Source organism: Rosa rugosa, chromosome 2 (genome assembly GCF_958449725.1).
Source record: "Rosa rugosa chromosome 2, drRosRugo1.1, whole genome shotgun sequence".
In the NCBI taxonomy this organism is placed as follows: domain Eukaryota; kingdom Viridiplantae; phylum Streptophyta; class Magnoliopsida; order Rosales; family Rosaceae; genus Rosa; species Rosa rugosa.
The window spans coordinates 8077983-8149100 of NC_084821.1; the positions used below are offsets into that span (position 1 = coordinate 8077983).

General features: G+C 38.5%; 6 protein-coding genes, 2 long non-coding RNA genes and 1 pseudogene across 13 annotated transcripts; 6 read left to right on the forward strand and 3 right to left on the reverse strand.

Moving 5' to 3' along the window:
- Nucleotides 1-7654: 7654 nt before the first annotated feature.
- Nucleotides 7655-9044, reverse strand: LOC133730269 (anthocyanidin 3-O-glucosyltransferase 5-like; annotated as a pseudogene).
- A 3163-nt stretch (nucleotides 9045-12207) lies between these two features.
- LOC133731373 (uncharacterized) lies at nucleotides 12208-13953 on the forward strand. The gene is made up of 5 exons (XR_009856683.1): nucleotides 12208-12316; nucleotides 12658-12736; nucleotides 12870-12986; nucleotides 13300-13384; nucleotides 13735-13953. It is a non-coding gene; the product is annotated as an uncharacterized LOC133731373 (long non-coding RNA).
- A 17831-nt stretch (nucleotides 13954-31784) lies between these two features.
- LOC133731707 (root phototropism protein 2) lies at nucleotides 31785-34539 on the forward strand. 4 transcript variants are annotated; one of them, XM_062159109.1, is made up of 5 exons: nucleotides 31785-31956; nucleotides 32059-32128; nucleotides 32241-32618; nucleotides 32701-33426; nucleotides 33820-34539. In XM_062159109.1, the coding sequence occupies exons 1-5, from the start codon at nucleotides 31895-31897 to the stop codon at nucleotides 34321-34323; spliced, it is 1740 nt and encodes a 579-aa protein (XP_062015093.1). In that variant the 5' UTR covers nucleotides 31785-31894; the 3' UTR covers nucleotides 34324-34539. The 4 variants fall into 4 exon arrangements, with proteins under 4 accessions (XP_062015093.1, XP_062015095.1, XP_062015092.1 ...); XM_062159111.1 differs by having other exon boundaries at nucleotides 31814-31956; nucleotides 32251-32618; XM_062159108.1 differs by lacking the exon at nucleotides 31785-31956 and having other exon boundaries at nucleotides 31970-32128.
- Nucleotides 34540-34846: 307 nt separating this feature from the next.
- LOC133734062 (uncharacterized) lies at nucleotides 34847-35715 on the forward strand. Its single transcript, XM_062161716.1, has 2 exons — nucleotides 34847-35308; nucleotides 35439-35715. Exons 1-2 carry the CDS (start codon nucleotides 35103-35105, stop codon nucleotides 35623-35625), a joined length of 393 nt encoding a protein of 130 aa, XP_062017700.1. The 5' UTR covers nucleotides 34847-35102; the 3' UTR covers nucleotides 35626-35715.
- A 3900-nt stretch (nucleotides 35716-39615) lies between these two features.
- On the reverse strand, nucleotides 39616-43443 carry LOC133728509 (uncharacterized). 3 transcript variants are annotated; one of them, XR_009855875.1, is made up of 5 exons: nucleotides 42742-43443; nucleotides 41884-41920; nucleotides 41224-41314; nucleotides 40722-40787; nucleotides 39616-40095 (listed from the first exon to the last, which is right to left on the reverse strand). It is a non-coding gene; the product is annotated as an uncharacterized LOC133728509 (long non-coding RNA). The 3 variants fall into 3 exon arrangements; XR_009855874.1 differs by having other exon boundaries at nucleotides 42707-43443; XR_009855873.1 differs by having other exon boundaries at nucleotides 39618-40095; nucleotides 43090-43443.
- Nucleotides 43444-47755: 4312 nt separating this feature from the next.
- Nucleotides 47756-51147, forward strand: LOC133732472 (26S proteasome regulatory subunit 6B homolog). Its single transcript, XM_062160030.1, has 6 exons — nucleotides 47756-48357; nucleotides 49330-49560; nucleotides 49713-49871; nucleotides 50062-50214; nucleotides 50332-50415; nucleotides 50673-51147. Exons 1-6 carry the CDS (start codon nucleotides 47866-47868, stop codon nucleotides 50805-50807), a joined length of 1254 nt encoding a protein of 417 aa, XP_062016014.1. The 5' UTR covers nucleotides 47756-47865; the 3' UTR covers nucleotides 50808-51147.
- An 11910-nt stretch (nucleotides 51148-63057) lies between these two features.
- On the forward strand, nucleotides 63058-67259 carry LOC133731735 (probable inactive receptor kinase At5g58300). The gene is made up of 3 exons (XM_062159143.1): nucleotides 63058-63512; nucleotides 64191-65524; nucleotides 66369-67259. The coding sequence occupies exons 2-3, from the start codon at nucleotides 64261-64263 to the stop codon at nucleotides 66989-66991; spliced, it is 1887 nt and encodes a 628-aa protein (XP_062015127.1). The 5' UTR covers nucleotides 63058-63512; nucleotides 64191-64260; the 3' UTR covers nucleotides 66992-67259.
- Nucleotides 67260-67381: 122 nt separating this feature from the next.
- On the forward strand, nucleotides 67382-68676 carry LOC133731736 (uncharacterized). Its single transcript, XM_062159144.1, has 2 exons — nucleotides 67382-67497; nucleotides 67652-68676. The coding sequence occupies exon 2, from the start codon at nucleotides 67702-67704 to the stop codon at nucleotides 68461-68463; it is 762 nt and encodes a 253-aa protein (XP_062015128.1). The 5' UTR covers nucleotides 67382-67497; nucleotides 67652-67701; the 3' UTR covers nucleotides 68464-68676.
- Nucleotides 68677-69884: 1208 nt separating this feature from the next.
- LOC133730270 (uncharacterized) lies at nucleotides 69885-70379 on the reverse strand. Its single transcript, XM_062157896.1, has one exon. The coding sequence runs from the start codon at nucleotides 70377-70379 to the stop codon at nucleotides 69885-69887; it is 495 nt and encodes a 164-aa protein (XP_062013880.1).
- Between the last annotated feature and the right edge of the window lie 739 nt (nucleotides 70380-71118).

The window sequence follows — 71118 nt, forward strand, 5'->3', positions numbered from 1 at the left end:
GAAAGAGAGATAGGTGCGAAGAAAGTTATTTTGAATGAGAATCTCTTGACAACTTAAATAACTTTTAGAGATTGTTAGAAACATAAATATTTACAATGGTATTTGTTAAAATTCAGTCGAAATGAAACGGTTTTAGGTATAGAAAATAAATAACTAGATTGAAAACGTACATGCATGTGCTAAAAATGTGTACATCATTTTTTTCAATTAATTAATAGAGAAAACAAAAAAGGTTAAAAATTAAATATGACCTGGCCCATTTTTGAATTAATGCTAAAATAGTACAATTCTTCTTAAAATGATCAAATGTTTTGAATACTCATGGACATGATATATTGTATAAGAATTTGCTTCCCTATTAGTTTGCTCTTCACCTAGATGAGTTGCATAAAGTTATATGGTGTCACACTATCCCTTTAAAAAATTGGGCACTAATATTATGTTCTTGTTCAAGTAAACCCTAATTTGTGTTTGGCCCAAACTCTAGGTTACTTGACCTAGAGGTAATAGGGTTAAATTAGAATGATCTAGATTCCTATTCAATGTACGATTACTTTCCTTGTATGATTGAGATTCTATGCATTGTAATCCTCTATATAAAGAGGCCCCTATTATCAATGAGAAGACACAGCGAATTTCTCTCAATTTCTGATTCCCTACAACACGTTATCAGCACGAAGCCCTAACCCTGAAACAAATAGCCAAACCCTGACTCAAGAAGCTAAAAACCTTGAATCCGAATACAAAACCTTGAAGCGTTTTCTGCAAATAAGCAAAATAAGGTGTATAAACAGAACCTCACACATTGAAGAACTTGATCCCAGGAGTCCAGAACCGGCCGGAAACCCACCGAACCGGCCACTAGAAGCTCCAAACAACCCGCATCAAATATTTCACCGGTTCACCACCTTCCAGACTTCCGATTGCTACCAAATTTTTCCATCAGTATAACCTCTGACCTAGAAATCCAGAACCGGAAGAAATTTCATGAAAACCGGCCTAAAACTTGTTGAACCGGCCGACTGAAAGTCCGGCAGAAAAACCGGCAGAAGAAAAGAAAAGAAAAAAAAAAAAAGGAAGAGGCAGCCCAAGCCCAGCCCAGAGAGATCAAGCCTCGGCCCAATAGCAGGAAGAAGCCCAGAAGCAGAAGAGGTCCAACCCGATCGCCACGTCAGCATCCACGCAAGCACACAGTCAACGTCCAGTCAGCCTGCCACGCCAGCACCAGTGCGCCACGTCAGCATCCGGCCGCCACGTCAGCACCTCCCGTCAACGACCGGTCAACCTTTTTCCGGCCACTTTTCCTGCAGTTTTCCGGCGACTTTTCCTGCCACTTTCCGGCGACATTTTTCCTGCCAACTTTTCGGATTAAGATTTCCGGCAATTTTTCAAGGTAAACTTTTCTAAAAGTTCCCGTTTTTGAAGTTTTTATTACTTTTCTCTTCTTTTTCTCGGGGACTTCCAACATCCCTTCTTCTACCCCCCTTTCTTTATCATAGGGGAGACCAAATTAAGCCGAACTGTGGGGGTTCGTGCTCACTCCAAGCTTGGAGCTTGTAGAGTCCTCCAAACTTAGAGTTTGTCGAGATAAAACGATCGACTGTAAACATCATTGTTTCAATCTAATCCAACCCCTCTTTGAATTAAATTTCTTGGAAGCGACTACGTTCGGAAATTCCTAATTTCTTGGAAGCAACTACGCTCGGAAATTCCTAATTTCTTGGAAGCGACTACGCTCAGAAATTTTATATGTTTTCGTGGTAGCCTTTTACGCTCCGAAACTAACCCTAATTTCTTGTACTTTTTCAGGATGAGTAACCTGAACAAATTGGACTTTGCTCCATTGGCTCTGAATATCATAGGTGGGTTCGTGATGTCCGCCAGCATCTCAAGGCCGATGGAATCCTGGATACGATTCTCAAGCCTAACCAAGACATGCTAATTGTTGAGCAAGCTCAAGCTTTGGAAGCAAATAGAGCAACCTTAGAGGCAAATAAGGCGAAAGCCATCATCCTAATGACTCGTCATATGGATGATTCGCTCCAGTACGAGTGTATGAATGAAGAAGACCCCAGAAGGCTGTGGGTCTCACTCGAAGACAGATTTGGCAACGTCTGTGACTCCCTGCTTCCTGACCTATAAGTGAGATGGCATAGCCTCCGCTTCTGTGATTTCAAGTCAGTTCTTGACTACAACTCGGAAACACTTCGCATTAAATCCTTAATGGAATTCTGTGGTAAAGAAATCACAAATGCGATGTTGATTGAGAAGACTCTCTTTACCGTCCCCGTCTCTGCATTGATGGTTGCTAAGAACTATCGAATCGATGTTACTGCAGGACGAATCACAAGGTTTCATGAGCTCATTGGAGCTATGAATGTCGCTGAAAAGCATGACAACATCCTTGTGAAGAACTATAATTCGAGATCCGTGGAAATAGAGCATATTCCGGAATCCAATTATAGTTGCGCCCTAAGAGAAGGCGCCAAGAGCGAAACCCTAACCTTAGGGATACCTCAGGACGTTCTGGTCCATATAATCGCTCTACTTGAGAAGGTAATCGCCAAAATAGGCGAACACGGAACCGAAGAGGTTAACGTGGAAAGAGAGAGGGAGGCAACGCCTCTGGCCATGTTGGTGGCGCCACCAACACTAAGAGCCATCTAAATGACGCTTTCAAAGCGCCTCAATCAATGGAGTTTGAGCAAAGAGATGTATGTTCTCGATGTGGAGTGTCTGATCATTGGGCACACATTTGTAGAGCTCGTGAAGAACTTGTCACCGCCTACAAAGCATATTGTGAAGCAAGAGAAGCTCACTATGTGGAACAAGAAGATCAAGAAGATGAGCTAGAGTGAAGGGTTGAAGACTACAAATCTGGTTGTGATCAATAGATCGCCAATTATGTTTAAGTCTTTATTTTTCCAAGAGATGTAATAGGCAATTGCCATATATTTTTGTAGTAAATGCCAATGGTTTGGTCTTTCTTCAAAGTAGGCTCACCCAAAGTAAGTGTGATGTCTAGGAAGGTTTTGAGATAAGTGGTACTTAAGCGAGCTTTGCTCCACCGACATCTCTCTACTCACCTGGTCATATTTATTTGGAGTTACCGAAAGAAGTCAAACGACTAACTTTGTTTTGCATTCGCTAGCATTTGGGTTAGATTCTCCTAATGGTTAAGAGACAATGATGTACTCCGTTGGCTTATGAATAAAATTTCGAGTTCTTTTCATTATGACTCAATTTTGATTCTAAGCATATTACTTTGTGACTACGATGGCTGGGCCATCAGTATTAATTCAAGGACATGGAATAGCTCAAGTTCCCCTTGCCAAAAGTCACCTTGATTACTGTCGCAAAAAACTCTCTACGCTCTTAGGGCAAATCACACCTATGAATAGCCAACGGATTCCATGCGAAAACGCATGTATAGAACGGAAATTAGTTCCTTTGCAATACCTCTAATGATTGCGAACAAATGCACATCTTAGAGAAGTTTATGTGTCTCTCTAGTGGACTCTATGTCACTATTCGAGCTATTAAATCCAATAAAGTTATGAGAGAAGATCTCTTAGATTTAGACACATATTGGCTTTGTCACGACACGATAGGTCATCCTGGTCATGAAATGATGATCCGTCTACTAAAGACTTCACATGGACATCTTTTCTCTCGAGCGAAATGAAGCATGAATCAAAAGTTGATTCCTGGACTAAGTGTGACCGACGCTGCTGCCTAGGGCACCGCCTCCGTCCACCACCAGCCTAGGGCTGGCGTAGTCCTTATCCATGACGCCATGGATGGCATCCATTATGGTGATGGCGCCCTAGGTGATGCTACAATCACCAACTTGCTTCAAATAGTGTTTCAGACGCTCAGGCCTAACCAAAATTCTCATTGGTTGCTTCTAAAGCCTCTCGCTCGTTTTACAAAGCCCGTTCCTTAGGGAAACTAGGACTGAGACCGTCCTATGCAAAAGATATGAAAATACTCATTATGTTCTTACATAGAATCCGTAGGGATTCTCTGGACTGATTCAACCAACTTGCAGACGTTTAAATATCTCATGATGTTGGTTGACATGCAAACACGCTGATCACGTGTTGTGCCATTGTCCACTTGTAATGCTGCTCATGACACACTCCTAGCACACATCATATGACAATGGGCTCACTCCCCGAATCATCCTATTCAGTCAATTGGATTTGACTATGCTAGTGAGTTTACATCGAAGACTTTAGATGGTTATTGCATTTGGGACTGATGTTGGACATCATATTCCCATGAGCACACCCAAATGGTCTCGCGGAAACGACTACTATGGTAGTCCGGACATTGGTAATGCGCACCAATCTCCTTATATCCGTTTTGGGTGATGCAATATCGCATGCAGCTATGCTAATTCGTCTACGACCCATCGCCATGCACTCAATGAACCTCTGCGTTACAACTAGTGACTGAGTACAAGTCTTGTACTTAATTAAGAATATTTGAGTGTGCCATTTATGTGCCAATTGCACCGCCACAGCGCTCTATGATGGGTCCTTACAGACGAATGGGCAACTACGTTGGATTTGAGATTCCAACAATCATCTGCCACTTAAATGCCCTTGCTAGGCGATCTCCTTACCGCTAGATTTGTGGATGTCACTTTGATGAGACAGTCTTCCCGTCGTTAGGGGGAGATAAGAACACGAATGTTCAACAGGAACGATAGGAATTGTCGTAGTCTGTCCCCACTATGTCTCATCTTGATCCCTGTTAAAGTGACGAGATCACACAAATATGCTGCAAACATGCCTGCAAGGATGGACGTCCCTACGAGAGGACGTAGCGCCACCCTACACAGAGGTAGGCATGGAGCCAACGCCATAGAGAGTGACACTTTGGTGTTACAGGCCATGGCCCCAGCTAGGATGCGTGGGAGGCCCGTGCGTTTGAAGGATACTTTGGCACATTCCAATCCTTTGATCATCAAGACTCAAAATCCTTCTCATGAGAATCTTCCGGATTATGGTTATCGTTGGGGGACGCCTCAATGTCAGAACCTATTCCTGAGAATATAGAGCTCTATGAAACTTACACTAGTGTACATGAGACGTGGGATAGAAACTCCATCATAATTGATGATGTAGTTGCGCATTTCGTTGCGCATGAGTTTGTTGAGTCAGATGATATCGAACCACACTTCGTTGATGAATGAATGCCAATGTAGAGAGATTTGGCCTAAATGGAAAGATGCGATCCAGGTTAAGTTGGATTCTCTAACGAAGAGGAAGGTTTTTGAGCCAATGATGCCAACACCTCCTAACATAAAACCTATTGACTAATGGGTATTCGTTAGAAAGCGTGATGAGAAAAAGAGATGGCAATCTCGCCTTATGGCGCAAGGCTTCTCACAAAAACGCCCTGGAATCGACTACGATGAGACATACTCTCTCGTAATGGATGTCACTACACTCCACTGCCTTGTCAGTTTGGTAGTTTCCAAATAACTAATCATGCAGCTTACAAATGTGGTCACTACGTATCTCTATGGGGATCTAGGTACGAAATACATGAAGGTTCATGGTGAACTTCATTTACCCAAGTCAAGTGGCTCTAGACCACGGAGCGCGTTTGCAATAAGGTTGAAACGCTCACTAAAGTGACTACTTGATTGGGAAGGGATATGCCCACACGTTTCCATAACAAGTTTTGAAATTCTATCGTGGTTCATGTTGGACATGATCTTCATTAGAAGCCCTTAAAGAGTTAAGGGAAACCGCTGAACACTTGAAATTCGAGTTTGAGATGAAGGATTTTGGGAGAACACAATTATGACTCGGTTTTGAACTTGAGCATCGTGTCGATAGATGCTTAGGCATTTTGACAAGGTCAAGCCTTCAAGCAGCCCTACGATCGTCCGTAGTCTTGATCCTGAAAAGGATCCTCTTCGTTCGAAGGATGATGACAAAGAGGAGCTAGGGCAGAAATGCCCTAGTTAAGTACAATAGGCGCATTATTGTACTTAGCTCAATGCACAAGACCGGACATCTCATTTGCAATGAACTTGTTAGCTAAGGTATAGCTCTACGCCAACGCGACGCCATTGGATTTGTGTAAAAATATATCTTTCAGTACTTGAGATGTACGATTGATATGGGCATGTTTTATCCCTACAGAGAGATGATGGATTCGGACCCATCACACACCAGGAACGCCGCCAACACTGGCTTGCGTCCACTATCCCCATCCCAAAATGACATGTGTTTTGGAAGTTTTTGCTGATATTGGGTATCTCTCTGACCCATACAAATGTCATTCCCAAACTGGTTAATTGTTCACCATGGGTAAAGACTGCGATATCTTGGAGGTCTACAGAATAGACCCTAGTCGCTATATCTTCGGACCATGCAGAGACTATTGCTCTTCACGAACAGATTCGTGAATGTATATGGATTGGATCCATAATTACGCATGTTCGAATAATTGTGGTGTGAAGTCTACCATAGAAGACCTACGAGCATTTAGGATAATGCAGCTTGTTTTGAACAAATGAAGCAAGGCTACATCAAAGCGACAACACCAAGCTTAATCAGCAACAACAGACTCTCCTCAAGATCAAAATGAACTAGGTTTGATCTGAGGACAGTGTGGCAGACTTGCTCACTAAGTCATTGCCTAAATTCCACTTTCGAGAAACATGTTGGTAGCATCGTTTGCGGAAGTTATCCGAACTCCCATGACCGTAGTCATCAGGGGGAGATGCAGACATGTATGGTCTCGAAACGTGAAGGGTGTGTTATGCTCTTTTTCCCCTTCGACCGAGGTTATTTTTGTCCCACTGGGTTTTTGTTACTCGGCAAGGTTTTTAACGAGGCAACGAGAGAAGCACCGCGTTTGGGCAACACAAGGGGGAGTGTTCAAGTAAACCCTAATTTGTGTTTGGCCCAAACTCTAGGTTACTTGACCTAGTGGTAATAGAGTTAAATTAGAAGGATCTAGATTCCTATTCAATGTACGATTACTTTCCTTGTATGATTGAGATTCTATGCATTGTAATCCTCTATATAAAGAGGCCCCTATTATCAATGAGAAGACACAGCGAATTTCTCTCAATTTCTGATTCCCTACAACAGTTCTCAGAATACCTTAAAATTGGAACTTATTACATGATGCTTCATTTTTGTTAAACTATAGTTTTACGGGGCCACACATCATTCCTGCCATTAAGCTAGTTTTATGATCGCAATGTGGGGTATTTGTATTAATTTGTTCCATATGATTGTTTTTAGTAAAGCAACAAATTAAGATTAGGAACTTCATATTACTATGGATGGTCTGCAGATAAATTATGACAATCCCATGTGGTACTTTTATTAGTTATATTCATAAACCCTAAACCTAAGCTATCCATCAAATAGAATTACTAAATTAATGTTATTTGTGTGTGCATGTCCATGTTCACATATATCGATCTACAAAGACACAACTAGCAATTTATGTTATTAATATCCACTAAATTAAGTTGAAAAATCTTCAATGAGATATAATACTATCAAGCAATAGATAAACAAGCACAACAAACATCAAATGAAACATGCATTACGTACAGGGCATATGCTGTTCATGAATCACAAAGCTACAGTTGTAGACGGAATCCCACATTCCATCAACTTGTACTTCCATCCCTCCACTCCTTCCCCAAGCGACTTAGACACCCACTAGACGACCCACCACCACCCAAAGCCTCCGCTGCACTCCGCTGCATCTCCCTCACACTCCTCCTCATCTCCTTCCCTTCTTCGCCTTCCACCACCATCCTCACCACCCTCTCCACCTCACCCCTGCCCACAACTCCATCCCCTCCCGCCTCCGGCCTCACCGCCACTCCCATCTCTACCAATGCCTCGCATTCATCTTCTGCTCTGCATAAAGCGGCCAAGCCACCATCACCACCCCGTACACCACGCTCTCCATCACCGAGTTCCACCCGCAGTGCGTCACAAACCCACACACCGAGGGGTGGCTCAACACCGCCACTTGCGGGGCCGTCACCAGCCCTGCCCCTCGTGTCCTCTCCGAAAACCCATCCGGCAGATACGACGCCGTAAGGGGACCATCAACACCAGCTTCGAAGAAGCTTCCCGAAGCATCATCGGCTCTGGGAGGTCTTGCCACCCAGAGGAATCGTTTTCCACTCAGCTCCAACCCATGAGCCAACTCAGTCATCTGCTCCGCCGACAGCGTCCCTCCGCTGCCGAATGACACGTAAACAACCGAGTCACACGGCTGCTTGTCCAGCCACTTGAGCAGCTCCGATTCTACGTCAGCGTCTTTGTCTTTGGTTAGGGGTCCGATGGGATGAATTGTCGGCGTCGGCAGATTGACAAAGAAAGGTTTCTAAATGCGCTCAGCGTTACCGGCTCGATTTCTTCCCATGTGTTTACGAAAATGCCCTTGACCAGTGGGATCCGGTTGCATAGAGGCAAGACTTCTGGTACCAGAACATCAGGGAGAAGATCGTCAACCCACAAGTGCATGCAACCTGGAAGAAAAACACTCTCTTTGATTTTACCATAGTCTCCCTTGACATCTGCATGAAGCGTAGGGAAGTAGATGGTCAACGCCAGAAATGAAGCGGAGGCGGTCAAGAAAAGATACGTTGGGATAGAGTGGTCGGCGGCGGTTTCGAGGGCTTGGATGCAAAACGGATCGACGATCAGAGCTGTTAGCGGCGGTTTATGAGAGTGTAAGTTGGTTAGCACCGAGGGCAGTGAACGAAGGCTCTCTCGGACAATTTGAATGATCTGAATTGCTATGACGTCGTTGCTTGACACATTAACATGAGGGAGGTGGATGACGTGGAGATCGGAAGGGAGGGTGGGGTTGTTGTTGAGCAGCTGAAGCTGCGCGGGTGGTGCATCGGTGGTGATTGCAAGGAAGCTGAGGTCGACGACCAGCCGTTTGGCTAGCTCGAGGAGAGGGGTCACGTGACCCACTCCGGGACTTGATAGCATCGCTACGTGCGGCTTCTGGGTGTGTTCTTCATCCACCGCCATCACCATGTTGATTATAGAAGACAATGCCTAGGAATACCAGAAGGTGCAAAACTGGGTTTATGAAGGATGGATCAGTTAAATCATTAACCAGAAAGTCAACAATTAATACTAAACTAAAAGTCTTCAAAAATAAATGAAAAAATGAAGAATATTGTGAAAGGCGTATTCGAGGAAATTTGAATTGTAAGAGCAACTCCAACAGCTTCCCCATATTTTAGTTTTTCTCTATTTTAGGGAAAAATGAGTATCTTTTGCTCCAACAGATTCCCTATAACTTTCTCCATTTTAGGGAAAGTGAGGAGAGAGAAAACAAAATTCCCTAAATTTACAGCAATCTCTAAAATTTTAAGGAAGAATTTAGAGATTTTAGAGATTGCTGTAAACTAGAGAATCTGTTGGAGTTGAAGAAGAAAAATTGCTTAAAGCTTTGACTTTTGCTTCCCTATAATACAAAAATTATAGAGAAGCTGTTGGAGTTGCTCTAATTCATAAAATATCCCAACATGTTCTTCACGGGAACCTACGTCTAAGTCTACTCTTACTCTCTCAGGACCCCACTGTTTATGTATTCTTCAAACTTGAAAGTATGCAATAATTATGGTCTAGAGGAGCGGTGGTATTTGGAGAAATCATTAGATTGTTCATATTCTTTATTTCATCAGAACGATACGAGTTAAAGTATTGTCACCTAACAACCATCTTATATGAATGTAATTTGAGAAATAATTAAATTATAAATATTAGCTTTAATTTTAAATGATATCTAAGAGCATCTCCAATGGAGTAGTTAAAATGCTTGTGTCAAATTCAAATTTAAAGGTTGATGTGGCAGTGTTATTTTTGCTACACTCCTTCTCCAATGGATTGGTCAAATAATAAGAGTATTTTATTGTTTTAATTACTTGTTAAAAAAAATAAAAATAATTTGTATTATTTACAAACACATAACATGCTTTCTCTCTCCTCAACTTCTCCTTCTTCTCGACTTCTCTTCTGATTTTTTTTTTCTTTTTGTCTTTTCTACAAGAACAACAACAGATGCCCATAATCAATAGATTCCAAGATTCAAAACCCATGAAAACTAAAACACAGCAAGAGCAGATCCAAGCAACATCGCTGATCAAGCTTTCTGTTTCAATCTCTCTTTCCAAAACAAGCTTCGCAGCAGATCTCGACCATCATCTCAATTTTTTCTCTCTATCTCTATCTTCCTCTCTGTTTGGACTGTTTCTCTCCATGTTCTTCACTTCTTCTTTTTTCAATTACTAATCAATCATCCTAGCGACCTAGTTCTCTTTTCAGAGACCATTTTATACCCAGCGATTTCCGGATTCACTGCACTTTCCAGAAACCCAAATCCCATTATCAAAAACAAACATCTATCTTCTCATCATTTTGTTTCCATCTTCTTTCATTAGAAACAAGGCAAAGGCTTAGAAGCCCAGAATTATAGAAAGGAAATAAGATTTGAACTGGAAACAGATCTTAAGATCTGATCTCTGGTTTCATGCATAGTTGGGTAAATAGAGTGAGAGAGAGATAGAGAGAGAGAGATGAGAACGCAGAAAGGAAGAGAGTGAGGCGAGAAGAAAGAAATAATAAAAAAATAAAAGACAGAGGGAGCTGCGTCTGTCAAATTTGACAGTGGAGGACTCTATGTCAAATCCACGTGTGTATGACATATGGGTTGGAGGATTGTTTCATCAATCAATTATTACCGTTGGGCACGCCACGTGGATTTGACATCTCCGTTGAAAATGGTCTAATAAAAAGGTAGTTTGCCTAATTATAACTATACTAAAACCCAACTCGCTAGAAGACAAACAAAATGAACAGTTACGTGACTATTCTACCCCTCTCTTGCCTGATGTTTTACGAAACTGTCCTTCCAGCTGTTCAATTTTTGTGGAACCGATTGGTTTCGGCCTGGTAGTCTGACACTGTGTCTTTGCTCCACAGACGTGTGTGACAGAGAGAGTGAGGGGCTACTTCTTTCATGCAGAAAGAGAGTGAGAGACACATAGCCAAGGGAGTAGAGGAAAAAGTTTCAATTTTCTTTCATATTGCAAGAACAACAACTTCCAATATGAAATTTTCCGTTCGATATCTCTGGTAATTCCCTTTGTGCTCGGTTCGATTATTCGCCTGAGTTCTGTTCTTGGTCCTCAACTTTTATTTTATTAGTTCTGATATTCACGATGTATCTCAATCTATTGGTTTCTGCAGTGGGAAAGGGTGAGTTTTTATTGGGATTTTCGATCAGCAAAGCATATGTTTCTCTCTGAATTTTGGTTTTTCAGTTTCTTTTTCCATCATTTTTTTTTTCTGGGTTTTGAAATTTGATGCTTGGTTGATTTGTGTAGTGGGAAAGATTGGGCTTTTATTGAAATTTTCATCAACAAGGAGTCTGCTATGTATTGTTGAAATTGAATAGGTCCTATGTATTTGTCTTTGCAACATTGTTTCAAGAACTACGTAAGTGGTGGAAGTGGAAATTGTTTGGTTTTTATTAATTACTATTCCTTATAAACTGATTAATATTAGGGTTTTAAAAATCTGATCTCAGGGTTTTAGGGTGTGCAAAATACATTTGTTTTTGATTCTTTGATTTTGTATAATCTCTAGGATGTCTTGGATGTTTGATATTACTTTTGGTTGTGTTTCAGTCAAAACTATGAATTCCAAGAAGTATTGTGTCGTCCGAACACGGGAGTTGTCTTGCCACTATTCACATGTAATGTTATAGGTGAATAGTAATCATTTTATGTATGGTATATGTGGATTGTGTTTTTGTGAGTGACATAGATTAATGTTATTTAATTGTTTGTTGTTATTTAGTTACAATGCAGGCGCAGAAAGAGGCTCCTCAGACATGCAATGCATGGACACTTAGTTTCTCCTTCAGAGTGTAAAAACCAATGATAGTGCAACTCCAAAGGATATTACTCCAGAAGTGGTAGTTACATTACACAATATTGTGAATAATGATGTGTGTGGGTTCTTTATGTCAAATGCTATTCATTTGTGTTATTGGGGTTGTGTGGTGTTTGATAAAGAGGCAGGACATTTGGTTAAATACTTACAAATCTATAGATACTTCAGTTTTAATCAACAAAGAGTCAAGTTTTAATCTTTCCCTAAGACAGTTACCTCTTTTGTTTTTCAAGTGTTTGAAATTGTATTTGATAGTTTTGTTTGGATATAATCTGTTTTTCAGGAAGAACGTGAGTTCCTTATTCCGTCAACTATGGTATGATGGCATGAACCATCATGTAAGTTTCATATCGTTAGGTTTCATAATGTGAGTGTCTACATGCTTGCTTAAACATTAGAGTTTGTCGTTGTATATGCGTTGCTTTGTTTTTCTCTTCTTAGGCTTATTCATTTGACTTCCTCTGTCGAATACAAATAAGTTTGATAATGAATTAACCTCTTTCTATGTTGTTGAATGAAATGTTCAGATTCTGGGTTACCTCTGCACATACATTTCACAAGCATGTTACCAAAGCTCTATAAGGATGTTATAAATATAAGAACAGAAGTGTTTTTGCACTGACATTATCTGATATAACCAAGGGAAATTGTTTTGATTATGATCTTGATGGTAAACCAGGTTTTTACAATTGGAACGTGTGAAGATTCGATATTGTGATGGAGCTTCACCTGCTGGAGATGCAGTATATAAGAATTGCGTACTAATTTGCTCTTCAACCAATGTTTCCTTTATCTTTTACTGCATTCTTAATTTTCAATGTTTTATAGCAATGTTGCCCCAAAATGACAATGGATAGATCTTGAAATAACAGATCATTTCTTTGTATGTAGGTGTGAATGCGCGTGTGAAATGAATGACAGACATCGTTGCTCTATTTCAGAGGGTAAAAGCTTTGGGAAGCCATCATTCTTGATCTTCTACCCAAAGGTTTAGGAAAGGCGCATAAGGTAAAGCGATCTCTAATTTTGCTACGTATATATTGATCCTACATGCTACTATTCAGATGCTTATTATTCCATCTCTTTTCCAGGCTTAGTTATCAGGTTGCTCTGAACATGATGATTTATTTAAGTATGCAAATCAATTTAGTTAGACTGCAGGCTGACTTTCTTAACATATCAAGTGTTCCTACATATTAAGATTCTATGGACTATTATATTTTCCTTTTTGGAATCTGTAATGTCATCTCAGACACCGGTTGACAAATTTTAAGCTTTCTTAATCACTATACCTTATACAGTATTTGTATTGTCGACCCAGAAAGGTTTAGGTGTGCAAGGGATACATCATTCGGAAGAGAAGGCATTTGAACTTCTGGAGCCAGTCACCAGTTTTCCTTTGGATTGTACGTACCAAACTACTTCTAAATTGCAATTTTACAAAGAATTAACTCAGTATTGCATGGAGTGTATAAGAGTTAGAGAAAGAGAGAGAGAGAAGAGAGAATCATGTTGTAGATGTTCAGTCCAGATTATTAAAAAAAAAAAAAAACACCTCATGTCCTTTTGATGTAGTCATCAGTTTTGAAGCATTCTTCAGTTTTGTTTTGGTGTTGTTTATTACTCGCATTTGTATTTTTTTTTTCAGTTGTAACTGCATATACATTATAATTAAGTTTTGTTTTGTCAATTTTATTTTTCTATTTTGAATTTTTGTTATGGTTTACTAATATTATCTTTAATTGTGTTTGGATAGGTGGGACAGTTTTGTTGAAGTTGATGAACTGTTGAAGTTTCCGTAAAATCTTTATGAATGTTTATTTTAACAACTGTTGTTAACGAGTTGTGAATTGGATTTTTATACTAAATTTGTTTGGCATCATAAAAACTACTACAGTTTTCCTATTATGTAAAGCTGTTGTAATTTCTTTTCTATACTCTTTACTGATCAAGAGTTGTTAATATTGAAAGCAACTATATAATATTTCAAAGCTTGATATTACTTGACCATTAGATAATATTCATATACAATGGATATGGGTCACAATTGTGAAAGATAGCAACTTTATTTTGCACGACTTGATTACCTTTATCCCGCAGCGACGCGCGGGTTTGTTTACTAGTCTATACTATATTTAACAAAAATCATTTTGTCAGCCAAAGAAAATGTAAAAAATACCTAAAATTCCTTAAACTATATATTAACTTGTGAGTCATTTATTTGCAGATTACTATCCACCATCCGTAAATGATTTTCCATCTTTTCTTTTTTTAAATACGCATGTGCTTTTATTCTCAAAAAAAAAAAAAAAAATACGCATTTGCATGAGTACAATTACAAAGAGGCATACAGAGTTGAATGTAACAATCACAGTAGCTAAAGAAGGAATTAAGATTAATATCTGGTACTCAATTTCTCACCTCGTCTTTTGACTCTTATGCAAATATGCAGTCAGCCAATGATCGATCGCAATTTTTGTTACTTTTGTAGTTGGGTAAATTCAAACTCGACGTCTTTCATATAATTATTATTTAGTAGAAGACAAGCCCCCACTCAAGAGTCAAAATTGATCAGAGGAATATTGTCCGTTGTAAAAGAAATCCGACAAAAAGCTTTGCGAGTTTTAGGCTCGGTTTATAGTGTGCGACTTTCGTTTCGTGTCCATCTCATTCCCATGAGGTTTTTTGAGTAAATCACATTATTTTACGCAAATTATATGTAAATATAATAAAAAATTGTCTATTGTATAGCAAATTACTATTACCTACACTTTTAGCCCATAAATTACCATCAGCAAGCCTGTTTTTTTAAATTCTCATGAGCTAGTGTGCAAGGCCCATGCGCAAGGTATTATACCTTGCGGTCAGATTCTCTTTAAATTATTTCTATTGGCAAGTAAATTACAAATCTGTCCTTATGAGTTTGATAATGTGAATTAACACTGCTGAATGTCAGTAGCATTATGAAAAAAATATTATTTCTATATTCCGTCTTTGTTTTTCTTAGAAAAGCACATTTATTTAATAATTCCAAAAACTATTTATACATATTACAATATGAAACTTGAACACTATATCATTTATCTCTGGCTTTGCTGCTTTCACATACAAGTTGCTTTAAATTTCACCTCTTCTCATGGTGAAGAAGTTTCTCCAGCAGGATTTGTAGTCTTTATTCTAAATTATCCTTATACATATGCATACATAGAAACACATTATACCATACGTTTTGATTAACCAAATAGCATACTAACCTTGTCCGGATGCCATTTGATGTCGGCGTAGAATACAAGATCTTCTAGTCTCTCCAGTCTCCTTATGCTATATCTTAATGGGGCAGAATGTTTAGCGTATTGACTGTGAGCCTAGGGACCCTGTATTTATATGGTCATATGTCTTAAAGTCCTAACCCATCGAGGATACAATAAGACACAACTTTACGACCAAGTAACATTAATAGCATATCTTTAGGATTACATAAATCCTTTATTTGTTAAGTCTCCAACCAATATATTATATCACATAAACAATATATCGTAACCGGATAATCATTATTATATTCTCAACTATTTAATCATTGACTAATTGGTTTCCTTAGTATCGTCACAATACATGATATGTCCAATAAAGATATCTTACAGACAAGCCCACTCAAGAGTCAAAATTGATCAGAGGAATATTGTCCGTTGTAAAAGAAATCCGACAAAAAGCTTTGCGAGTTTTAGGCTCGGTTTATAGTGTGCGACTTTCGTTTCGTGTCCATCTCATTCCCATGAGGTTTCTTGAGTAAATCACATTATTTTACGCAAATTATATGTAAATATAATAAAAAAAATTGTCGATTGTATAGAAAATTACCATTACCTACACTTTTAGCCCATAAATTACCATCAGCAGACCTGTTTTTTTAAATTCCCATGAGCTAGTGTGCAAGGCCCATGCGCAAGGTATTATACCTTGCGGTCAGATTCTCTTTGAATTATTTCTATTGGCAAGTAAATTACAAATCTGCCCTTGTGGGTTTGATAATGTAAATTAACACTGCTGAATGTCAGTAGCATTATGAAAAAAATAATATTTCTATATTCCGTCTTTGTTTTTCTTAGAAACAGCACATTTATTTAATAATTCCAAAAACTATTTATACATATTACAATATGAAACTTGAACACTATATCATTTATCTCTGGCTTTGCTGCTTTCACATACAAGTTGCTTTAAATTTCACCTCTTCTCATGGTGAAGAAGTTTCTCCAGCAGGATTTCTTGGAGTACTGACCCTCAGTAGTATACTGACCCCCAGTAGTATACTAGCCTGGCCTTCTTGCATTTGCTCACTTCAACATTGCTTTCATTAGCTCCATCCTGTAAGTCAACTGACAACACAGAGCATAAGGGATAACAAAGTGTGCCCAAAATTGCTCTGGCAATTACAACTCTAATCCTTTCTCTTCAAATATGTTGAAACAACTCTAATCCTTTCTCTTAAAAAATCATAGCATTCAAACACATAAGAACTGTCACTAAACTTGGAGCCTAATCTCTAATAATCTCTATAGTTTCTTCCATTTCTTTCTGAGATAAAAATTGGAAAAGAAAAAACAAAAGGAAGTAGAAGATACAAGCAGCAAATTTTGCAACTAATCCATGAACTTGGAAGAACACATAACCACAAAAAGCAACAAATTTGTTGTCAAACTAACATAAACACAAAACTAAGGCATTACACAACACCACCAATCCCATAAGAAACTAACATAAACACAAAACTAAAGCTACTGACCCGCAATATAAAACTGATAATCAGACTATGGGTAAAGCTATGGTATGTTAACATTTCTCATACATCAACTATTTTTACCACTTTAAGGACTCATGTTACCACTTTGAGGACTAATATTACTATTTTGAGGACTCATATGGTAAACTAAGAAAATTTACCACTTTAAGGACTCATGTTACCACTTTGAGGACTAATATTACTATTTTGAGGACTCTTGTGGTAACTAAGAAAATTTACCACTTTAAGGACTCATGTTACAACTTTGAGGACTAATATTACTATTTTGAGGACTCAAATTACCACTTTTAAGGCAATTGTATGCATGTCATACGTTAACATTTTGTAGAATTTTCCTCAGACTATAGCTACTGACCTAAAAACAAAATGTTGCTGAGTCCTGCAGAAATAACAAACAAATTAAGATCAATATATATAGCTCCACCAAATTGCGAAACAAATAAACAACACATGGTCATTATAGCTTACCCATGCCAAAACCTGTGACAACATGAGGCTAAAGGTACTGACCCTCAGAATTTCTCAGCTAAAGCTACTAAGCATGATCAAATTTCGACAGTATTGAATGCATAATTAGACTATAGCTACTGACCTTCAGAAACTACAAATTTCTCTACTGACCTTCAAGCCCTAGCATAGCAGAAGCCTCGCCTCCGGGGTTGCGCCCTCGCTTCGCCTTCTTTGCAGCCTCGTTTCGCCAGCTTCGCAGCCTCCCTTCGCCGGCTTTGCAGCCTCGCTTAGTCGGCTTCGCAGCCTCCCTTCGCCGATTCCTTCGCCGCCTCGCTCCGCCAGCTGCTTCGTCCCCTACCTTCGTCGGAGCCCTAGATCGATTTAGGGAGGATTTAGATTTTGGGATGGTTTCGATTTTGGAACCGTTCTGATTTTGGGAGAAATGGGTTATGTTAGTCTCAGTGGCATGTTTCATAATTTTCTTAATATTTGAGTGTTTTTTCTATAAAATGGGCTGACAGCCTGTTTCAATTGTTGGCCGCATGGGCTATTGGTTTTGGAGTCTGCTATTGGTAAATAGTAGTGTCATTTTGTAGTTGTTGGTAAAAAGCTCTTGAATTTATTCATGATTGAAAATGTTTATAGGATATGACTGTGGATACTTGAGAGTTTTATGTGATGAACATAACACGTGTTATATTAGATATATCAATAATTTACAATTTTAAAAAATAAATTTTTAATGTAAAAGATTAGGATTAGTGGGTTGACAATACCACTTAGGACCAGAGACAATTTTCTAAAAAAAAAAAACAGTGATAAAAATATATCATGCAATGGCTGGACTAGGGGTCATCATTTGACCCTTAAGCCCTAAGCCCGCCGGGTCTGGCCCTTGCATTAGGACGAGCCGGCCTCACTCTTTCTCGAATAGGCTAGGGAGGAATGTAGGATTATGGGCCATGCAGATGAAGCTCGGCCCTTTAAATCCGCCTAATTCAGTCCTAATAGTTTTTTTAAAAAAATATATATTTTTTTCTATAATATACAACTTATCTCTTTCTTTGTAATTGATTTCATAGGCTTTATTTTTTGGGTCTTTCTAAATATACCCAGCAAATATCGAAGTACACCCAGCAAAGTTTTTACACCCAACAAAATTATAAAATTTCTAATTACACCCAGTAATTCTTCCAATTATACCCTTTTCTTAATTAAATACAGCAAAACCCAAACACCCGTCAAAAACTCCTTTATTCCTAGCAACAAAGCTTGAAAGCTTCAGAGTCGAGGATTTCAATGGTGCCCAGCAACAAAGAGAAGAAGCCCATAAAGCCTCTTTCTTTCCAGTCGAAGATGAAAACAAACCTGTGTGTCAAGACCAAACTTTGAGGTCAAACCCGATTGAGACAGAGGAAGCTGTGTTGAGACTGCCTCCATTTTTCCTATTCCCAGATCATGAAGAAAGGAAGAAGGATCGAAAAAAAAAAAAACACTACCTCATACTCAACAATCGTGTTGCCTCTCTCTCTCTCTCTCTCAAGCGGAAGAAGAGTCAAAATTGGTTAACGTACTCTATGAAACTAGACTATCAATCATATATATGATTAATGATGAACAAATCTCATTAATAACAACTCTTTTTTTTTTCTTTTTTGAGGAGAATTAAAAACAAATCTTTGAACAACCCTATTAGAATTGCTTCTGATAGTGATCTACTCTCTCTCTCTCTCTCTCCCTCCCTCCCTCCCTCCCCAAGTGAAGGTAGAGATTGACAAAAATGTTTGATAATTGTTTCCAGTTATCAATCTACAGTTTATACCACAATTAAAAGCAAGCTTAAGTAGTTAATTTTTGGGATCTATACTCTCTCTCTTTTATCTCACGTTTAAGGTAGAGAAACAAGTTTTTTGGAGAACGGAGAACTTAATTTGCACAACCGCCAGCAGCACCATCGAGCGATTTGCTGGGTGCAATTTTGTTTTTTCTTAAGGGTTAAGTTGGAAAACCAAATAATATATTTTAGAGCTTGGTACACTAAGAAATTTGCTGGGTGTTTTAGAGAAACGGGAATTGAGAGAAAATCGATGTGTGTTCTCATTGATAATAGAGGCCTCTTTATATAGAGGATTACAATGCATAGAATCTGAATCATACAAGGAAAGGTAATCATACATTGAAGATGAATCTATATATTCTTCTAATTAAACCCTATTACCACTAGGTTAAGTAACCTAGAGTTTGGGCCAGACACATATTCTGGATTTACTTGAACACTCCCCATTGTGTCGCCCAAACGTGGTGCTCCTCTCGTTGCCTCATTAAAAACCTTGCTGAGTAACAAAAACCCTGTGGGACAAAAATAACCTCGGTCGAAGGGGAAAAAGAGCACAACACACCCTTCACGTTTCGAGATCATACATGTCTGCATCTCCCCCTGATGACTACGGTCATGGGAGTTCGGATAACTTCCGCAAACGATGCTACCAACATGTTTCTCGAAAGTGGAATTTAGGCAATGACTTAGTGAGCAAGCCTGCCGCATTGTCCTCAAATAGAACCTAGTTCACTTTAATCTTGAGGAAAGTCTGTTGTTGCTGATTATACTTAGTGTGGTCGCTTTTGATGTAGCCTTGCTTCAAAACAAGCAGAATTATCCTATATGCTCGTAGGCTCATCTGTGGTAGACTTCAAACCACAATTGTTCGAACATGCGGAACTATGGATCCAATCCATATACATTCACGAACCACTTTGTGAAGAGCAATAATCTCTGCATTGTTCGAAGATATAGCGACTAGGGTCTGTTCTGTAGACCTCCAAGATATCATGGTTTTTACCCATGGTGAACACTTAACTAGTTTGGGAATGACCTTTGTGTGGGTCAGAGAGATACCCAACATCATCAAAACCTTCCAAAACGCTTATCATTTTGGGATGGGGATAGTGGTCGCAGGCCAGTGTTGGTGGCGTTCGCGGTTTGTGAAGGATCCGAATCCATCGTCTCTCTGTAGGGATAGAACAAGCCCATATCGATCATACATCTCAAGTACCGAAAGATATCTTTTACACCAATCCAATGGTGTCGCGTTGGCGCACAGCTATACCTAGCTAACAAGTTCACAACATATGAGATGTCCGGTCTTGTGCATTGGGGTAAGTACAACAATGTGCCTATTGCACTTAACTAAGGCACTTCTGCCTCTAGCACATCTTCGTCATCATCCTTTGAATGAAGAAGATCATTTTCAAGATCAAGACTACGGATGATCATGGGGGTGCTTGAAGGCTTGACCTTGTCATCTATCAACACGATGCTCAAGTTCCAAACTGAGACATAATCGTGCGCTCCCAAAATCGTTCATCTCAAAATCAGATTTCAAGTGTTCAGCGGTTTCCCTTAACTCTTTAAGGGCTTCCAATGAAGATCATGTCCAACATGAACCGCGATAGAATCCGAAACTTGTTATGGAAACACCCGGGCATATCCCTTCCCAATCAAGTAGTCACTTTAGTGAGCGTTTCAACCTTATTCTAAACTCGCTCCGTGGTCTAAAGCCACTTGACTTGGGTAAATGAAGTTCACCATGAACCTTCATGTACATTCCGTATCTAGATCCCCATAGAGATACGTAGTGACCACATTTGTAAGCTGCATGATCAGTTATTCAGAAACTACCAAACTGACATGGTAGTGGAGTGTAGTGACTTCCATTACGAGAGAATATGTCTCGTCATAGTCGATTCCAGGGTGTTTTGTGAGAAGCCTTGCTCCATAAGGCGACATTACCATCTCTTTTGTTTACCACGCTTTCTAACGAAGACCCATTAGTAAATAGGTTTTATGTTAGGAGGTGTTGGCATCATTTGCTAAAAAAACCTTCCTCTTCGTTAGAGAATCCATCTTAACCTGGATCGCATCTTCCCATTTAGGCCAAATTTCTCTACGTTGGCATTCATTCATCAACGGAGCGTGGTTTGATATCATCGAACTCAACAAACTCATGCGCAACGAAATGCGCGACTACATCATCAATTATGATAGAGTTTCTATCCCACGTCTCGTGTACACTAGTGTAAGTTTCATAGAGCTTTATATTCTCAGGAATAGGTTCTGACGTTGAGGCGTCCCCCAACGATAACCATAATCCGGAAGATACTCATGAGAAGGATTTTGAGTGTCGATGATCCAAGTATTGGGTTGTGCCAAAGTATCCTTTGAACCCACGGGCCTCCCATGCATCGTAGCTGGGGCCATGGCCTGTAACACCAGAGTGGCACTTTCTTTGGCGTTGGCGCCATGCCTACCTCCGTGTAAGGTGGTGCTACGTCATCTCGTAAGGAGGTCCATCCTTGTAGGCATGTTTGCAGCAGATATGTGTGATCTCGTCACTTTAGTAGGGATTGAGATGAGACATAGTGGGGACAAACCACGACAATTCATGTCGTTCCTGCTAAACATTCGTGTTCTTATCTCCTCCTAACGATGGGAAGACTGTCTCATCAAAGTAACAACCCGCAAATCTAGCGGTAATGAGATCGCCTTGTAGGGGCATTAAGTGGTGGACGATTGTCGGAGTCTCAAATCCAACGTAGTTGCCCATTCATCTGTACGGACCTGTCATAATGCGTTGTGGCGGCGCAATTGGCACATAAATGGCTCACTCAAATGTGCGTAAGTACGAAATACTTGTACCCAGTCACTAGCTGTAACGCAGAGATACATTGAGTGGCGATAGGTCGTAGACGAATTAGCATAGCTGCATGCAATATTGCATCACCGCAATCGGATATAAGGAGAGTGGTGCACATTACCAATGTCCTGACTACCATCGTAGTCGTTTCCGCTAGACCATTTGGGTGTGTTCATGAGAATATGATGTCCAACATCAGTCCCATTGCAATATCCAACGAAAATCTTCAATGTAAACTCTCTAACATAGTCAAATCCAATTGACTGAATAGGATGATTCGGGGAGTGAGCCCGATGTCATATGATATGTGCTAGGAGTGTACCATAAGCAGCATTTACAGGTGGACAATGGCACAACACGTGACCAGCGTGTTTGCGTGTCAACCAACATCATGTGATATTTAAACGTCCGCAGGTTGGTTGAACTAGTCCACAGAATCCTCACGAACTCTATGTAGGAACAGAATGAGTATTTTCATATCCTTTGCATAGGACGGTCTCAGTCCTAATTTCCCTAAGGAACAGGCTTTGTAAAACGAGCGAGAGGCTTTAGAAGACCAATAAGGATTTTGGTTGGGTCTGAGCGTCTGGAACGCTATTTGAAGCAAAATTGGTGATTGCAACATCACTTAGGGCGCCATCACCATGATGGACGCCATCCATGGTGTCATCGATAGGGACTGTTCTAGCCCTAGGTTGGTGGTCGACGGCGGCGGTGGCGGTCACACTTAGTCCAGAAATCAACTTTTGATTCGTGCTTCATTTCGCTCGAGAAAATTTATGTCTGTGTGAAGTCTTTAGTAGACGGACCATCATATCATGACTAGGATGACCTATCCTATTGTGACAAAGCCAATATGTGTCTAAATCCAAGGGATGATCTTCACATAAACTTTATTGTCTAAATCCAATATGTGACAAAGCCAATATGTGTCTAACTTTATTGGATTTAATAGCTCGAATAGTGACATAGAGTCCACTAGAGAGACACATAAACTTCTCTAAGATGTGTATTTGTTCGCAATTATTAGAGGTATTGCAAAGGAACTCATTTCCGTTCTCTTTTGCGTTTTCGCATGGAATCCGTTGGCTGTTCATAGGTGCGATTTGCCCTAGGAGCGTAGAGAGTTTCTGTGACAATAATCAAGGTGCTATTTGGCAAGGGGAACTTGGGCTATTCCAGGTCCTTGAATTAATACTAATGGCCTAGTCATCGTAGTCACAAAGTAATATGCTGCAGAGACGGGGAAGGTAGAGAGAGTCTTCTCAATCAACATCGCATTTGTGATCTCTTTACCACAAAATTCCATTAAGGATTTAATGCGAAGTGTTTCCGAGTTGTAGTCAAGAACTGACTTGAAATCACAGAAGCGGAGGCTATGCCATCTCACTTCTAGGTCAGGAAGCAGGGAGTCACGGACGTTGCCAAATCTTTCTTCGAGTGAGACCCACAGCCTTCTGGGGTCTTCTTCATTCATACACTCTAACTAGAGCGAATCATTCATACGACAAGTCATTATGATGATGGCTTTCGCCTTATTTGCCTCTAAGGCTGCTCTATTTGCTTCCAAAGCTTGAGCTTGCTCAACAGTTAGCACGTCCTGGCTAGGCTGAAGAATCGTACCCAAGATTCCATCGGCCTTGAGATGTTGGCGGACATCACGAACCCACCTGTGATATCCAGAGCCAGTTGTTCCCAATGGAGCAAAGTCCAATTTGTTCAGGTTACTCATCCTGAAAGAGAACAAGAAAAATGGTTAGTTTCGGAGCAGAAAAAGCTACCACGAAAACATATAAAATTTCTGAGCGTAGTTGCTTCCAAGAAATTAAGGATTTCTGAGCGTAGTCGTTTCTAAGAAAATCCGATTCCAAGAGGGGTTTTGGATTAGATCGAAACAACGATCTATGTGGTCGATCGTTTTCTTCTCAACAAACTCTAAGTTTGGAGGACTCTACAAGCTCCAAGCTTGGAGTGAGCACGAACCCCCACAGTTCAGCTTTTGGTCTCCCCTATGAAGAGGAAAGGGGGGTAGAAGAAGGGAGGTTGCAAGTCCCTGAGAAAAAGAAGAAAAACTCAAAAACGGGAACTTGTCACCCTTTCATTTCGGTCAGCTTTTGGTCTACAATCCTATAACAAGGATCGAGAACCACACTGCAATCCTACAAGTCTGTTCGCCTAGGACTAAAGCTCATCTGCAATCCTACAACAAGGATCGAATACGCTCTGCAATCCTAAGAGGTAAACATACCTCTTAGGATTGCAGAGCGTATTCGATCCTTGTTGTAGGATTGCAGATGAGCTTTAGTCCTAGGCGAACAGACTTGTAGGATTGCAGTGTGGTTCTCGATCCTTGTTATAGGATTGTAGACTGCTATCAATCCTAGTTGTTGAAACTGGCAGATGAGAGGCGCGTGGGGTTGCTGTTGGCAGGCTGCTCGTTGGGCAGGCGCTGTGGGTGTACGTGGCAGGTGCGGCGTATGCTGCGCGCTGGCTTACGACGTTGGGTTGCAGAGATATGCTATCGATCCTAAGCTAGGATTGCAACAGGTTTGCAATCCTGGTCTGGGCAGATGATGAAGTAGGTGCTCGGTGGATGCGGTGCTTCAAGGGCAAGCGACTGAACTTATGCGTAGGCTAGTAGCAGCAGAGGCTTGCAGCAGGAATAAGCGCACGGGCGCGCAGGAGAGGTGCACGGCGAATGGCAGCGAACTGGAAAAAGGATTTTTGGATTTTTGGCTTCTTGAAACTAGGGTTAGGGCTTGTGCTGATAACGTGTTTAAGGAAAACTGAATTGAGAAAAAATCGATGTGTGTTCTCATTGATAATAGGGGCATCTTTATATAGAGGATTACAATGCATAGAATCCGAATCATACAAGGAAATGTAATCATACATTGATTAGGAATCTCTAGATTCTTGTAATTAAACTCTATTACCACTAGGTTAAGTAACCTAGAGTTTGGGCCAGACACATATTCTGGATTTACTTGAACACTAGGTATATTTAGTAAGACCCTATTTTTTTAATTTGTATTTTCTTTGTAAAACAACAATTAATTTTGAAAAATTTGAAGAGATAGTTAATAGAATATAACCACCTTAATTAATATTTATATATGTTATTAAGTTAATTTCACTTATTAGTACCATTTGATTTAGTGACATAAATCTCTTTTTTATACATAGGTGTTCATACTATATGCATATTAGGCACAAACACCGGAATCACACGACCAAATGGCCATCGGAAGAGGCTTGAGTCCTAGCTCTACAAGACGGGCCCAAATCCTAATGTATACGTAAGCCTCACATTCTCAACTTTAATAGGCCACACTTAGGCCCACATAGGAAATGAAAGGGTGACAAGCTCAAACCTACACTATATATACATACATCTCCTCTCATTCAAGGTAAGCATCCATTCTTCACTTACTCCTACCTTATCTACATTCTTACATGTATCTGACTTAGGCATTGAAGAGTCGAAGGCCGGCAACCCCGGTCTTCCCTCTTACCTCTATTCATAGTTGACAGGCATGGGACTCGAAGATGGTTTCTCTCACGGTGATTCTTGGTTTCCCTCGGAACTACGCATAAACATTAGCACTAGAAGGAGGCCCCCTCAATGGTAAACACCCTCACAGCTCGCTGGAAAATTTTCTGAGCTCACGGCCAACTTCATATCTCTGCTACGACAACTTTCATTCATCACACTAAGATTCATCATCTCTCCCACATCTCCCTCAACCCAACATCAGAGTCAGGCAATTTTTGTTTTTGGGTCTTTCGTTCATAGAGAGTTTTAAGGAAATAGAAACTAGATATGGGTTTCTCTATCTCCTCTTCCACCATTGGGGTCTACAACACCTTTGTGCCTCACCTCCACCACCATTGGATTTATCAGCCTCTTGCAAGTCCGGTCCGACGTTGATGTCCTCTGACGATGCCGGAAAGTAGGTCACTCACCGCCGCAGTAAGCACCCGAAAATTTTCTCTAGGCATCCACGACCCTTGCTTCCTTCCCTGGTCGTCACTACAATATAAGCAGCATCCTTTGATCCACGATGGAATCGATTCGTACAACTCCCAAATCTTCTCTCTACACCCAGATTAGTCACATGCAGTTCTGCTCTTCTCCAGTGAACCATGATTACAAATCTCGCAATTCTAGTTTTATCACTAAGAGTGAGATGGAAGAGAGAGAACCTATCTCAGATTTTCTCTCTCTCCTTGGCTGACGACTTCTAATCACCTCCCTCACTGAGACATTTGTGACTGGGCTTAATCAGCCGGAAACCAAGTTGCTTCGGCGCATTCCCAACAACTTACTCACCAGAACCATCATCTTGCTCTTACATAGCACCGGAGTACAAAGCCGTCCACATTCCCAGTCTCAAGAATGGAAGAGATCAACTTCTCGGCCTTGACCCAACGACCCAAGTTCCCAACATCGACACATCTTGAGTCCAATTGCTTCTAACTTTCCCAGGTTGAGTCCGAGTGATCATCGATCTTCAGGACCTAAGACCGGAGTTTCAAGAAAACGAGCAAGACCTCTGCTCACAAAAGTTAGGCCCACATAGAAAATGAAAGGGTGAAAAGTCCAAACCTACACTATATATACATACATCTCCTCTCATTCAAGGTAAGCATCAATTCTTCACTTAGTCCTACCTGATCTACATTCTTACATGTATCTGACTTAGGCATTGAAGAGTCGAAGGCCGGCAACCCCGGTCTTCCCTCTAACCTCTGTTCATGGTTGATAGGTATGAGACTCGAAGATGGTTGCTCTCATGGTGATTCTCAGTTTCCCTCGGAACTACGCAAAAACAATAAGAGGTCGTGAATTCGACTCACAAAAGACTGATATTGTAATTATTAATTATTAATTATTGATGTTTTAAAAACATAAAATAAAACAACAATTGGGATATAGGAATTTGAAGAAAAAGATTGTGGTTACAGGACGTCCAAGCCATCCAAGACATTCTCCAAAATAAAATCTCACGGTACAGCTGAATTTCAATGCTATTACAAACCTTCCTAACATGCTTCTGCCGTTCCCTTTGAAAACATATCTCATCTGAAATCTATTCCCTTCACTTTGGTGTTTATGGTCTGATAAAAAACTTTCTTCTCTGGGATGAAAATAACAATTTTTTTTAATGAAATAACATGTTATAGCTTTAAACATATCACATTTAAGGGTTTAGGGTGTTAGAGGGAGGATGCAAAAGGGGCCAACATTAAAAGATAAACACAAGGAAATAAGAAAATAATATATTATTTCTACTACGCTGTGTTCACATTTAGATATTTATCTTCATTCCCTCGATGAGTCGATGCTTTTAAGAGTTAGAGCACAAACGCATTAAGCCGCTATGTAGATTTGGGCAAGTGCATTTAAAGTGATGAGTAGTGAGCAACATGTACTGGATGCCTTGGACTTACATGAAATTTTGTTGACTTTGACTAGGCTTGGCTCGGCCCGACCTGATCTTAAGCCCTTAAACCCAGCTCATGATAATCCCTAGGCCGGACCTAGGCCTCATGGGCCTCTCCACTCCTCTCCATTAAAACTGTCAAACGGGCCCTAAATAGATACAGCGAACATCAACAAACATGCTGGAACAGTGAACTGTGGTGGAGTTGGGTAGCCAATTGGTACTTAAAGTCTAGTGTCAATGATGACCTACCTTCCTGAATAATGGACGTGTAGACGTCGACATTTTGTTTTTCTGAAAAGAAAAGCAAGCTATATGATCCTGTCCACAATTTGGTTTCAGCAACCAGACGAGAAGGGACCAAACACTCTTTCTTTGCACCACAACTTGCACCTTACAAATTCCCACAATTATAGACTCTGTCCGCTCCCACATGCATTGCCGAGACCGTCGTCTTCAGCGTCACTTCCAACTTTGGTCACCGATCTAATCCATATGATCTTAATTTAAACTCGATCATCATCATCGTCATGCATGCCCAATCAAACTGGCTCGAATTGTCCTCCATTTCTACGGTTTCTGAGGATTTTGTCTCCTCGAAAGTGTATCTTGGTAAGATAATTGTATTTGATACTTTGATTCATAATTGTGTATGTGTGAGATCATTTCATGATCAAGTTGTGTATATAAAATAAATAAAAAACACATTTTAAGATATAAATATGTACTAAAATTCTAATTTATACTCGCTCAAAAATTTTCTTCATACAAAAAGCATTTAGATGAGATTGTCAAACTACATTTGCATACTGATTTGTATGTCTACAATGCTAAAAATTGAGATTTTGGTATTTTTGGTACAACTTTTATTAATACTAATGTCTATAAACTTATATGTTTATATCTAAAATTGTGTTATTTTTTACATGTAACGCATGTTCGTTAAATATTAAATTTTAAAACAATTAACCCTTAAATTGAATCGATTAAAGAAATCAATTTGAATATAAACATAACATAAACTCAAAATAACAACCTTAGATGAAATAATCTATCATCAATGAAGGATGTCAAAATTTATGAAGAATTAGATCCACTATATAAGCATGGTTCGTTATTTGTGACACATACAAAGTGTGCTATAATTAGTTTGATTGCCATGCATATCTATCAACTAAAAAAGTGCCTTCTTAATTGATTAATCCCTTCGACCAAAAAAAAAAAAAAAAAGGTGCGCTAATATGAGACTGTCAAACCGGGCGTGAAAAGCAAATGCCAGTTGTCAGCCCAACATTGGGTGGATTTGGAACAGATTAAAATCCTGTGGGACCTAGTTATCCTGCCTGTCCTCTTCACGGCCAACATGTCATCTGTCTTTTACAAACGGGGCCAATCGAGGAGTACGGAGTTCGACTACGTGATGACGTGGCAGAAAGCAGTCCAGTGCTTTTTGAGGAGTCGTTAGCTACTTAGCTGGGCAAAGTCCTGGCCACTTGTTACTCGAGTGGCGGAGATTTGCCCTAGAAGACCACCAATAACGACCCAATGTATATCCCAATCAAAAGCCTTGCTAATAATGAAAAAAAAGAAGATCAAAACTATCTAATCTTTTTGATAAAAAAAAAAAATTAAAAAAAAAAAAAACCATCTAGTCTTCATGATGTTCCGGAAAAAAAAAACGATATTATTGGATGTTAAGTTTGTTATGTGATTTTCTCGATCCCTCAAGACGTTTCCGATAGGTCAACATCAAATCAGATTTTGCGTTTATAAAATAAAGAAATCATATTAAGCATGAGAGATTGGATAGCTTGACATTATAAATTAGAAAATTTACTATAAATAGAAACATTTAAAATTAATTTAAAAAAATTGGAAAGATTGTACAATGTATTGAAGTTTTGACAACTTTTCACATGAAAAGGAATAGCTTGACATGTACAACTCGAGGAAGAATTAAACTCTATTTAGGATCCAACAATACCTTTTTCAACTTTTCGATCACCAAGAGCAATTATGTTGGAAGAAAAAGGAGAGTAAGATAATCTTCACGAAAGTCTTAGATTCATTGAACTTAGTTAATAGTTTAATGAACATTTTTGAATATGACCGTTAAAATTAATTATTCTCGTGAATTTATTTCGGTTAGCTTGTATGGATGAACGTTATTAGTCAATACTAATTGTTTTCTTGTTGTATTCTAGTCATTTCTATGATTTTAGTAAAAAGAGAGATGTAATAAGTGAAAAAACTTTATCGATACAACTATAGTAGAAAAGAATACTTTGATTTAGGGTTTTCAATAATAATTATATTCATCCCACAAAGGGGTATATATACAAGGACAAGAGGAGTAGTTTAACCCTAATAGGAAACAATCATTCCTATAATTACATGATAACCTAAATAAATAAGAATCATAATTACATAAAATTTACAGCTATTCTACACTCCCCCTCAAGTTGGTGCATAGATATCTATCATGCCCAACTTGTCAACTGAGCTGTCGAATATCTTCCTGGACACTCCTTTAGTAAGAACATCAGCTAACTGCTCTTCTGAGTTTACAAATGGAAAACGAATAACCTTTCTGTCAAGATTTTCTTTAATAAAATGACGGTCAACCTCCACATGCTTTGTCCTATCATGCTGAACTGGATTATGTGCAATCTCAATTGCAGCTTTATTATCACAATGCAAATCCATAGGTTGTTTAAGCTTGTAACCTAGATCTTTCAGGACATTATGAATCCATAACATTTCACAGACTCCATGTGCCATACCTCGAAATTCAGCTTCTGCACTTGATCTAGCCACAACTTTCTGTTTCTTGCTACGCCAAGTGACAAGGTTCCCTCCTACAACAGTGAAGTACCCAGATGTAGAACGCCTGTCAGTTTTATCACCAGCCCAATCTGCATCGGTGTATCCCACAACTTCCAATTCATCCTTTTTCTCAAACAGTAATCCTTTACCTGGCGCCATCTTCAAATACCTCAAAATCCGAAAAACTGCATCCATATGTTCTTCACTAGGACAATGCATAAACTGACTGACAACACTCACAGCATAAGCAATATCAGGTCTAGTATGTGAAAGATAAATCAACCTTCCTACAAGACGTTGATACCTTCCTTTATCAGTTGGAACTTGATCAGGATAATTGGCAAGTCTGTGATTCATCTCAATGTGTGTCTCAATTGGACTGCAGTCCAGCATCCCCGTTTCAGCAAGTAAGTCAAGAACATACTTCCTCTGTGACAGTGAAATTCCCTTCTTAGACCTCGCAACTTCAATACCCAGAAAATACTTCAGTTTCCCCAGATCCTTCATTTCAAACTCCTTTGACAGATACTTTTGCAACTCATTCATCTCTTTTGGATCATCCCTTGTAACAATCATGTCATCAACATACACAATAAGAGCTGTAATCTTACCATTCTTGCGCTTGATAAACAAAGTATGGTCAGAATTGCTCTGTTTGTATCCAAAGGCTCTCATGGACTTTGAAAATCTCCCAAACCAGGCTCTTGGAGATTGCTTCAGGCCATACAACGATTTCCTCAACTTACACACCTTGCCAACTTCACTTGGGTAATTCTTAACACCAGGAGGCACATCCATGTACACTTCTTCCTCTAAATTCCCATTAAGAAACGCATTCTTCACATCAAACTGGTGTAAGGGCCAATCTTTGTTTGCTGCAAGTGAGATTAGAATCCGAACAGTATTAATCTTTGCCACAGGTGCAAAAGTCTCCTCATAATCAATCCCATAACGTTGTGTGTATCCCTTGGCAACCAACCTAGCTTTGTATCTATCAATAGTCCCATCAGCATTAATCTTCACAGTAAACACCCAACGACATCCTACAGTCTTCTTTCCAACTGGCATAGGTACTAACTCCCATGTTGCATTCTTCTGAAGAGCCTCCAATTCTTCATTGTAGTAGGTCGGAATGGGCCTTCCATTTTGCTTTGCTTCAAAACACTTTTTGTTCAACTCAAAGATTCGGGTTTCATCAGAATCATCTTAAAAGGTTTTCTCTACAGCTTCCCAAATATCTTTCGCAGTAGGAAGACGAATATACCGGTTCATGAGAGAGGATTCCATGGAGTCAATTAGCCAACTTTTCACCTTTTCATTGTCCGTGGCCCAAGCTTCATACTCTGCAGAATTCAAAGATTTAATCTCTCCCTGTTGTGTTATGGCTTGGTCATTTATCCTTATTAGCCTCTGAGTTTCTGATCTTTTGATCAAACATCAGGTTTTGTTTTGTAAGATAGTGCAAATTATTAGGATGGAATAGTGACAATGTTCCATGAAAATACAAATGAAAGTACAGTATAAAACTATCTTAAAAAAAGGAAAAAGGTCAAGCTAGTCGTTATACAGGAGAGATAAGATCCAATTATCTTATCTCGAACATTATGGTTAGGGTAAATAAAACTCTTTATGTAACACAAATCTGACCCCCTATTCTTCGCACACCACACCTTCCCCTCTACTCAACCAAACTCTCCCATGGCTTCCCTTGCCCAAAACAACAGCAGGCTTTCCATAGCCATGGAGCGAACTGGCCAATGGTATATAACAAAGCAACACTCTACATGAATGTTTCACCGTGCCTATATAGTTAAGAAATTCAATTCTTATGATGATGATCTTGCATGTGCTTTATTTTACAGGATTTTCTCTCAAGATATCCCTGCAGATGTAGTAGTCGAAGTTGGCGAAGCCAATTTCTCCTTACACAAGGTACTACAATCGAGTCCACACTCAGATCATTTCAATTCTGTGTTGATAATGTGCTTATGTTCGAGTTTATGTCCATGTTAAGTTCGATGAAAAACTCACTTCTATGTAATAGTTCATGCTAGTGGCCAAGAGCAACCGGATTAGGCAACTGATATTGGAATCGGCCGAACCAGACCTGACCCGAATCGACCTCTCCAACATTCCTGGAGGACCGGAGACGTTCGAGAAGGCAGCCAAGTTCTGCTACGGCGTCAACTTCGAAATCACAGTCCACAACGTAGCGGCTCTCCGATGCGCCGCCGAGTACCTCCAAATGACCGATAAGTACTGCGATAACAACCTTACCGGCCGTACGGAAGATTTCCTCACTCAGGTGGCCTTATCCAGCCTCTCCGGCGCCATTGTCGTTCTCAAATCATGCGAAGACCTCACTCCCATCGCTGAAGAACTCAAAATCGTTCAGAGATGTGTGGAAGTAGTCACTTCCAAGGTACAAATTTTACGAGCTAAGTTAGCTATTAACACGAATAAATTAATTCATCATCATATAAATAATACATGGTTGTTTATAGGTTACAATCGAGGCAAACTTTCCGAGCCGGTCTCCGACGAACTGGTGGACGGAGGAGCTATCAATTTTGGACATTGATTTCTTTGGGAGAGTAATAACATCCATGAAACAACGTGCTTCGAAAACTCTGACCGTATCGAGTGCGATCGTTACATACGCCGAGAGATGGCTCCGGGATCTGATCCGGGACCACTCCGGCGCCGGCACCAAGTCCTTGGAGTCCGACGACTCCGACATCAGAATCCGGCAGCGGGAGCTTATACAATCCATAGTGCCTCTCCTTCCTTCCGAGAAGGCCGCTCTGCCGATCAACTTCATCTGCTGCCTTCTCAGATCAGCGACGTTCGTCAAGGCCTCGACGGCGACCAAGAACGAGCTAGAGAAGCGGATCTCGGCGATCTTGGAGCACGTAACCGTCGACGACCTGCTGGTCCTGTCGTTTTCTTACGACGGCGAGAGGCTGTTCGATCTGGAGAGCGTGAGGAGGATTATCTCGGGATTCGCGGAGAGGGAGAAGAGCGTGGCGGTTTTTAACGCCGGTGACTTCAGGGAGGTGTGCTCCGCTGCAATGCTCAGAGTTGCTAAGATTGTGGATGCGTATCTCGGCGAGATAGCCACTTGTACTGAGCTTAGCATATCCAAGTTTAATGGCATCGCCGTCCTCATCCCCAAAGGCGCGCGTAAAGTCGACGACGACCTCTATCGTGCCGTTGATATTTACTTGAAGGTAATAATTAGTCCATAATTTTCAACCTTATTTCCATGTGTTTGAGACTCACTAATTATCCAGCTTAATCCTTATACTTAAAGAGTAAGAGTCTAAGATCATTATAGTAGTCTTTGAACTTTACTTTGAGGAGTAAATTAAAAATTTTGAAATTTAAAAGGCAAAAGTATCACAATAGATAGTGGCCTGTCAGGAGTCGGAGAATCTGTGGATCCATTTCTTATTTTCAGAAGCTAGCTTCTTCTGCCTTTTATTTTGATAAATTCTGCTCTGGTTTTGTAAAGGATTTTGTGTTGTACTTTTCTTTTCTTTTAGCAAAAAAAGAAAAGAAAAGGCTAGTGGCTGGTTTGAGCTTTGATTAGCTAAACTAATTGGTTAATTAATGATGTGCAGTCTCATCCGAACCTTGATGAGATAGAGAGGGAGAAAGTGTGCAGTGTAATGGATGCATTGAAGTTGTCATACGAAGCGAGATTGCATGCTTCGCAAAATAAGCGTTTGCCTGTACAGATTGTGCTGCATGCGCTCTATTTCGACCAGCTCAAGCTGAGGAGCGGTGAAGACGAGGACGACATGCAAATGGATGCTGTATCGACCAGAAATCAGGTACAGGCCGACGTGTCGTTGGCTAAGGAGAATGAGGCACTGCGAACAGAGCTGTTGAAGATGAAGATGTACATTTCGGACATAAAAAAGACTGGAAGTGGTGTAGGTGCAAGTGCAGCAACGACGTCGTCTGGGAAAGGCGGTGGGCCTAGAAAGCCGACGTTTTTCTCGTCGGTGTCGAAGAAACTGGGAAAGTTGAATCCGTTCAAAAATGGGTCTAAGGACACCTTGAACATTGATGATTGTGTGGACGTTACCAAGCCTAGAAGAAGAAGGTTTTCCATCTCTTAATCAAAGTCTTTTTAAGCATTAGATCGAGTTGCTTCTGCGTACTCCACTAGTACATGTACATGTTTGCACTTTGTGGACGGATTTGTGGTGGTGATGTTTTTTCTTATTCTTTTTTGTTCTGTCTCTGTTTTTTATTGAGATTTGTTATCTTAATTTTGGAGCACCCTTGCTCAATTTGTGTAGTGACAAATATATATAAATTACAAATTTCTCAAATATGGATGAATTATTGGGATGAGTATTTATGTTAAGACCACCAAGTGCGTGTTGGCATGTGGAACTTGGAGGCTAAATTAGAGACTTAAATCCCTTCTACTTGGGTGTTGTTGGAATTCTTCTTGAGCAGAAAGAGAGAATTAGAATTCTCCATAAATCAAGTCAAAACATGATCACAGTTTCTAGGTTAGGATTTGCAGGGTGAACTAGGTACTAAGCTTGAGAATCATTTAAGAGCGCCATTAACTCTTTCCCTGAACAAACATGCACGGTGTACCATTAGCAAAGAACTTGCTCATAAATCTTAAATTTCGAAGGCATTAATAGAGAATTATGGTGTACGTACGTATTACTGATTCTTGTAGTACATGAACCCAAAAGTAGTAATCCTTAGACGTATGTAATGAAAGAGATAAGAATTAATAATAGTTTTTTTAGTCAAGAAAATTAGCCACAATCTAAATTAGAGATAAGAATTAATAATAGTTTCCGGCGACAAAATGACGGTGGACCACCGGCGTCTGGTTCCTTTTCTCGTCAGGGTCACTGTGAACTAGGTGGAAATGAACTCAGCCGACTCGCCGGACTGCAATCCGATCCGCAGCCACAAGAAGAAGACCCCCTCCTCAAATTCATCGATTACTCCAGATCCGCTCTCTCGCCTGAAACCGACGAAGATTCGTCGGATCCGAACAAAAATGGGGCGGAGACCTGCAGTGCCTACTCCAGCGGCGTTACGGCGGCGATTTTGCTCTCCGATCTCTCACAGGTATGGGTTTTTAGCCGAATTAGGTTATGGCTTTCGGTTTGTGTTTGGTTGCTGATGAAATGTTTGGGATTAGATATGATTGGAATTTGTGTTGATTTGATTACGTATGGCATGAGAAAAATACGGACAGGCTTGTGAAGAAAATGCTAGAATGCGTGAAGCAATTGCAAAAGAAGAATAAGCTAAGGAAGCATTCGAACACTGTGACCATTGATTCCATTTACAAGAAGAATTTCTTGTCCTTGAATAGTGTGTTGGAAGCAGTGATTGTCGACATTTTTGTTCTCCCTGGTAATCTGGTGACTGAGGAACTGTAGAATTAAAGGAAAGATGGCTTCTTTTGGTTGAAATGTCGTTTGTTTATCTGTGTAGCTTTGGTGATTTCGATTGGATGATGCTTTGGTGAAGATAGTTGCAGTTATATGATTATGGCTATGATAAAATGACCAATTTTGTATCAAATAATAAGGCTGCAGCATGGTTTCATGTTACTGTGCATTTGTAAAAATCAATTATCATTAGTTTTGCTCTAAAGTACCATTTGTTGGCTTAAGTATGTACAAGATAAAGTTCTCAAATATCAAATCATCCCGTTAGGCATGCACCTTTTACTTGTTGTAATGTTGGACTGTTGCATGAAGTGTTTGATTACTAGAAGGACCATTGATTGTTTGGTAGAGCAATAATATTAGAAGAAGAGGCTCATGTAAATTTGAGAAAGATAGCATTTGGGTAAGGAGGGTGGGCCTAGAGTGCTGCATGACAGCATAAAGATTATGTAAATTAGTATTTCACCTCAACATATAAATATGCTAAGCAAGCCTAGAGTGCTCAAATTCACCAAGAACCAGCAACCTCTATATTGCAATATATTTCACCTCAACATATAAATGTGCTAAGCAAGCCTAGAGTGTATTTCTTAAAATTGTTTTAATATGCACATTGTAGATGTAAGACAAAACACGAGTACGAGTTCAGTAGCAGAACACGAGTACGAGGGCAGTAGCAGAATTGGATGAGCATGACTACAGCGAGTGCAGTAACAAGATTGGACAAGCAGTAGCAGGATTAGACGATGACGAGTGCAGTAGCAGAACACGAGTACAAGTGCAGTAGCAGAACTGGACGAGTATGAGTGCAGGGAGTGTAGTAGCAGAATTGGACGAGTGCAGTAGCAGAACACGAGTACAAGTGTAGTAGCAGAACTGGACGAGTATGAGTGCAGTAGCAGGATTGGACGAGTGCAGTAGCAGGATTAGGTGATGACGAGTGCAGTAGCAGAAAACGAGTAGCAGAACTGGACGAGTATGAGTGCAGTAGCAGGATTGGACGAGTATGAGTGCAGTAGCAGGATTGGACGAGTGTAGTAGCAGGATTAGATGATGAGATGAGCGTAGTAGGAGAGTGAGGTTTTGTGAAGTAACATAAAGGGATTATTCTCAAAGAAAAAGAAAAGTAACATAAACGGATTATTCTCAGAAAAAAAAAATTTAACATAAAAGGATTATTCTTAAAAAAAAAAAAGTAACATAAAGAATTATTCTTAGAAAAAAAAAAGTAACATAAGGGGATTAGAAGTCAAAAGAAGTAGTTAATGGTAAAAAAGTAAATTAACTCATGACATGTGGCAAGTGAAGAGCAGATTGTCCTTATTTGTAAGATTTGATCCTTATAAAGGGATTATAAGTCAAAAGAATTAATAAATGATAAAAAAAAGTAAATTAACTCATGGCATGTGGCAAGTGGAGAACACATTGTCCTTATTTGTAAGATTTAGTCCTTATATGTTTAATTCAATCTAGAGGATGTATTTGTTAAGTCATCTTTCGTCAATAAAATTTGTTAAAATAAATAAGTAAATTATAATTAATTAAGGGGAAATTACTGGTCCCCCCTTTAACTTTTTAGGATTCGACAGTTCAGTCCCTGCTATTCCAATTTTAACAGATAACTCCCCACACATTCAAATTTCACACAATTTGGTCCAAAATGACCATTTTACCCCTCACTTCTTCTTTTTTATATATCTAATATATACACACACACATATATACATATACATACATACATACATACATACATACATATATATATATACACACACACACACACACACACATATACATTATATATATACACACACATATGTATAAAATTATACATATATTTATATATCTACATATACATATACATACATATATATATATATAGATATACACACACACATTAGATATATAAAAGTTGTGAATTTTTTTTATAATATGAAACATAAACATAGTATATAGACTTACCAAATACATAAACACATTAGATACATACATATACATACATATACATACATATATATATACACATTTACATATCTATATACATATACATATATATCTATATATACACATATACATATCTATATACATATACATATATATCTATATATATATATGTATATATCTGCATATGTATATGTACACACACACATATATACATATAAATATATATAAAAAGAGAGAGAGAAGAATAAAAATATACACACATATACATACATATATACTCACACACACACACACATATATATATATATATGTGTGTGTGTGTATATTTTTTATTCTTCTCTCTCTTTATATATATATATATATATATAAAGAGAGAGAAGAATAAAAAATATATATACATACACACACACACACGCACACACATATATACATATGTATAAAAGAGAGAGAGAGAGAGAAGAATTAAAAAAAAAACAAAAAAAAATAAGTGAGGGGTAAAATGGTAATTTTGGATCAAATTGTGTGAAATTTGAATGTTTGGGGAGTTATCTGTTAAAATTGAAATAACAGGAACTGAACTGTCGACGCACCAAAAGTTAAAGGGGGGACCAGTAATTTTCCCATTAATTAATTATCAATAAATCATCGATGTAACCAAAAAGTTGAAAATCTTTGAGAAATCTTAAGAAAATACTGTAAAGAATCTAGGGTTCAGTTCATGTCATGAGGCTACTCAAATCTCCCCGATATTTTCAATAGCAAAACCCTAGCTCCGAGAAGAAGATGAAAGTGAAAATCTGGAACACTAATCCAATTGCATATAAGACAAAAACACACATATTGCACTCACATACACACATGCATATATAATTATAAAGAAACAAATATGCAGATCCTTAGAACAAGGAAGGTGTATACCTGCTGGAACTGATGAAGCCATCTCAAATACAGATCTTCTGTACTTCTCTTTGTTTGTTGTCTATCTATGGGGCAAGAACTGAATAGCTCATCTTGTTGTTCAATTTCAACTTACAGAAGATGGTAATCACAATCAAGAGCTCTGAACCCAAGGGAAAAAGCTTTGAGGTTGAAAAGTTTGCTGCCCTTGCATGTGCTTGAGGATCTTGAGGATCCTATCCATGAGAGTACTATTCCCCAAGTGACAAGCGCAATCCTTGCCAAGGCGGTCGATTACCTCAACATGCACATGCAATGTTGTCTGTGTCGGCATTAATTGTGTAAATAGGTTCGACACCTATTTCGTGCTTGTACACAAGAACATACTCTTTGATCTCATCAAGGCAGCAAGCTTTCTTTGCATTAGCCTCGTTTGGTTCACGGAAAGGAAACACTATGCCAAAAAATGCTTCAGACGACAGACCATATCTGTCGTCTGATGAAGTAAAAATCTGTTGTCTAAGTGGCTGTCGTCTCTAAGCCATTCAGACGACAGATATTCTCCGTCGTTTATAAGCTACTCAGACGACAGATTCAGTTTAAGTTCTGTCGTCTGAAGTACCTAATATTGAAGAATCGGAGTCTATCTGTCGTCTGAAACACCATACCACTACATATTAATGTTGTTGGAAATTCACTTCATCAACGGATTCAAAAAATAACTGTCGATGTAGTTAATGTAAGATGACGGAGTTTTTGTTGTTTCTGTCGTCTGAATGGCTTAGAAACAACATATCAACACCTACTTCTGTTGTCTGAGAGCCATTTGAACTCTACTTTTCTGTTGTTTGAACGTGGTAGAAACAACATATCAATCACCTACTTCTGTTGTCTGAGAGCTCTTTGAACTCTACTTTTCTGTTGTTTGAATTTGGTAGAAACAACATATCAACCACCTATTTCTGTTGTTTGAGAGCTCTTTGAACTCTACTTTTCTGTTGTTTGAACTTGGTAGAAACAACAGATGATCATTTGTTTCTGTTGTTTCTATTTTCTTGATACAACATAAAGTGTGCTGTATTTTCTTGATACAACAGAAACCTGCATATATCTGTTGCCTTTCAACCATTTCAACATCAGTCATTTACAATCATCAAAACCATAAAATTGGACTAAAATCAGCATTGAAAATGATGGCTACGTTTCATTAATTGCATCAACATCATCCAAAATACAATCCATAGTTCCAACTCTAAACCTAGCCAACAGTTACATTATGATCGAGAGAACCAAAAAACCATCTTATCTCGATCATTTACCTAGTGCACCAAGTCAAAAACCTATAAGGTAAAGAAAGAGTAGCTAGACAGAGCAACTGCATGCATAATTTAAGTTCATCAACACTTTCCATCAGTTATATATAAATGCATAAAAGCAGTTTCAAGTGCTACTCATCTACCTTAAAAAGAACCAAAGTTAGAACTGTATAACATGATTTGCCCATTCAACTCGAACCACATCATGATGCGTATTCTTCTTTTGAGCATTCTTTTGCAATTTCCTTAAGGCCTTGTTAGTTTGTTCATCAAAGATCGACTTCTTCATTGTTGAAACCATCTGTACATTCACAAAATGGAAAGAAACAACGAATGACTTTTATGAAATATATAACAAAAAAGGCCAACTCAGTTATAGGAAAAAGGAAACAAAACAAGAGTTAATCACCACGAACATTGAGTAGCAAATAAAGCGTTATCTTCTAATGATCTTTTGATCCTAGTTTGAAAATTAAATTTGCTTCTAGGTGCTAAATGAACCTATAATTTGCTTCCAGGTGCTAAATTAAATTTGCTTCCAGGTGCTAAATGAACCTACAGCAGCTCTACATGCGCTATTAAACGAGTGCTCTACTACCAATTGAAATGGCTCCCAAGCTACATTCAAACATGAATAAAAAGAAACCCAGTTCCTTATCATTTTCCTACTGTCAATTTAACATTGAATGTGAGAAAACTGTCACTTACACAGAACAGAAGTGAAATCTAGAACTTGAAATCGAGCAAGCTATTTAAGCTAGTTATAATCTACAGTTTCTGGATCAGCATAACCAATATATCACAACTACAAGTATTTCAGATATAGAAGCTAACACAACTGGAAAGTAAAGACTTGCATCAAGAAATGTGCAAGTGAAACTTCCAAAGCTTATTCATGAAACCATGCTGCTTTGTGAAACATAATACCTTTATGGAATCAAACATTCTTGAGCTGAACTCCTGTGCTGCTCTCATTGAATTTACGTAATCACCCTGAAGATCAAAAAACAAAATACATCATACTTGTTTGTTAAGTGGCGTGTGATAGGTCGAAACTCAGACACTCTTATAATGCCATTTCCATAACCTGAAAACAGAATACAACATTTTTTTGACTACTAATGTTCAACAACTCATTCATTATAATTATGAACCTCATTGCCATCTGCCACCCATGGATGAAGGCAAACAGATCAAGATCCACGGTCCATACTAAAAAAAAAAAAAGCTTTTCCTTTGCATATAAAGTACTAGTTGTAGATAGAAAAGCCATGGTAGATATTGAAGCACCTCCACCAAAGTAAAAGATCATAAGATCATACTGTCAAGGGTGCTTGGGGATGATATAATATACCAGCAAAAAACTACAACAATGTAGCAGTATCTAATATATTAGATGACTAAGAAAAAAATGTGGGGAAATGCTTACCATTCCAGCAAACATACAACCGAGAATCCACTAGACCAAAGAATAGTCATAATCTTGTAAATCAACAAGAATCTCAGGACCTTTGAAATACCTGCAAAGTGTGCAATAAGGGAACATCATAAGGCTACGAACAAAAACAAACTGCATACACCAAAATTGAAAGCCAAGAGGTTTCACAGTGCTAGTTCAAATGTTGGAGCTGTAGTCAAACCATAAACAAGAAACGTGAGTAATCCTGAAGGAACATGAAAAATGAATGAGACCCAAGTTCATGAGGATGAGCAGTTTAAACACTACAGAGGAAGAGCAGTTTAAAACAATATCCTAGAAAACAGACCATTTTAAATAGACCAATATATAGTTTTCGTGCTCCCACCGCACAAATCGGGAAATCAAAAGTACCCAGACATAGAGAATTTAATAAACGCATCTACTCATAAGTCCTCTTCTTGAACAGATCATAACAGAACACACAGTAACAAAACCGAAGAACCTTGTACTTCTACCAAACCTCAAGACATGAAACTCAAGTAGGGAGAAAGACAAACAAGTCATCTGCTCATTCATGACTAGTACGTCAGATTAATCAGAAAACTTTAATATTTTTAAGTTTAATTGCATACAGAAAATCACTCACACATACTTGATGAGTACACTTACAGATACTGAAGTTTTGGCAAATTGAATACTTCTTTACCTGTAAAAAATCTCAATTAGATTACATATAGAAATTGAAGAGACTAGCTATATCCTAATATACTTAAAACAGAAATAACACAGCAAAACATGGAATATATACCTCAAGTAATAATTGATGTAAAATGAAACAGACAAGAAAAAAAGGATGAGAACAAAAGACATAATTCTGCAGCTATAACTACAACATCCATGTTCCCTTAGCCATTAAAGAGAGATATCAGGAAATAAAGCAATCGAGCCAAGGAAAAATAATTCTGCTATAGGATAAATGTGAGCACTATAACCCCACATAAAAAGCATGGGTGTGTACTGTAAATGGATTACAAGTAAAATATGAATCAACATCAATGCACGGCATCATATTCTTTTACAATTAAACCAATAACCTATAAATCCATGGCATATATGTTTGAAAAACAGAAATTACACAGCATGTCAATACAATGATATTGACATAGATCCTACATTTCTTATTTGGAGAACAAGAAGAATCACTTATCTTGAGGAGATCTAGTCCCAGTGATCTAGCTCTGCCTAGAAGATAGACATGTTGATATTGACTTAATTAAACAAAGCTATTTGACAACAAATATAAGGCAATAGTAACAAGAGTCCAAGTCCTAAAATAAAAAAACCCCATAGCATCAACACTAGAGATCCAAAAAAATGCAATTGCATACTTAATCACAGATCCAAAGTTCTATTTCTACAAAATGTTCTCGAAACCAAGAGTATGAACTGTTGAAGTAAAAGAATATGAATTAAACTAGGAGGGAGCACCGACATTCGTTTTTGCTTGAGAACCCTCATGGCTCTCACCTTAACAGCTGCCTGTGCAGGCCAGGTCTTGTGTTCTTGACATGCTCTTTGTATCTATTAAGTTCAACATCAAGCTTCTTGATCTTCTCATCCACTGTATCGCCCCTTTTATTAATCTATTTGTTTGTTTGCAAATAAACCAACAACTTTAGCACAGAATATACCAATCTAAAGCTAAAACGCCTAACCAAGAAATCCCACTGGTCATTGAATGACCTAGAATTAAGCCCAGAACCAATTAAGCTCCAACAGTAATACAAACACAGAAGGAAGCTTATCAATCACTGATTAAAGTAACCAACAATAGCCCCAGGGCATAAACAGAAAGAGAGAGAGAAGAGAACGAACCCTATCGGAGGCATCTCCAATAGAAGAAGGAGGCTCTTTATATTTCTTGGCACTGACACCGGCAGTGATAGTGAGAGAGATCCCGAGACCGGCGGCGATAGTGAGAGAGATCTTGGTGGCGGCGATGGCTTCTCAAGATAATTGAAATCGACGGCAAGATTGAGAAAGAGAATGAGAGGGCTCACATTGGGTGGAGAACGGTCAGAGCCGGAGAAGGAGGATGGGAGCCGTCGGGTGCTGGTCGGAGGCGGAGGATGAGGATGATGAAGAGGAGGTCGGCTGTCGTGTGGTTAGGGTTGAGAAAGAAAATTTCTGTTTTTTTTTACTAAGTGTTGAGAAAACTCGGGTATAGGCATCTGCTAGTTCACATTAAGTTTTAGTACGTTCAACCAAAAAAATATTTTGTCCGGATTAACTTTTCCATTTACTCAAACAACAGAATCTGTTGTCTGAACTTTCTAAATTGTAACAAACTTGAAAAAGTTGAATTGGTGTTGATTTTGATACCATTTAGACGACATAAATAGTTAAATTTGTTGTCTGAAGACGTTCAAAAAAATCAGACAACAGAAAAAACGTCTTCTGTCGTCTGAGGGGTATGGTATGAAGCATTTTTTGACATAGTGAAAGTAATTCATTTGTCTTTCCCATGGGAAGGGAAATGAAATGGAAATAAAATTTCCCAACAACTTTCCATTCCGATGTTTGGTAACGTAAGGAAAGTTATCAGGAAAGTTGTTAAAAAGTTTATAAATAATGTAATAAAATAATATGTTGTGAGTAATAAATGCAAGGAAAGAAGAGTGTAAAGTGATTCATTTGGGGTTTGGAAGGAATCATTTTCCCCCTTATTTTCCCTTCCTTCAGGAAATGATTTCCTTTCCTTTTGCATCCCAAACGCAGGAAAGGAACAAGTTTCATTTCCTGATGCTTACTTTCCGCGAACCAAACGTGGCCTAAGGGATGAGTATGAATTTCATTTCAACGTCAAGGAACAACTCAGGGATAAAGAGCATAGTACTTGGAAATATGGTTATATTGATTTTACACCAGAGCTGAAGCCTATGGAGTCACTGCAAAAATTCTTGTATTCGGTGAGGGAAAAAAACAGTGGCAGGGCTCTTCCTCAACGTGATATTAGGATCAGGGGCATTTTCAAGCCCATACATATTGACACTTATAGGACTAGGCATCATGAGTTTATCCTCAGCAATGTGATTTATGAGAGAGCCGATCAATTTCGTTGGTCGATTTATGAGCCTTTTGCTGGAAAAGATGGCACCAGAGTAAATGTAAGGGACTATGTTATATCAATGGGATATAAATTATCTATATTTGGGTTGTAGCTTTAGTGAGGTTTGTATTTGAGCGCGACATGAAATTATCTATATCAGTAGAGAAGACATAGGAACTAGAATTTCGGATAAAATAAACTAAACCGTAATGATAATTTTTTTATCTACTGTGTTGTGACTGTTTGGTTATTAGCAGTACCGTCTTTATAGCTATTGTTCAATATTCAATTTGTTTTCCGGGCGTATTATTATGGGGACGTGACCACTTACCCAATTTTAGCCCAAAAATTGTCCACTTACTCCACCAAGAGTTTTTTAACCCCATTTACCCAATCTAACATTCATTGACTGTTTTGCCCCTATTTTAATTAATAAATTACATCTCAACTCTCAACTCTCTCTTCGATCTATTTTCTCTCACCTCCCCATCACCGATTTCTCTCTCTCTCTCTCTCCATGTCTGCAGATCAAAAAATTTCGGTTCGGTAAGTCGGGCCTCCACCATCAAGCCATCGCGCCCACCACTCCACCGTCGATGTTGGGCCTCCACCACCGCCGCTCTGTCCCCACCGTCGGACCACCAGAGAGGACGCCATCCAACTCCATGATCCCACCGCCACGCAGCCTGGATCCAGATCGTGAATCTAGACCCGAGATGAAGACTGCCCGAATACCGCGCTCCAATCCTTCACCTAACCGTGGTGGCTCCTCCGCCTTGACCCATCGCAGCACCATGGTCATTATCCGCCGTTTTGACCAGACCCACGAAGCCACTCACACTCGCCGTGAACCTCAAGACCGCCGCCGACCCCAGCAGCCCGTCCCCTGGGTTTTCGCCGCCGCGGCTCCACAGAGAGCGACGACTAGGATAACGTGTGGCGATGGCCGACTGGGTTGATTTGGTGCCCTGTTTTGGGTGCCCAGAGTAATCTGGGTTACCCGGATGGCTTGGTGTTGGGCTGATGTCATGAAGCCGTCATTACTGACTCCTAAAAATCACATTACTGGGGGGCAATAATATGTCTATTGCCCCCCAATAAACCAACATGGTACACTACATTTCCACTCTATAAACACAAATAAACGTATCAGTTATCAAAAACATAATTCCCACAAATAATAACATAGAGTCAATAGATTATTGGGGGGCAATAATCTGTCTATTGCCCCCCAGTATACCAACCAACATCCCCCCATTTTACCCCTATTCACACACTACTACTATTTAATAAACATAAAATTTTTTTAGGAGGCAATAATATGATTATTGGGGGGCAATAATATGATTACTGGGAGGCAATAATATGGTTACTGAGTATTATTGGGGGGCAATAAATTCAGACGCCGGAATCCCGACACCAGTCCGGTAGCCGGATTCCCGATTCCGGTCACCGGTCAGTGGCCAGCCACTGGTCACCGGAGTCGGGCAAGGTGGAGGATGACTTCTCCCTCTAAGTGAGAAAGAAGGAGAGGGAAAAAAGTCCCAAAAATAAATAAAAAAGAATAAAAAAGAATTAATTGGGTATTAGGGAAATAATCCCTTAGAGTGTTTTGGGTAAACGGGGTTAAAAAACTGTTAGTGGAGCAAGTGGGCAATTTTTAAGCAGAAATTGGGTAAATGATCATTTCCCCTATTATTATTATTCAAAGTTCATACTGTACCATTCAAAAAAAAAAAAGGTTCATACTGTACTTTTGATCCAAAAACCTGCAGGCCACATGTGAACACAGGATCCCTTTGCCTGCACTCTGACCCTGCCCTCAATGTGGAGATTGAATTGTTCGTCTTTTGATAATGCAATTGTAATTTACTAATTTGCTAACCCAACATCGACGACACTCGCCACAGCAAACCTATAGTTTTTGAGTGAGTGATGTATGCCACGAGCTTCAGATCCGTGCTTAGTTTCCGGGGGGTGTATTGTATTTGGATTTGTGCAAACTTTTTTTAATAGGATGCAAAAACAATTAATACATGTATTTGGTTAACGTGTGTGATGACATTTACATATGAAATGGTAATTTTAAGTAAGAGCTCCGATCATAAATGAAAGATTTTCAAGGTTAATACTTGACAGCTCTAGTATCCCAAACTATCCGAACACACATATAATTGAGTGAGTGAAGCTAAATCAGAAATCCGATTCTCAACCACCACAGGTGGTCGAGTTGGTAAGAGCCTCCAGGTGTGGAACCCCCATACCCGGGTTCGAATCCCGCAGACGCTTATTGGAGTTAAATCCCAATATATTCTTGGTGGCCAGGGGGGGAAGCGTTTTGACAAGATCCCCCGAGCACGGATTAGTCTCTGGGCCTAGGAAGCCTTTGAGGACACCGTGTGATTGAACAATAAAAAAAAATAAAAAAATCCGATTCTCCTCCAATGTAACAATAAGAAGTGATGAAGTCAAAAAATCATAAATTTTATCGCCACTTATCCTGTGCTATCTATAATAAAACATAGTAATTTTAATATTCCACCTCCATCTTTTTTTTTTTAGAAGAATTCCACCTCGAGATATTTTATTGACACATCTCTATTTGTTCAATACACATCCCTTAATTTTTTTTGCCACATTCTCTCCCAATATTTCCTTCTCTACCCTTCCCCCTCTTTCTTCGATCTCTTTCATTTTACTTCAACCATTTTCTCTCTCTTCTCCATCTGCAACTACAACAAAGCTCCTCTCTTCTCTTTTTGATGAAACAATTATAGGTTTTTTTTTTTTTTTACAGAAAAAAAATTATTGGTTAGAGAACTAAGAACAAAGATTCGGTGATTTTGATGAAAATATAAAAGAAATCCTCAGTATTTGGCATTAATAATTCAATGACCAGTCAATCATCTTGAAAAATTGTAGGAAGCTCCCCAGTTACCAATGGCTATTGTATATATGATAAACCCAACAATCAATCACAAATAAAATATAGTAGTAGCAACTTGGTTTTTAGTGGCCAAAGGTAATTCCGTTAAAACCATTTGAAAGATAAATTGAGCTTCAATTTTCTCACCTTTGCCGCAGATCAGAGGTATGAGAAGGATTTTTTTTTTTTTTTGATTAAAAGCTAAAATGAGGGATAAATCAGGAATTTAAAATTTTCCAAAAAATGTGGAATGTGTATTTAGAAAATTTCTCTTCCACCTCCATCTTAGGAATTAAAAAAAAAAAAAAACCATTCTAGTAATAATTCTTCTATCTGAAATCAAAATAATGAGCCAGCCCAGTAATCCTTAAAGACATATGGGCTCAATTCAGAATCCCATAACAATAGACTGGACGGCTCACGGATTCCACGAATCCGACCCAAAGTTAGATTTGGATGCTGGCTGAGGCGGTGGAGCAACTATATAAAAAGCCCACGCTGGAATAATCACTTTCTTGTTGCCTACTCTAATTTCCAAGTACTCAAATCTCTGCCTGAAGCTTGAAACCAAAACAATCAACAAACCCTAAAAAGCGAGCAAAATCTTCAATTCACAATGGCATCGGCGATGGTCCTGGACCCGAAACCCCTACCGGAGCCACCGGCTTCGCTGCCCTCCCTCAGATCCGACCCGGCCTTCACCGACCCGAACTCCGACGAGGACTCCGATCTCTACAGCCGCCTCAAGGCGCTTCAGCGCCAGAACGAGTTCATCGACATCAAGGAGGAGTACGTCAAGGACGAGCAGAAGAATCTGAAGCGCGAGATGCTGCGGTCGCAGGAGGAGGTGAAGCGGATCCAGTCGGTGCCGCTGGTGATCGGCCAGTTTCTCGAGATGGTCGACGAGAACCACGGCATTGTGGGCTCCACCACGGGGTCCAATTACTACGTGAGGATTCTGAGCACGATTAACCGGGAGCATCTGAAGCCGTCGGCCTCGGTGGCGTTGCACCGCCACTCCAATGCTCTTGTGGATGTTCTGCCGCCGGAGGCGGACTCCAGTATCTCGCTGCTCAGCCAGTCGGAGAAGCCCGACGTCACCTACAGTGTAAGCTATGCTTGATCCTTTTTGGTGTTTTTTTGTTGAAATTGGATTTTGGATTTTAGGGTTTTTGATTTTTTTTTTTGCGGAACTAGTTAAAATTGAAGTAAAAAAGCATTAATTTAGGATCAATTGGGGCTTTTGAATTGAGGCATTTAACAATGGTCAGGTCCATGTGCTGTGGGTATAGCTGAGCTAATTGCTTCTCTTAGTTGTTTTGCTCGAAAGTCTATCCCTTTGGTCAAGTATGAGTGCTAAGGTGAAATTAGGAAAAGGCATTAATTGGAAGCAATTGGGGTTTTTGAATTCTGGAATTTAACAAAACTCAGGTGCCAAGTGCTGTGGCTATAGGTAAATTTTTTTTTTTTTTTTTTTTTTGGGAAAGGATAGCTAAGCTAATTGTTACTGAACGAGAGTTTGTTCTCTTAGTTTGGGTTTTGCCCAAAAGTCTGCACCTTGGTCAAGTATGAGCGTTAAGGTGAAATTTAGGAGAAGGCATTAATTGGGGCTTTTGAATTCTGGAATTTAATGAAATTCAGGTGCCATGTGCGGTGACTATGTAAGCTAATTGTTACTGAGCTAGAGTTTGCTCTCTTAGTTCTTGGGCAAAAGTCTAGCCATTGGTCAAGTATGAGTGTTACGGTTGAAACTTCAGCTTTTCTTGTTGCAATATGCATATAGTTTTTCAATATGAGATTAAGTTTAAATGAAAAGTTAAGTATTTAAGTTTCATAGCTGTAGTTCAGATTATGAAATCTTAGTTTAGGGGTTCCCAATTTACTACCAAGTTGCCTCTCTCTCTCTCTATAGAAGCAATTCCTATTGGTTTTGCTGTACCAATTGTAGTCTCAGAGTTGGATGTTTGAAAATTTTTGTTTCTGTTTTTCATCTGTTTGCTAAATACCACTTGGGCTGATTCGTTTCATAATAACATGATACTGTAATACTGATACTGATTTATCGTGTTCCATGTTTAAGGATATTGGAGGATGCGATATTCAGAAGCAAGAAATCCGTGAAGCAGTGGAACTTCCACTTACTCACCATGACTTATACAAACAGATTGGAATAGATCCTCCACGTGGTGTATTGCTCTATGGTCCACCTGGAACTGGTAAAACCATGCTAGCTAAGGCTGTGGCTAACCATACAACTGCTGCTTTCATTAGAGTTGTTGGTTCAGAATTTGTTCAGAAGTATTTGGGTGAGGTAGGATAATCTGTAAAACTTTTATTCTTATCTTACTTAGGCTACTCTATTTTTATGTCTTTCATCTTGGAACAGCAAATGCTATGAGGCCAGTGTAGGAGATTTCAATTGTATATAGTAATTCTTATTATGATTTTGTTTTCTTTGTCTAGGGTCCACGAATGGTTCGTGATGTTTTCCGCCTTGCCAAGGAGAATGCACCTGCCATCATCTTTATTGATGAGGTTGATGCTATTGCTACTGCAAGGTTTGATGCTCAAACTGGAGCTGATAGAGAAGTTCAACGAATCCTAATGGAGCTCCTCAATCAGGTAGGTCCAGGAAATCTTTATTTTAATGTGTAGGGCTTTTGATTATTTAGAAGTGCATATCTATTTGAACTTAGATACGCAAATTCCCTTTGGAATTGGAGAAAATATTTTTGTAACAGCAATTTTTGGTACCGTATTCATTTATTTCTTGCCAGCTCTCAAATTAATTAGGAATTGTTATCTTTTGCAGATGGATGGGTTTGACCAGACTGTAAACGTTAAGGTCATAATGGCTACTAATCGTGCAGACACTTTGGATCCTGCACTTCTGCGTCCCGGAAGGCTTGACCGTAAGATTGAATTTCCTTTGCCTGATAGGCGTCAGAAAAGGCTTGTTTTTCAGGCAAGTAAAATCTATATTTGCTCTTTCCATGAATGATTTATTTTACAATTATCTTGGGGGAACTTTTACAAAGTTACTGCAAGTAATCTAATTTCAAGTTCCTTGCTTATTCTGCAGGTTTGCACTGCTAAAATGAACTTGAGTGATGAGGTAGACTTGGAAGATTATGTATCTCGGCCAGATAAAATCAGCGCTGCTGAGGTGAGTTGTGATTTTCTGTTAGAACAAAAATATTTTTTCTTGCTATGGTTCACTGCTATAAAAATTAAATCTTGTTCTCTTTTAGAGGGTTGGGCTAAGGTGCTGAAATAGTTGTGACGTACAAATAATGATTACAGTATCGTTATGTTAAAAGTTCATAAACATGGGATGAATCAAAAGTTTTGCAGCATTTCATATTACGTAATTTTTTTCAGTTTGCTAACTAATATGACGGTATGGAATGCTATATCCTACAGATTACAGCTATCTGTCAAGAAGCCGGAATGCACGCAGTTCGCAAGAACCGATATGTCATACTCCCAAAGGACTTTGAAAAGGGTTATCAAACCAATGTGAAGAAGCCTGATACTGACTTTGAATTCTACAAATGATCGCGCTGGAGGAGGTTGATATGACTTAGACGCTAGGGTTGCTGAAGAGCCCCTGTTAAATATGGCTTCTTTGCCATTACAGCTCACTGGAAGGCTTTTTTAAATTAATGTCTTGTATGGTCTTGAGCTGTCAAGTGAAACTATACTGTTGTTTATTGTGATAGTGCAGTTCTTCTAGCGTGTTACTTGATATTCTTCTTTGATCTCAGCATGTGTCAAATTTATGAGAACACTTTCATGTTAACTAGAAGACGGGTCAAAATTACAAATTATTAGAGGACTATTCCTTCAGCAAAGTAAGAATGAAATTTAATGGAGTGCAAAATGATCTTTGTGTTTTCTTGCCTTTTTTTTTTCTTTTTTTTTTCTGTCATCGTCTTAAAGTAGTTTTTGTACCTCTGCTGTGAGAAACCTCTATCTGTAACAGTTTGGACCATTACCTTAGACAGAGGCTTCGTTTTTGCCCTTTACTTTCATCCAAGGAGGCAAAAAAAATTTTAGATTGAGAGGGCAGTTGATAGTTGGTACTTGCAGTTGGGTTCACCTTTGGGGGCGGATCTAGGTAGGGGTTGGGGAGGACTCAAGCCCTCCCCAAACTTTTGGGTTGAAAAAAAAAATCTATATATATGATGTATATTTTTTGTTTATATGTATATTTGTTTAACGAAGCCCACCTGAACTCCCAAATTATCGAAGTCAAACTCCTCACTGGCTCTCCCATTCTCTCCATCCATCACAAATTCTCATTCTTCGTCTTCTTCTTCTTCCCAAAAAGGCCTAAATTCTTGACTAAATTCAATTTTTGAACACTTGAACTCTGCATTCCCACACTTGTGCATAATTGTACTAAAAAAATATTTTTGAGCTTCGCCTAAAGCGACACATGAATACGTAGCCCTCCCCATTTTCGAATCCAGTTTGAATGATCCGTTTGTATAAATAATATATAGAGAATCCTATACCAAGTTCATATAGTGATGGACAGATTTTTATTAGGACTAATACAAAAGCAATTTACATTTATGCGTCCATATGTTCAGGCCTAACTGTGGGCCTAAGCAAACTAGGCCCGAGCCAATCAATTTAATGAGTTTCAAACTTTGTTGAGCCATTTATATATGAACTCACAAATAATACTGCGATCGAAAAATTATTGTGATAAAAAAGAAAGAAGAGCACACCTTTTTTTTTGGTCTGAAAAGAAAAAGAAAAAACAAAGAGCACACCTTGCCCACAAATGATTCATCAGTAATAGTTCTCTTCAACAAAATTAAAATAAGAGCTGTATATCAACCCTAGAGAACGAGACTCTAGCTTAGCACCATCGGCGAATATAATCGTCGACGACTGGGAATGATTGCGCTGCGCATTATCGCGTGGAACTGTCAAGGCATAGTGAGTAACACGAGGAGACGTGCTTTGATCGATCTGATTCGACAAGAGAAACCGAAGGTCCTGTTTCTCTCAGAAACCCTATGTAGTCTGAAGCAACTGGAAACCTTACAAATTAAGGTAGGGTTTCGACAATTGTCTAGGTTGGCCTAAGGAGGATGATAGTCAAGGTATAGTTTTCCTGTGGATGAACGACGCATAGGTGTGAATCCGGAATTATTCGGCTCGACATGTTGATGTGGCTATAGGAGTGGAAGGAGCGGCTGATGTGTGGAGACTCACTGGTATCTACGGATATGCACAAACTGCAGATTGACATGAGACCTGGAATCTAATGAGGTAACTTGCAGCCCAATCAATACTGCCATGGATGATTGTGGGGTGATTTCAATGAGATAGCAGATAACTCTGAGAAAACAGGAGGGGTGCCTAGGAGGCATGCTCAAATTCAGGCATTCAGGGAAGCAATGATGGATTGTTCTCTTATCGATATGGGGTATAGTGGAAGCCCGTACACATGGTCTGATTACCAAACAAAAGAGAGGTTGGATCGCAGCCTATGGACCGTGGATTTGCAGGGACTGTTTCCCTTGTCTCAAACGACTCACTTACCACCAAGTTCTTCGGATCACAGTCCATTGCTTGTTGATGTTAGTGAGAATCCTGTACCTCAGTCAGGCAGGAGGAAATCACGATTCCAGTTTGAGCAATTCAGGGCAACTCACCCGGAGTCCAAGTAAGCCCATGGGTTAGGAGTCCAAGTATGCAGCCCAAGTCCATAAGTGGTTAATTATAATTTATCCCACAATTGTGTGGTTGTCTTGCTGTCGAAGACCCCCTTGAAGTCTTGAAGATCTGTTTGCTGTCAGCTTCCCCATCTTAGCATAATTGAACTTGCCTCTTCTTCTCTTTGGGGCTGCCTTGCTGTCAAACACCAAGACCAAGTTTGAAGAAAAGTTCAATTGCAACTTGCAACCTCATCTCAGTTTGCTGCCTTGTTGTCGTGGTTCCCAATCCCATCTCATCTTGCTATCTTGTTCAAGATCAAGCTTCAAACTTGAAGATCAAAAGAAGACCCCTCTTCATCATGGCTCAAGTAAGCTCATACATGGCATCTTTTTCAAAAAGTCAATGGTTTTTCATGGGTTCCCTTCCTATGTCAGTTTTGATTATAGAGCTTGAGTGTTTTGGGTTCTTGAATTGGTTTCCCAATTGAAATTAGGAGCATGGGTTTACATGGGCAATCTGAAATTATATATATGGGTTTACCTACTCCAATTGAGATTAAGGGTTCTTTGAGTGAACTGTCCTTTCTCTTCTTCCTCTATATATATGGGTTCTCTATTCCATTTCGGGTATTGAAAATACTTTTGTGTTTCAGTCCCTTTGTTTATCAAGAGTTTATCTCTTTGGTTTTCTGTTTTTCAAAATGTCTTGTTCCATGTTGAAAACAATTTGAAAAACACAAAACCATTCATGCATATTCATCTCTTGCATCCCATGAGTTCAGTTGGGAATTGTAAGCTTCAAAGGTGAAATCTCCAAGTCGAACTTGCTGCGTTCATAGCTTGTGTCATAGTTGAGATTTCTGAGTTGTTCACTTGTGTAAACAATTAGCAAGGAGTGATTACAACAGTCTAGTGACTTAGTCTAGAAGGATTGCAGCGTCAGTGCAATCCCAGTGTTGTAAACTTGTAATCTGTTTCATTAGTGATTTGGTTTTGGTCTTTCAAGAGTAAAGGTCACGCATATGTTTTCCCTTGATAGGGTTTTACTGCGTCAACAAAACATGTGTTCTTTATTGTTTTAGTTGGTTTGTTGAATTTATAATACTTTCTGTTCAATATCAGTTCTCAGGATTGATCACCTTGTTGCAATCCCTGAGAAAGTTTTTTGAACGAAAAAAAATTGGTTGTGAGCCTATTCACCCCCCCCCCCCCCCTCTAGGCTCCTTCTAGGATCTACAAGATGTGCACACGACTGTGAGGTATTTTTTTGTCCTCGGGTGTTTTGATTAAGGAGGTAAACTTTTCACACATCACACTTATCCCAAAGGTCAAGAGTCTGAAACATATGTCGGATTTAAGGCCTATAGTTTTGTGTAATGTTTTGTATAGAATTTGTTCGAAGGTATTGGCAAACAGGTTGAAAAGAATTCTGGGAGGTATAATATCACCATTGCAAAGTGCGTTTGTTCCTGATCGATTGATTTCTGATAACATCCTGGTTGCAACTGAAGTAGCTCATCATTTCATAATAATCGTAGGGGAGGTGACGGGTATTTCAGTTTGAAGTTGGACATAAGTAAAGCGTATGATAGATTGGAGTGGCCGTTCTTGCAGGCCATACTTCTGAAAATGCGTTTTGCATCAAAGTGGGTGGACTTGATAATGGCTAGCATTCAAACTGTTAGCTATTCCTTCTTAATGAATGGAGAAGTTCGGGGTTATGTTAAACCATCCAGGGGTATCAGGCAGGGTGACCCTCTGTCGCCATATTTATTTATCTTGTGTGCAGAAGGTCTATCTTCTTTAATTGGGCATTTTTCACAGAGGCAGTAAATCCAGGGTATTGTTCTTGCACCAGGTGCACCACAGCTCCATCATCTTCTTTTTGCAGATGACAGCTTCCTATTTGGTACAACTACTGATGAGGAATGTCAGCAGTTTTGGAATATTCTGTATACGTATGAGATAGCGTCTGGCCAAAGAATTAATCTGCAGAAAAGTGAGGTAGCTTTTAGCAAAAATGTCGATCTAGATAAACAATACCAGTTGGCAGGTCTGTTGGGAGTACAAATAGTTGATAAACATGAAAGGTATTTGGAGCTTCCTACATATGTGGGGAGAACAAAAACAGCAGCCTTTAGCTACTTGAAGGAGAAGTTGACGAACAAAGTAGTCAGTTGGAGAGCAAAGCTGTTAAGTGGAGCAGGCAAAGAGATCTTGATTAAAGTAGTAGCTCAAACAGTACCAAATTATGTCATCAATTGTTACAAACTATCTATTGATTTATGTGAGGATTTACAACAATTGTGTGCAGGTTTCTGGTGGGGGGACTCAGAAAAGAAACAAAAGATCCATTGGAAGTCTTTGGATAGACTTTGCGCCCCAAAGAAAGAGAGTGCCATGAGGTTTAAAAATCTGCATTAGTTCAATATGGGTATGTTAGTGAAGCAGGGATGGAGGTTAGTCAGAAATCCTAACTTTTTGATTCCAAAGCTGTACAAGGCTATTTATTTCCCTACTAGTGATTTCTTGCATGCCGAGTTGGGAGAACAACCTTCGTTCCCATGGTGGAGTATATGGGAAGGCCGAGCAGTGCTTGCACAAGGTTTAAGATGGCAAGTCGGTGATGGAGAGCTCATCGATATTTGGCGAGATTGATGGCTACCAGATACATACCCTCGAGGCCCTAGTTCATTGTTTTTTAGGTAACTATTGCATGATTAATGCATCTTGTGTGAGAAATTTGCATTATGTTTCATTTATATATTCAGAAGTAATTCATTATATGCATAGTAACAAATCTGGCATAGGGATAATTTCCTAAATCTCTAGATATCTATATGATTATGAAGAAAGGCTAAAAGCTTAAAGAACATGACAGTCATCATGATTACTTTTCCCCATTAATCATCTTTAGAAATTGTACGAACTCTGACCTTCCCAGCAACAAATATCTGCTCTAAAGAGCTGCAAACATAAAATAAAATCTTTAGGAAAAAAATATTTGGCAGAAATTGACATACATGTGCAGGTTACAGTAACATTAATCCACAATGCCATATATATATATATATATATATATATATATATATATATATATATATATGTCAAGGTTACATTAACATTAATCTTTTTTTTTTTTTTCAATAGACATAAAATTAATGAGTTGATAAATGCCTTATTGCACAAAGCGCATGCATTTGTTTTAATTTTGGTGAAGAATTGTGCAAAATTGAAACAACTATCATCTATGTCGATCTATGGCATTCAATGGTGTCCCTTTAGGTTGGATTTGGATATCATCATCATTTCTTGGAAGGTCTGCATATGATTCTTGTGGTATGGTTTATACTATGGCCTTTAGAAGTGAAAAAAGGAAATTAAATTTGTTAAGTTTGTCTAAGCAAACTGCATATGTGATATGTGTGGTCCTCATAGCACTACTCCAACAGGCATCATCATCTTGCTGGTTATATCAACCTGAGAACATATATAAATCTGGGAAAAAAAAAAACACTGAATTATTAGCTGAGTGAATGTCTCCAGTGGATCAGTGATGGTAACCATGAAAGTTTAACAAGTTTAACCTTGACAAGCATGTGTTGTTGAGAGTCTGAGACTGATGAGTTCATGTCCAACTTATTTTTTGACTGTTTGATTCTGCGAGTACTTGAGTATGAGTGTACGACTTAGATGCCATGTGATTGGCCTCTATACCAGATAGGCTCGGAAAGTAAGTTTATGTGCTTCCATTATTCGACAATAACAGCAGGGCCGATCCTGACTTTTTACAGGGCCTGAGGCAAATATTTATATGAAATTTTTTCGAAAATAAATTAAATCCAAAAACACTAGTATCAATGAAAAAAAAAATCAAAAACAAAAAATCTATATTGTACTCTTAAATAGTTAAATTAGAGATGCCATTAGTAGCAATGAAAAAAAACGAAACGTGTTTAATACTAGACGAAACCAAGGAAAAAAAAAAGGGAATATAAAATGAAACTTATGGGCATCGAACCTGGGTGCAGTAGAAGTCCACACTACATATTTACCACTATGCTAAAGTAGCATCATTATATAATCATGGCAAAAAATATATATAAACATTTGTTTGACTACAAATATATACAAAGAAAACATTGTCGGAGGCCCGCCGGAGACTGGTGGCCTGAGGCAGCCGCCTCATGTGGCAGCCCTCAAGGCCGGCCATGAATAACAGCTACTGGGTAGCTGGAAGTTCTTACGTGTAAATGGTAATCATGATTTTAGTATTTGTTGTTTCATGTTACAGAATATACATTTTTGTAAGGTTGGATGTTTTTAGCATGTGAACAGATTCCTTCTATTCAATTTTAGTGAATTACATTAACAATGTGTGCATTCACAATTGAATGTCACAATACTTTTTTTGATTTGGTAGACTGATGACTAATTGCATATGGTTTTATGCTCCAATGTTTATATATATATATATATATATATATATATATATATATATATATATATTTTCTCCTTAGTGGGAAGAACCTATGGAGACCACATATCTTCAAGAAGAAATAGATGAAGTCCGTGATGAGTGGGCAGAATTCGTTAGCGACAAGTATCTTTAGACTCATCAGTTCTATGGTTTAACTACGTACCTAGTGAAACTTCTTTAATTTGTTGCAAAATTTGCCTTTTCCTCTATATGAGAGCTAAATACGTTTATGACAGCTAGTACTATTTATGTTTCTTTTACTTTTGCAAACTTCACTAAAAAAATTTCAATTGAGAAAGCATAGTAAATGTGATTACTTGAAGTACTTCTCTATATATTAATATATTACAATTTCATTTCAATTTCTTGAATTGATGCAGTAGATCATGGTTGAAAAAAAATCGTTGTCTCTCTGGCTAGTAGACAATGGATTTATTCTAGAAATCGTTGTAATTTACTATCTTCATCATCACCAACAACGTTGTCAATTTAGAAACCAATGTAACAGTCTCTAAATGCCAACGTTTTTGACGAGAAACTGTTGTCTAATGAAGTTGGAAAATATTTTTCAACTAAAAACCGATGTATACAATCCTCGAAGTCAACATTTTTTTGGTAACAACCGTTGTGTATGAAAGTTGTTGAAGGCCAAAAGTGATGTGTTAATTATATTACCGCATCGGTATCTGAGTGAAAACTGTTATTGAATAATTAAATACTCAACGGTGTATTTAGTGCTAACGGTATGTGCTAAGTATATCTACTACGATTTCTAACTAAAAGCCGTTGTACTTTATTATGTTCAACATCGGTGAAGTGTCGTTGTAGAGTGAAGCATAAAAAGACAACACTCACCCAGACAACGAAAATATATTTTTTCAGACAACGGTGCGGAACCGTTATCTATTTTCGATTTTGTATTTTGTGATGAGCAAGGACATGTTTGGGCAGCAGATGTATGGCCCCTGCAGTCCATTACCACGCCATTCCATGCAGACCTGCAAGCGTTGACTGAGGCAGTCCAAATTGCTGAAGGTATGGGTTACAATAAGGTGATATTTGAGACAGATTGTTCTATGTTGGCAGCTGCAATGAATCAAGGGAAGGTGAAGGTGACTTTTCTATGTGTAGTTTTGTTCTTGATGATGTAAAAGAAAGAATGAGTGCTCACACGGAGTTCAAAGTAAGATTTGCTCCGCATGAGACCAACGTAGTGGCTCATAAGTTAGCAAGCAAAGCATGTACTAGTGTTAGCCAAACATGGTTTGATATTGCTCCTGACTTTATAAGAGATGTCATTTTAAACGAATGTACTCGTTGATTGTTTTAATGGAATTTTATTTCTAAAAAAAAAAGAAGAGTAAAATAAGAAGGGATGTACATTTGTCAACGCATTATCTGTTGTTAAAATCATACTATGAAAAAGAAAAAAAAAAACAGATGGACTCTTATCATTTGGGATGCAAGACTCTAGGGTTCAGGCTGATCCAATTTCGTTTGCTGCTAAATTACAAATCTTCATAAACGAAAGAGAAGGATTAGAAGTTGCAGTTTCAAATCCATCTTCTTCAATCATCTACTCTTCTTTATTAGTGAATATTAAAGTTTAAAGTTTCATCACGGATAATTCTATTGTTAGAATATATATCTTATGAAATTAATTTTCTATTGTTGTGTCTTTCATAATCCTTTCTTGGTTCTTGATTCTGCGTTGTAAAAAGAATCAAGTTCAAATTGGCTGTTAGGTTGTGATTAATTTTTAAAATGGGGAACCCCAGCAAACTGAAAATGATATGAAGTGGTAGTACCAACTTATTCAGTATTTATGCGTCCTTCTAGATTAGGCCAGTCCTATATTTCTCTACTAGACTACCTAATTTATGGATCCATGTGCTTGAATTAATATCAAGAGAAGATGCTGCGGAGGGAAACCTCATATTAAATCAATAGGGTCACCTCCATGAGCTGTTACTCTCTATCTTAAGAATGAAAGAGAGTTTACAAAGAAATGATGTCACTCAATGCACACTCTACTTCATTTCTTCCTTAAAATTCTGTTTCCCATTGCTGCAAATTGATTGTTCTGTCAAGAGTTTTCTTTAAATAACAAAAAAAAAACTTTTAAATTAGAAAAATCTTAATTAGGACTCTCATTTCAACATTGATACAATTGTATTGACGAAGTAAGGGGTAAGAAGGGTTTATCAACTCCACCAAGTTTGAAGTTTGATATATATCTGATAAAATGTCTCAAAAAAGGAAAATTATTTCAGGGAGAAAGTTACGATTTATTCAAGCATTCTTTTTGGCACATTGCATGGGGGATCTATATTGCATATTTATATGATTACATGGGGGACCTCATGTTGGCACACCACACTCATGAGTGAGTACGCTCTCATTCTCAGTAGTCATGGCCCTTAATTCTGTGGTCTGTGGCTTCATAGAGATCTGAGCTTGACCATTTATTGCATGCTGCAGCAGCTCCTTTATTTTCCTCTCTTGCCTCTCCACTTATTCTAGTATTCTACTGTGAAGACTGAACTGTTCAAATTAGAAGCACAAATTGAGTCAAAATAAGAAAAGGGAAAAAACACAGATCAAGTCAGAGCAGACCCCTCTGAAACCCATCATACTATTTCCCATGATCAATCATTTTCTTTGTCCAGCAAAAATGCAAACATGTTTTGAAGGCTCAGGTTTTCATATGATTTACATTAATTGTTACATTTAGCTTTTAAAACATTCATGGGTTTCCCGTTCTTCTCTGAATCTCTGCCAAGCTGTGAGAATGATTAGGGACTAATAGTACTGGTGGATTGGAAATTATTCTATGCACCGACGGTGCAAATGACTCAACACTTATAAGATGATCTCAATCATTGATATTTATAATTAATATTTTTATTAATAACCTAAGAGTGTATTTAATATAATCTAACCATCCATTTATGTCGGTGCACTGAATCCTCCTCCCTGGTGGATATATAATAAAATTAAAATAATGACTTGATCTGATGAATAAATATTAAATCCATGTGAGTTTGTCTATTCTATTGTGTTCTTTTCAGTAATTTAGTGCATTATACAGCTTTGAATATACCAAACAAAACCAACTTGGATAAAACATAATAAATAGTTAAATACAAATAGAGTCAGACTGTTAACGTAGCTTAATTTCCAACCTACAATATTGAATCCTGGGATACCCAAAAGTCATGCTGTTTTTGAAGTAGAAAATTCAATTTTTTAGGTCAAGGAAATTCTTTAATTTGCCATAGCCAACTCATGAGTAACATGAATGCTTAATCATGAATCTTTTGAGGTAATTAAGTTTCTAATGAGACATCATGATGAATGATGATAGATGTTAAAACGTCTCATTCAATCAGAGTTAAATTGCAAAAAAAAATTTGACCATGCAGCTACAATGTAAACCATTTTCAACATATTTAGACAATTTTCTAGTTTCTTTAAAATATTACCCATTAATTTAATTTCACCATTGGAGACTTGAGAGTTGACAAACTTACATGCCCTCTTATTTAATTTCTAATATGGAGAAGGTATAGTACCTGCTCCCATTTCATGTGGTCTTATTTCTTCTTTTTGTTTGGAATTCTTCTACTTGGCATGGGGCACAAGGTGAGCATGCAAATGATTCAAGAGAGATCTTAACGTAATAATGGTAGGTTGAGGGTGGTTGGTTATAAAATAGAAAAAGATTGGAAGTGGTTGGATCAAGGTGTGTCATCAAAGATTGTTCTCTAGATTGTTCTCTACCCACAGCTCACGAGTATATTATTCAAGATATTGTGTCTCATTCTGTAACCTTTACTCATTTCTCATCTAAATGACCATTTATATATATATATCAGCCTCAAAATGATACTTCAAATACCCCACCAAATGGCAATATGGCTAAGCTTATTTAAGTCCCCCCCCCCCCCCTATATTGAATTGAAATTGGGTTACTTGGTAGGTTTCAATTATATTTCTTAAGTAGTGGAAATGGTATGAACATTGAAATTTTGATATGTACAAGTAATGAGCTGTATGTGATTCAAAATCATTTGAAATGATTTTGAATACCCTCTACGCTGATGAAGTTTGCAGCAGGAAACCTCATTGGCTTCAAGGACCCATTCCCATTCCCCCACTATGGGATATGATGAAGCAAAAGAAGGGGGAAGCTACTGCTGCCACTCAATGTAGGTTGGCCCTGCCAATGTGGGAATTTGAATAATGAAAGTTGATATAAAAACACCAACTACTTTTTAGGCTGAGGTTGCTATAAAGAAATCTTTTAGTAGTGACGGATCTAAAAATTATTCTTCGTGAACGTAAAATAAAAAAGCTCTCAAATAAACTTCACGTATAAAATACTTATAAAAAGACAGTTTTTTTAAAAAAAAAACTTTTTATCAAACACATTGTCTCCAATTCTCGAAAACAAACTATTCCGTCCTTACTATATACTAGATAGTAATAAATTATGTATAAGTTGTATATAATCGGCGCATAACGTTGATTTTGTTTTATGAAGTTTGTGAATATATATACTATTTGCATGTCAACTGTAAAACTTGGATTTGCATTTCAATTCCTTTTTTTTTTCTTTTTTTCTTTTTTCCCTCTTAGTCAAACACCCAATGAATGCTACTAATGATGTTACCTATCTGTTTGTAATTGAAAGGAACTCTCTAATTTAAATATATTCCCATCAGTTCCATATTTGTTATCTAGCTTCTACCAAATATATGCTAACCTTATTATTCATGGGTTGCTCTGCCAAAATCCAAGAATTTAAGTGATAACCTTAATTTAGGGAAATGCATGCATAACTCTGATATATTTGGGTGCTAGCTAGGATTATTGGTAAGGTCATTTGAATAAAAACAAGTTAGAAGTCTAGAATTGAATACCTAGTTGATGAGGAAAGCTTGTCCAAATGGTGACAATAACAAACAAACAAAACGGTCTAACCACAACAATCAAAATTGTATATTATATGGTATATATTTAAGCACTAACCTGACAATGAGCTGTAAATTTAAATATTTTAAGTTTACAAAACGTTTTCTTGCTCGAACATGTTGTATCACTAGACTGTTAAACTCAAGAATTGATGAAATCGCATAAACACTTCTATGAAATGAGGTATAAATAAGAGGTATCTTCAATTTAATTTGAATAACGTTTTATTTTTATTTGACATGTTGTGATGTTAAGCTATTAAACTCGACTAACTAACTTATTCTTAGAGCAAGTTCACCCGTTGGGTCACCAGGTCACCTACTATTCACTGCTTTTTAGTGTTTATTATCACTCTCTGGGTCACCGACACTGTTTTCAATAAGACCTAGGTTACCATGTCAGCTTGCAGGTCACCAGGGTGACCAAGAAAGTGACTCAGGGTGACCCAATGCACGAAATACACTGTGCTCGTGACCCAGAGAGTGAAAACACACATAAAAAACAGTGAATAGTAGGTGACCTGATAACCCACGGATGGACTTGCTCTTAGCCTTTCTATGTCCCAAATTTACTTTATACATTGTTTATATTTGTATACTGTATATGGTAACTACAAAACTGATGCTACTTTTGAGCTAGCTGTCTCTGTAAGTAGTAGAGACTAGAGACTAGAGAGAGGTTCTCACTTTGCTGGCAAACACAAACAGTGAAAGGCCAGTGAAGTCCTCTTCATCTCCTTTATTCTCTATTTTATTCATTCCTTCATCTTCTATCTCCTTTTTCCTTTCTCATTTCCCTTTAACAATTCAAACCCAAAAATTCTTTTTTCCGTCTCCAAAACAAGCTCTCTCTGTCTTTGTTAACTTTGTCACTGTAAGAGAAGAAACAGAAATACGTTTCTTGCTCAAAGTCTCGAACTTGCTACTCCCAACTATTAAAATCATGCTTACTTCTCACCAAATCCTCATAAAGTCTCGTACTTTCTGCTCCCCAATGGTTTCTTCCAAGTACCCACATTTCAGCTGAGTGCTAAACTAGGAAGAAATCTCTAATGTCTGGATCTGAAGCTACCCCATTCAGCTCAGGCTGCCCAGCTGTCTCTGCATTCTTGGATTCTGCAAACTGCAGGTTACCATCTTCATCTTTTTTTATTGCTTACAGATCTGCTTGTAATTTCTGCCATTGTTTAAGAGTGTTTTGGTTTCTGACAGTATTGGGAGTATGAAGTTATGAATTTTATCCTTGCATGAATGCTTTAATTTGTAGCTCTGCAACTAAATTTGTGTTCTAGTTTAAACCCATTAATGGTTCCTCAGTTGCATTCATTTTTGCTGAATAATTTCGTTGAATTTGGTCAATGTGCTTGCTTTTAGAACAAACCCACTTTCGTGTAATGTTTAGTTTAGGTTTAATTTGGTGAATTCACTTAGTTCAGTTCTTTTTGTGGTTGTTAAACAACTCTTTAAGTTATCAAATTGTGCACAATTCTGCTAATTTATCTTGTTGTGTAAGGAATTAGCTTGTACAACAGTTGATAAAAGGGTGTTTTGCCTTTCTCACCCACTTGTATATGATAATAATTTGAACTCCCAACAGATATGTACCTATACATAGTTCTCTGGTTAAGTAAGAACTGAAATTTCAGATTAGCAATTTAGCATTACTGAAACTGAATTGACATTTCATAATTTGATTGTTTTTATTTGCTGTCCTGTGCTTTGCTGTTATTATCAAATGGAAAATGTTTGTCCATTTTTGTAGTTATTGACCACCTGATCTTGTTTTGTGGTTTTCTTACTGAACCAGGAGATCATGATCCCTGAAGATATACTTTCAAATTTGTAGTCCTCTTTGTAGACTCTGGTCTCAAACAATAATGAAGTCCTGTCCCTTTTCAGTAGTTTCTTTCGTTTTTGTCATTGCCATTCTTCTTCCCCTGGTTTTCTCTGACCTGAATTCTGATCAGCAAGCCCTTCTTGGCTTTGCTAATGCTGTTCCCCATCGCCGTAACCTTGCTTGGGACCCTGCTACCTCAGTCTGCTCCTGGTTTGGCATCAGTTGCCATCCAAATGGAACTCGGGTGACTTCTGTCCGTCTCCCAGGAATTGGACTCATAGGTTCTATCCCATCAAACACCCTGGGCAAGCTTGATGCCCTCAAGGCTCTCAGCCTTCGATCCAACCGCCTCAGTGGTAGCCTTCCATCCGATATTACCTCCCTTCCAATGCTCCAGTACCTATATGTCCAGCGGAACAACTTCTCTGGTGATATTCCTGCTTCCTTTCCACTTCAACTCAATGTGTTGGATCTATCATTTAATTCTTTCACAGGCAACATTCCGCAAATGATACGTAACTTAACTCAACTCACAACATTGAACCTCCAGAACAACTCCCTTTCTGGACCGATACCTGATCTCAACCTACCTAAGCTAAAGCGTTTGAATGTAAGCTACAACCATCTTAATGGCTCTATCCCATCATCCCTTGAAGGGTTCCCTAATTCATCCTTTGTGGGAAACTCGTTTTTATGTGGAGGACCTCTTAAAGCTTGCACCCTCCCTCCACCTCCTACCTCCTTTTCTCCGCCAGCAGCACCTCCTCATAAAAGCTCCAAACTGAAGCTGAAAATGGGAGTCATCATTGCTATAGCAGCTGGAGGGTCTGTTCTCTTGTTGCTTTTAGGCCTCATTGTAGTTCTCTGCTGTTTAAAGAAAAAAGACAGTGGAGGAACTAATGTATTGAAAGGGAAGGCTCCTACTGGTGGGAGGAGTGAGAAGCCCAGAGAGGAGTTTGGCAGTGGGGTGCAAGAACCTGAGAAGAACAAACTAGTATTCTTTGAAGGTTGTTCATACAATTTTGATCTCGATGATTTGTTGAGAGCTTCAGCTGAAGTGTTGGGAAAAGGGAGTTATGGTACAGCGTACAAAGCCGTCCTAGAGGAGGCAACAACAGTTGTAGTCAAAAGGCTGAAGGAAGTGGTCGTTGGGAAGAAGGATTTTGAACAGCAAATGGAGATTGTGGGAAGAGTTGGACAACACACAAATGTTGTACCACTCCGTGCTTATTATTACTCAAAAGACGAGAAGCTTCTGGTGTATGATTATATCTCTAATGGCAGCTTATCAGCTTTTTTGCATGGTATGATCCCTACTCTTTATTTCTGTCTTTTTTTTCCCTCTTTCTCGTGGTTTGACTTTGTGATTTATATGTGGTCATTCCTCTGGGTGTCTGGACACATGAAAATAAACACAGATAGCCTAAAAATCTGTTAGGTGTGAACTTTATGTGCATATCTAGAAGAAAATGCAGGTGAACACGGAGTAGAGAGCATCATAATTTCTGTAGCATACTTCTTGGAAGACATTTAAAAAAAAAAAAAGACTTGTAATGAAGTTTAACACTTGGAACTGTATGCTGCATTGTGCACCCAGTCGAGTAGCATGCTTGATGTTGTCGTGTTATGTTGTTATGTTAAGATTTCAGAGTGTTATAATCACATGCTTTGCCACTTTGTATGCATTTATCAGGAGCTATTGTTACAATTAAGGTGGAGGCCCCCTGCCCTTTTTTCTCTCTTCCTGTACTTGTTAGCTTCTTGTGATGCATACTAGTTTTAATGGATGTATTTTTTTCCTACCTTATATGGTAACAGAAGAATGTTTATCTGAGATGCCTGATATAATAATACTGTTCAACTTCATGAAGTATCTTTTCTTTTGTTGAGATTAGGATGTGTGGAAATTCCCAAATTCAAATTTCTTCTAAGTAAACTGAGTCAGGCAAAGAATCTTTGCATTTTTTGTATTTTAGTAAGGACTTTTTAACCTTCTTCCAAACTCAATAAATAGTCTATTTGGGCTACCTTGTCAGACTCACTTTCCCTAGTCTTAGAGCTAGAGTTATGGAGTGTGAAAGTTCATAGGAATTCAGCTGTCTGTTGGAGCATTGTCTTGAACTAAAACTCATATTTTTCTGATGACAGGAAACAGGGGAGGAGGAAGAACTCCATTAGACTGGGATTCAAGAATAAAAATTTCCCTTGGAACTGCGAGGGGAATCGCCCACATCCATTCAGTGGGTGGTCCAAAGTTCACTCATGGAAATATTAAGGCCACAAATGTACTTCTCACCCAAGATCTTGATGGGTGCATCTCTGATGTTGGCTTGACTCCTCTTATGAATGTTCCTGCCACTGCTCGGAGTGCAGGATATCGTGCTCCAGAGGTAATTGAAACTCGTAAGCACTCTCACAAATCAGATGTGTATAGCTTCGGCGTCGTCCTCCTAGAGATGCTGACTGGAAAAGCTCCTCTCCAGTCACCAGGGCGTGATGACATGGTTGATCTCCCAAGGTGGGTCCAGTCTGTGGTCAGGGAGGAATGGACTGCAGAGGTTTTCGATGTTGAGTTGATGAGATATCAAAACATTGAAGAAGAAATGGTGCAAATGTTGCAAATTGCAATGGCTTGTGTGGCAAAGGTGCCGGACATGCGTCCTAACATGGAAGAAGTTGTTAGAATGATTGAAGACATCCGGCAATCTGACTCAGAGAACCGGCCATCTTCTGAAGAAAATAAATCAAATGTGCAGACTCCTGACCTCTAAAACTAGCTTGTTGCTGTTTCCATTTATCAGTTTGGCAAATTCATATCGACATTGATCTGATTAGGGAAGCATTATAGAACATTTTCTATATATGTACATGCCTCCTATGGTTTTCCTTAGCATGATTCAATTCCATCCATGGCTTTTTAGAGTGGGAATCAATCCAATTGTGCGATTCTAGATAGTTGGTTTGTGCTTTCTTTCTTTCATGATTTCTTGTAATATGCATTTTAGCGTAATGAATTAATTGATGATCTTCATTAGTTAAGAGCTTTCTCGACTTTCGACTTCTATTTGACAATATGCATGCTAGTCTCATCATATAACAGTGGATTTCACGTACGTATATTCCGCATAATCTTGTGAAAGGATTATCACATATGTGACAATCTGTCCAGCAATTTCTTACGGACATGATTCTCTTAGGTCCCTGAAAGTAGGGAGCTATATTTGGAGTGTGCTACATTACAAGCCTGGCCATACCAGATTATGGGTGTGAACACCAGGTATTGTTTAATTTACTTTGCAATCCCAACTTTTATTTACTGTTTATAGATTGTGGTCCTAGAGTTTCTCACAGCTAAGAAACCTATTGTCCATCTGAAAGATATGAGATTGAAATTAAGCTGGTCAATTGCATCACATTTTTGTTTTCTGTAGTACTCCTCCTCCCCAAAGGCTAGGAGGTACTGCCGATCGATCATCAAACAATGAGGGAAGATCAGTTTGGATCTTTGCCACCCCCTCCCGGCAGCTCCAAGTCAAAGCAGAGCAGCAGGGCCAGCGCACGCCACGTTGCCTTCTCGGAAACTTCCACTCCAAGCACCAAGCCTGATGGAGCCTTCCTCCCCCCACCAGATTTAGACGGTGAACGTCCAAAACGCTTCCGTCCACGTGCCTATGCATGCTGTGCATGGGGTTGCATGTTCATTTTCGCCTTCGTCCTCCTCGCCCTCATCTTAGGTTTTGTATTCATCTCCATCTTCCATTCTTACCTACCTGAAATCAAGGTCCGGAGGTTCAATGCAACGAGGATCGACTTTGGCAACGCTCAAAATAAGCAGAAGGTGAGTTTGAAGGGAAAAGTGGATTTGCTAGTGGAGTTTAATAACAAGAACGAGAAAACCGAGCTCAAATTCGGGTTGTTCAAAGTCAGTGCTTCTGCTGCTCATGTCGATCTGGGTAAGACCGAGTTTCAGCCATTTACTCAGCCAAAGAAATCCACAAAATCACTGAATGCAACCATTGGGGTTAACCATCCTGGGGTAGATAAAGAAGACGCAGACCTCCTGAAACAAGACATTCAAAACCATGAAGTTGATCTGACACTGACCTTGGTCGGAAGTGTTAGCTTCCCAATCTCAGGGATTATGATGAATAAGATTCCGATCATGGCGTCATGTGATTGCAAGCAAACGGAAGTTGATTTTGGGAAGAATGCAAAGTGTGATTATCGGATTTTCCAATCCTAAATTATGAGACCTAATGTAAGATCCTTTCTCATAATTGGGTTCGAACTACCTAGCATTGACAGATTCATAGGGCTGCAACATTATTAGATGAGAGGAAAATGACTCAATCCATCCTATGATCGATCCCATATATAAGATTCATAGCTTTATGTATATACATTGTATAAGGTTAACATTTTGAATTTTGAATTAATGTTAAATTAGTTCTTCAAATTGATCAAATGTTTTGAATACTAGCGGACAAGATGCAAAAAATTGCTTTCCTGTGTTTGTTTGTTATTCAACTACATAAGTTGCAATTGAGTTACATGAAGTTACTTTATCTAAGAAGAAATTGTTTATTATGCTCCCAATATACTGTAAATTTGTAATTATTGCATGATATTTCCTCATTAAATTGGGGTTTTACAGGGCTACACATTATTTATCGCCTTTAACCAAATTTTATGATGGCAATGCGAGGTATTTGTATCCATTTGTTCCACACTTCCACATGATTGTTTTGAGTCATGCATCAAAGATTAGAAAGTAATAATATAATTTTGTTTTTTAACTTTTTTACTTCATGTTAGTACAGGTGGTCTGGAGATGAATTACGACAATCCTATGTTGTGCTCAGATAAGTTATATCCTAAACCATCCATAAAATAATTCTACTAAATTAATGCTATTTCTATGTACATGTCCACAATCACATATCGACACCAAGAAACAACCAGCACAGGTGTTGTTAATATCCACTAAACAAAGATGAAAACTCTTCAAGGAAACACATTACTATAAGTTCTAACACTCATAAATTGCATAATACAGAACCCCATGAACATCATCTTCTGTAAACCGTGTCTCTTCAGTACATGCTTAATTGAATTTTCAATTGCTGCAAAATCTCAGAGTACGAAAGCGAGCAAACCCAAAATGTCAAGAACTTTTAGAACTTTCTTTCGTTGTTTCAACCAGTGAACAATATTCGTAAATAGTCGTTGAAGTTCTATCAATCAATGAGAAAAGTTTTGATAGATCCTGAGTAAAACTAGCCAATCTGTTAATAAGGAAACATATATAGTAACTTCTAATTTCATGCTTACTTTTTCTGCATTTTGTGTGGTTCCTATGACTAGAAAACCTTCTTTTATAATTGAAGAAGTCAAGGGTCCTTTATATAGCAAGGAGTTTATTTCACCCCAGTCTGAATTGTGAATGCAAGTAAATTAATAAGGACAATTGCGCAAATACACAACAAAATATTTATTTGAGTCCATAATTCATAAAAATCTTATATATGTACTCTTCTACACCCCATCATCTAGCTTGTTCTTACTTTGGTGACAAAATAAAAACCTAGTCTGGTTTAGTTAGGTCACAATATAGGATGTGAGCATTTCATTGACCCTCCATTTACCCAATTTCCGAACCCAGCTCTAGGAAGGAAGACGTACAACCCTCAAATCCAAACACTGAGGGCTCAACACAACCTTTTCGATTTCCCACCAGCCGGTCATATATGTAGCTGAAACAAACATTGTCAGACTGAAACTCGCAACTCCATTCTCATCTCGTTGCTTATTGATCTTGTCTGAAACCCATTCATTCTTTGCCATTGTTTGATATTTTGATATCTTCATGTGCACCAGTCTATGCTCCTTGTATCCCAACTCAAATGGCTCTATTGAGTATATTGCAAGAGAGTTGCCTTTGCATGAAATCAAGCCCTTTATGCTATTGAAGTGAACCGTCGAGACCAAGTTGGGGTTCTCTATTTTAAGGGTCATATCCCAGTCAGCCTTGAAGGTTTTGTTTGAGATGTTAAATTTAGAAAGGAAAAGAGAGTCGAGTTGGAAACTTGGAGTTTGTGGAACCAAGGACAGGGAGGTGAAAAGAGAAGGCAAGGGCAAAACTATCCCAAATAAAACCATTAGAATTATGAGGTGGACGACGGTAACTTTGGATATGTAATGTGATCTCATAGACTGCTAAACATAAGGGTTTGAATTAGGGTAATTTGAAATTGGAAGTAGGGATGAGTTGTCTAGGCCTCTAGGAGCTTTGAGATTAATCTCCATTGGAATGGAAAACCCAATTAGAATTCACGGCAGGTCTTTGTCAAAAACCGAAAGAGAGATGGGTGTGAGGAAAGTTATTTGAAATGAGAATGTCTTCACAACTTAAATAACTTTTAGAGATCGTTAAAAACAGAAATGTTCATTATGGTATTTGTTAAAACTTAGTCAAAATGAAACGGTTATAGGTATAGTCAAGAAAATGAATAACAAGACTGAAAATGAACATGCAGTTGCAAAAAATGTGTAATCATTATTTTTTCAATTAACAAATAAAATGAAAAAGGTTAAATAATACGATCATCTTATGAATTAATGTTAAAATAGTTCTTCTTCAAAATGATAAAATGTTTTGAATACTAGTGAACAAGATGCAAGAACTTGCTTTCTTGTTAGTTTTTCTTCACCTAGATGAGTTGCATTGAGTTATATGATGTTACATTATCCAAGGAAAAATTGTGCACTAATATTATGCTTTCGGAATACCCTAAGTTTGTAACTTATTGCATGATATTTTCTCCTCATTAAATTGAGCTTTTATGGGGCCACACATCATTATTGGCTTTAAGCTAGTTATATGATCCTAATGTGGAGT

Coding starts and splice junctions, on each gene's coding strand:
- LOC133731707 (XM_062159108.1), top strand. CDS start 31,985: ATGTTTCACCGTGCCTATATAGTTAAGAAATTCAATTCTTATGATGAT. Junction 32,619..32,700: donor TGGAAGTAGTCACTTCCAAG/GTACAAATTTTA, acceptor GGTTGTTTATAG/GTTACAATCGAGGCAAACTT. Junction 33,427..33,819: donor CCGTTGATATTTACTTGAAG/GTAATAATTAGT, acceptor AATGATGTGCAG/TCTCATCCGAACCTTGATGA.
- LOC133734062 (XM_062161716.1), top strand. CDS start 35,103: ATGAACTCAGCCGACTCGCCGGACTGCAATCCGATCCGCAGCCACAAG. Junction 35,309..35,438: donor TGCTCTCCGATCTCTCACAG/GTATGGGTTTTT, acceptor AAATACGGACAG/GCTTGTGAAGAAAATGCTAG.
- LOC133732472 (XM_062160030.1), top strand. CDS start 47,866: ATGGCATCGGCGATGGTCCTGGACCCGAAACCCCTACCGGAGCCACCG. Junction 48,358..49,329: donor AGCCCGACGTCACCTACAGT/GTAAGCTATGCT, acceptor TCCATGTTTAAG/GATATTGGAGGATGCGATAT. Junction 50,416..50,672: donor ATAAAATCAGCGCTGCTGAG/GTGAGTTGTGAT, acceptor TATATCCTACAG/ATTACAGCTATCTGTCAAGA.
- LOC133731735 (XM_062159143.1), top strand. CDS start 64,261: ATGAAGTCCTGTCCCTTTTCAGTAGTTTCTTTCGTTTTTGTCATTGCC. Junction 65,525..66,368: donor CTTATCAGCTTTTTTGCATG/GTATGATCCCTA, acceptor TTCTGATGACAG/GAAACAGGGGAGGAGGAAGA.
- LOC133731736 (XM_062159144.1), top strand. CDS start 67,702: ATGAGGGAAGATCAGTTTGGATCTTTGCCACCCCCTCCCGGCAGCTCC.
- LOC133730270 (XM_062157896.1), bottom strand. CDS start 70,379: ATGGTTTTATTTGGGATAGTTTTGCCCTTGCCTTCTCTTTTCACCTCC.